This window comes from Portunus trituberculatus, chromosome 48 (assembly GCF_017591435.1).
Source record: "Portunus trituberculatus isolate SZX2019 chromosome 48, ASM1759143v1, whole genome shotgun sequence".
NCBI lineage: Eukaryota > Metazoa > Arthropoda > Malacostraca > Decapoda > Portunidae > Portunus > Portunus trituberculatus.
In genome coordinates this window covers 21046744-21117768 of record NC_059302.1, presented here as the reverse complement: position 1 = coordinate 21117768, position 71025 = coordinate 21046744, and the positions used below count along the sequence as shown (strand labels likewise).

The following is a 71025-nucleotide window of genomic DNA, read 5'->3' as shown; positions in this document are numbered from 1 at the left end:
TGGTGGTGGTGGTGGCAGTGGTGGTGGTGGTGGTGGTGGTGGTGGTGGCAGTGGTGGTGGTGGTGGTGGTGGTGGTGGTGGTGGTGGTGGTGGTGGTGGTGGTGGTGCCGGTGGTGGTGGTGGTTGTGGTGGTGGTGGTGGTGGTTGTTGTGGCAGCGTCGGTGGTGGCGTTGGTGGTGGTGGTGGTGGTGGTGGTGGTGGTGGTGGTGGTGTGGTGGCGGCGGTGGTGGTGGTGGTGGTGGTGGTGGCGGCGGTGGTGGTGTGGTGGTGGTGGTGGTGGTGGTGGTGGTGGTGGCAGCAGCAGCAGTGGTGGTGGTGGTGGTGGTTGTTGTGGTGGTGGCAGTGGTGGTGGTGGTGGTGGTGGTGGTGGTGGTGGTGGTGGTGGTGGTGGTGGTGGTGGTGGTGGCAGTGGTGGCAGCGGCGGTGGTGGTGGTGGTGGTGGTGGTGGTGGTGGTGGTGGCGGCGGCGGCGGTGGCGGCGGTGGTGGTGGTGGTGGTGGTGGTGGTGGTGGTGGTGGTGGTGGTGGTGGTGGTGGTGGCAGCAGCAGCAGCAGCAGCAGTGGTGGTGGTGGTGGTGGTGGTGGTGGTGGTGGTGGTGGTAACAGTGGTGGTGGTGGTGGTGGTGGTGGTGGTGGTGGTGGTAGTGGTGGTGGTGGTAGTGGTGGCAGCAGCAGCAGCAGCAGCAGTAGTAGTAGTAGTAGTAGTAGTAGTCCGTCCTTATTGTAAAGCCTGAACACTATGACAGTGCAGTGGATAGCTTCAGTGGCAGTGGAGTTATAATAACAAAGGATGGACAGCGGCATTTAGGTGCTGTCATCGGAACAGAGGAGTTCAAGAAGGAATACATAGGAGAGAAGGTGAAGGAGTGGATACATGAGGTGGAGGTCCTGTCTGACATGGCCAGGACTGAGCCTCATGCAGCCTACTCCGCCTACACCCACGGCTTGCAGCATCGATGGAGATTCGCCATGCGCACCATCCCAGGCATCAGCCCTCTCCTTGCACCACTGGAGGTCTCGATAAGGAACACCTTCATCCCAGCGTTACTGAGATCCCACACCATCGGAGATGGGGAGAGGGCGCTGCTCGAACTTCCACCAAGACTGGGCGGGATGGGAATCACCTCCCCTAAGAAGTTAGCGACTGTGGAGAACCTCAACTCCCTCAAGCTCACCAGGTCCCTCACAGAGAAGATCATTGCTCAGGACGCACATGGTGAAATAGCCCAAAGTGCAGTCACTGAGCAAAGACGAATTATATCTAGAGACAGGCAACAACATCAACGAAACTGTCTCGAAGACCTGATAAACATCCTGCCTGCAACCACAGTGAGAAAAATCCACACTGCACAGGAAACAGGAGCCTCTAACTGGCTAACGTCACTGCCCATTGGAGCGAAGGGCTTCAGCCTCAACAAACAAGAATTTGTCGACGCCATTGCTCTGAGGTACGGCTGGCCGGTGGAAGGACTCCCCAGTACCTGTGTGTGTAGTTCCCCCAATGACGTCAACCACACCATGACGTGCAAAAGGGGATTCGTATGTATCAGGCACGATGAGGTGAGAGATCTGACCGCCAGCATGCTCAGGGAGGTGTGCCACGATGTCTCCACTGAACCGACCCTCCTACCGCTAGACGGCGAGCACCTGCGCTACAGAACAGCCAACACCACCAACGAGGCTCGAGTCGACGTCAGCGCACGAGGGTTCTGGACAAGGGACAGAAAGCATTCATGGACATACGGATCTTTGACCCGATGGCCGCCTGTCACCACGAACTCTCCTGGAGGCCGCCCACCGCAAGAATGAGCAGGAGAAGATCCGAGCGTATGGGAGAGAATCCAACACATTGACCAGGGCAGCTTCACACCTCTGGTCTTCACCACATCTGGCGGGATGGGCTCCAAGGCTCAGTGCTTCTACTCAAGACTAGCCGACCTAATGGCAGAAAAGAAGCACCAGCCAAGGAGCCATGTCGTCGCATGGATGAGGTGCCGTCTTTCATTCTCCCTCCTCAGATCAGCCCTCCTGTGTCTCAGGGGGACAAGGCATTCCACTCCCATACCTGCAGATTTAAGTGGCCTTGACTGCGAGGCTACAGTGGTGGAGAGTGGCATAAGAGTAGATAGAGTAGAGGTAGAGTGAATTTATAGCTAACAACTAATGTTTATATTATAGAGTATTAGATATGGTTGGATGCCACAGTCATTAGCGAGAGTTGGGGCTAATGACCTCCAAGTAGTGGAGCCCTAATTGACGCATCAATAAACATGGGGTGGAGGTATTCTGTAGTAATAGTAGTAGTAGTAGTAGTAGTAGTAGTAGTAGTAGTAGTATCAGTATCTTTTCTTTTCTTCTTCTTCTTCTTCTTCTTCTTCTTCTTCTTCTTCGTACCCCCGACCTTTCTCACCGTCACCTGTCCATTCCTCTCCGCGCAGCTGTCACTCCACCTCACAGTGCGTACAATTCATGTCAGAGGGGGTGAAAAAAAATAAAGATTAGCCAAAAACGAAGAAGAAAACTTGGAAGCTACAGATTAGACTTGAAGAAGATTAGGCACGTGACAAGGTACCACGTGTCAGAGAGAGAGAGAGAGAGAGAGAGAGAGAGAGAGAGAGAGAGAGAGAGTTGTGTCAGGTGTTTCAATCTCCTTCCGAGGATTTATTACCATCAAGTGTTTAGATGAAGAAGACTGGATAGCTCTCTCCTCTCCGTCTTCCTCTCTCCTCTCCGTCTTCCTTCTTTTCTCCTCGCACTCTCTCTGCTCTCTTCTCTCCCTCTTTCTTCTCGTCTCTTCTCCCTCTTCCTCGTTCTCTCCTCTCTCTCTTCCTTATTCTCTCCTCTCCTCCCTCTCTCTTCTTTCTCTCTTCTTTATCTTTTTCCTTCAACCCTTTTTTTCCTCTTCTTTCTTTTTTCCTCTCTATCTTCTTGCTCTTCCTTTCGCCCTTTTGCAGATACTCTTCTTTCCTCTCTTGTCTTTTTTTTCTCTCCTCTCTGTCCGCCTTCCATCCTTGTGGTGGTGGTGGTAGTGGCGGCGGCGGCGATGACTGTGTCAGAAGTCCCGCCTCCAGAATGAACATAAGCACACTGCTTTAAAGGCGACATTAATTGCACAATACATTATCATTTATGAGATGCACTTGCAAATGTGTTGTTGACAGGAGTCGCTTCCACGTCAGAGTAACTTCCATTGCTGATCGAGACCCTCGTGAACCACTGAATGACGCGCTGCTGCCACGTCTTTGTTGGCTGTTTGTGTATGTGCGCAAATGACGATTTTGTCACTTGCATATATATAATATAGATAGATAGATGGATAGATAGATTGTTAGATAGATAGATAGGTTGGTTGATTGATATTAAGATAGATAGCTCTTTAAAATGGTGTACCACGAGTTTCTGCGAATAATGCCAGAGGTGAAAGTCCCTACAGGTTATTCCGAGTGGAAAGTGTTCTGCACACATATGCGTTTTGTGCCGTTGTGTTGTGTCGTGGCCTGACGTTCCTGTGGCCCCGCTGTCCTGGCGGATTGTTAGTTACACAGCGGCAGTACCAAGCGGGTACTATTCACGTTGGAGATCTAAAACTGAATAATTCAGTCATGATTTCTACAAGTTTGGGAGCTTTACAGTATATCGTGACGAGACAATTGATAACACTGCATCGATAATGATTACACGATGACAATAGCCTATGTAGGCCTATGCAATGAATGACAATAATAGGTTGTGTGGCACCATGCACTGCTTGGGCAAGGAGTAGGGAAGGAATTAATGAGGCCACCAACAAATCAGCTCATTGGTAGTCAGACTCAGATCACATAGTTTCCCCCTGAGACAATGGCAATGAATATGTTCAAATTGTATTGCATAACTTAAGCAGTGTGGAGTGTGTGGAAATTATGTTTCTCCGCCGTAGTTAACCGGTGTTGCCGTGTTGCTGTATACCTATCTGTCGCCAGGCTACACTTGAATGTCATGCCACGGCTAAACAACGTCTCACAATGCATGTGTATAGAACCTGTTCATTAACTTGTGGCAGTATCCGCAGAAACTCGTGTTACATCCTGAGTAAATAACACTGCCAAGATATAAGAGAACGTCATTAGGCAAGAAGGTTCGAGACCAACCACCAGCTTAGACTGTTTAACAATGTTTGTAAAGATGCTTATTGTGAGTAGGAAATTAGTTATAAAGTGTCTTTATAGCAAACAAGTGGGAAGGAGGAGGAGGAGGAGGAGGAGGAGGTGAAACGGAAAGGAGTGAGGCACAAGGCGGTGATTTCACCTAGAAGCTCTGCTCAGGTAAGACGTGCTTTTATCACGAACTTTTTAATTGTATAGGTTTTGTGTGTTGGTTTGGTGTAATCCTTCTCGTGGCGCTGGTGTTGGTTGAGAAGTGATGGGCTAAACGTTTTATGACACTACAATGTTGTTTATATTGGTGCGTGCGGAGTGAAGGGCTGGTAACTGTTTTTCTCGAAAACGATAGTTTGAAAGTTCCGTGCTGTGAATGGTGATGTAAAGAGATCATGTAAATCTTGTGTTGCGCAATATTCTTTCTAGCGTCAGTGAATCCTTTGATAACCTGGCGTTACCCTTATTCCGTGCACGCTAATGCATACATTAGTACGCGCTTTGTGGATGAAAAATGCCTCAAGTCTCGATGACTGCACTGCAACCGCTATGCTCACAAAACCTCGACAAAGCTTGGATGTGCATTGAGGGAAGGGTGCTTGTAGTAATTCGGCTGCTCACAGCACCCTCGTTTAGGCGTGCCCACCCAGAGCCTAGATGTGCATTGAAGGCTAGGTGTTCGTAGTTTGACTAATCTTCATACGACCTTATTCCCATTGTGTGTAGTAAGGTCAGCCGCTCGATTTAACTACCTTCATCTTTTTTTCTATTCCTTGCGTCCTCTTGTAGTCCCAAGTTTATTAATGTCGCTCTTCAGCACGTCTTTACATCTTATTCTGTCAACTCGCACTCCTCTCCGTAACTGGTGTCACAAATGCTATCTCCACTGGTAACTAATCCGCTCATTATTGCTCTCAAGACGGTGGAGAAGGTATATGCTTTGTCTTCGCAAGTTTGCTGTCTCCTCTATTTCTCCGTAATATTTCGTTGTATTCAGATTCGATTGTATATATATATATATATATATATATATATATATATATATATATATATATATATATATATATATATATATATATATATATATATATATATATATATATATATATATATATATCTTTGAGTATGGTGTTTCTATATCTTAGCAAGTCATTTCTGCATTTTTCGGGTAAGGTTTTTTTTTTTTCATTTTTTTTAGTAAAGGTTTCAAAATGGCCGTGTATACATATTACATTCTTCTCGGTAGAAAGGCTGTGTGGCGCCACAGCAGCTGCCGGGACAACCTGCAGCGTGCACCGCGGGACAGAGCTGTTGGACGGTGATCCCGGTCTATCCACGGCGGCGCGGCACTTCACAGGTGACACTGGTTTCCAGAACTTCGAGAGAGTGAATATTATTAGGAACCACCACTGCTGTATACGTAATTGTTCTGGTTCTTCCCTAACTGAATCTAAGATTGGGCGCAGAGATGGTCGGTCCTTCATCCACTAGTCAGGATGTTCGTTTTACTGTTGCTGCTGCTGCTGCTGCTGCTGCTGCTGCTGCTTTGGAGTTAGGTTTAGTAGTGAGAAGAGTAGTGTGATGATTGTGAATAGGTCGGAGGATGAATGTAATGCAGCATGGAGGCTGGGAGAGAATGAGTTGAAGCAGGCACAAGAATACAAGTACTTAGGGATGTGGATGAGTCCGAATGGGTGTGAAAAGTCAAAGAATGAAAAAATAAGCTTGGTGAACCGGTGGATGGGTCGTTTAGGAAGCGCGGCAAGGATGAGAGCAAGTAAGTATGATGTGCTGAGAGAAGTGTGGAAGAGTGTGGCTGTCCCCAGTATAATGTATGGTATGGATGTGATTGCATGGAAGGAGAGTGAAATTGACAAGTTAGAAGTGGGGCAGTGTAGAATAGCTAGGTTGGCACTGAATGCACCGAGGTACACGGCAGTGTTAGCCTTAAGAGGTGATATGGGATGGAGCTCTTTTAGGGAAAGACTTATAAAAGCGACACTTAGGTACAAGATTAGGCTTGAGAGAATGTATGATGCAAGAATAGCAAGGAAGGTGTATCTGTGGAGTGAAAGTGGAAGCAAATGGAGGAAAAGGTGTATGAGAATGACAGAGAGGAATGGTCTACAGGTTGTGTGGGCCGTGAGAATGACTGGGGTGAATCAGAATGAGCTGGAATGGGTCGTGACAAGAGGAGGTAGAATGGGAACTGAATGGGATGCGAGGAAGTGGAAGAGTGAGATAGACAGAGATGTGAAGAGAGTGGGACTGAATGAATGGAGGAATAGCATTGAACGAAAGACTACTCTGGAATGGTACAAGTGAAAGAGGCCCCGATGTATGAGAGGTGGTACGATGGAAGCCTGGGTGGTGATCTTCTCTTCAAAGCTAGGGCACAGTGTATGTATGTGAATGCAAGGAGTTACAGGTAGTCTGAGTCCCGCAGTAAAGTGTGCCAGATGTGTGACTCGGGAGAGTACGAGACGGTGGAGCATGTGATGCTGGAGTGTGTGAAGTATGCCAGAGACAGGTACGAGATGATGCAAGTGGTGTTGACTGAGTTAGGGCATAATAGAAGCGAAAGAGTGGAACAGACGGGGAGGGAGTGGAGGGTGGTGCTACTGGGACCGAGTAGAGAAACGAATGAAAGGATGATTGAGGCGGTGAAGGAGTTTCTGGAGAGAATGTGGCGTGCCAGATGTACAGACGGTTAAAGCAAAGAACCTTGTTCTTTTTTTTTTCTTTTTTTCTGTGTGCCTTTCTATTGTCTACAAGAGCTGCCGATCCAAAGGCCCGGCTCAGGAGTGATCCCGAGTCTCCTGTAGTGTCAAGATCAAGATCAAGCTGCGTGAGTGGGTGAGGGCGAGGTCGCTGCAACCGATGGACAGTGACGGGAGACGACAAAAGCACGCCAGGAAGAAGACACCAGCCAGGCAAAAAATGAGAGAGTGAGGATTGGATGCATGAATGTGAGAGGATGGGGTGTGGGTAAGTTTGAGGATATTTCCAGGGAGCTCCATGAATGGAAGTTCGACATAGTCGAGACACACCTAAGAGGTGAGGTACAAATGGAAGGATGTGAGTTTGCTATGATAGGGAAGGGACGTAAGACTCAGGAGACACAGGGAGGAGGCGTAGCCTTTTTCTATAGGAAAGAAAGTGGACTGAAAGTAGAGGAGCTTGGTGTGGGAACGTGTGAGAGCAGTGAGGATGTGTTGGCAGTGAGATTGGAGTGCACAGATGGTCGGGGCAGAGTGGAGAAGATGGTTCTGGTGGTGGTGTACATGACTGTCATGGGTGAAAGAGCTGAGAGGGAGAACAGGAGGAAGTATGACATATTGAGAGTTGTGAGAGAACATGGAGGGGAGAGAGTGCTGGTGATGGGTGATATGAATGCAAATGTAGGAATTCTGGGAACACGTGTGAACAGGAATGGTGAGGTGCTTGGGGATTTTGTGGATGAAATGGAGTTAGAGAATCTGAATGTAACTTTGGGTGAGGGACGTGTGACTTGGAGTGCAAGTCAGTGATAGACCATGTGTTGGTGAATGGAAGAATGCGTGAAATTGTGTCACACATGTGGATAGATGAAGATGGTATGATGGATATTGTGTCTGATCACAATATGCTGGTTGTGGAGTGTCTGTTGCATGGTAGGAAAGAAGTGAAAGTGGCGAGTAAGAAGAGAAAGTGGAGACTGAGAGATGTAGGGTGGGAAAACTTCCAGGTGGACCTGAGTGCAAGGAGCTGGGATGATGGAGGTATGCATGATGTGGAGCATGTGAATGAGAGACTGGTAGAGGATGTGCGGAGTGCTGCAGAGAGCAAGATAGGGTATGTGAGAGAAGGAAGAAAGAAAGTACGTAAACCATGGTGGAATGATGAAATCAGAGAGGCTAGAAAGGAGCGAAAGAGGAGGAGTAGACAATGTAGGTGGCTGAGGAAAAAGAGGCATGAAAGTGATGAGGCAGAGAATGAGTACCAGAATGCATGGGAAATGTATGTAAAGCAGCAGAGAATGACAAAGCGAATGATAGTGAAGGCCAAAGTAAAGTGTGAAAGGAGTGTGATTGAATCTTTAAGAGAGAAAGGCATGGAAGGTGGCCGTGAATGGTACAAGTTCTTGAGAGGTGAGAATATGGCAGACAGTGTTGGAGTGGAGAGTTTGAAGGTGAATGGTGAAGTTGTAACAGAGAAGGAAGGAATGAGAGAGGCAATCAGACAGTTCTGGGAAGAAGTGGGTGGTGTAGGTGAGGTGTTTGGTGCGAGAGAAGGATGTGTGACACTGGAGAGAAGGAATGCAGATGAACTGGATGAAAGGATCAGCAGGGAGGAGGTGGAGAAGTGTGTGAAAAGGCAGAAGAATGGGAAGGCAGCAGGGCCGGATGAAATACCATATGAGCTGTATAAGAATGGAGGTGATGTTGTGATTGACAGGATGACTGAGCTTTTTAACCAGGTGTGGGAGGAGGAGAGGTGCCAAGAATGTGGAATGAGTGCAGGGTGACTCTGCTGCATAAGGGCGGACACAAGAGTAAGAATGAGTTGAAAATTACAGGCCGATCGCGTTAGTCAATACAGTAGGCAAAGTGTTCAGTGCGGTGTTGAATGCCAGATTGTGTAAGTGGATTGAAAGAGCTGGAGTATTAGGTGAGGAGCAGAATGGTTTCCGTGCGGACAGGAGAGCTGAGGATAACATGTTTGTGGTGAATGAAATGATTGAGAAAAAAAAGAGGATGGAGGTAAATTGTATTTGGGTTTCCTGGATATAGAGAAAGCTTATGATAGGGTGAATAGAGAAATGCTTGGTAGAGTCCTAGAAAAGATTGGGTTGAGTGCCAAGATAATCAACATTGTGCGTTGCATGTATGTTGATACCAGAGCTAAGTACAGTTTAGGAGATATAGAAACAGACTGGGTAAGGAGAGAGAGGAGTTAGGCAAGGATGTATTTTGTCACCAACCCTTTTCAGCCTGTAGACAGAGGAGTTAGCAGCAAGAATGAGAAGGATGAAGGAGTGAGTGTGGGGAATGATAAGATAGGTGTGCTTCTTTATGCAGATGACGTAGTGGTTATGAGTGAGTCAGCAGAGGAGCTGCAAAGTTTGCTGGATGTGGTTGATGGGTATGGAAGAGATTTTGGAGTTAGGTTTAGTAGTGAGAAGAGTAAGGTGATGATTGTGAATAGGTCGGAGGATGAATGTAATGCAGCATGGAGGTTGGGAGAGAATGAGTTGAAGCAGGCACAAGAATACAAGTACTTAGGGATGTGGATGAGTCCGAATGGGTGTGAAAAGTCAAAGAATGAAAAAATAAGCTTGGTGAACCAGTGGGTGGGTCGTTTAGGAAGCGCGGCAAGGATGAGAGCAAGTATGACGTGCTGAGAGAAGTGTGGAAGAGTGTGGCTGTCCCCAGTATAATGTATGGTATGGATGTGATTGCATGGAACGAGAGTGAAATTGACAAGTTAGAAGTGGGGCAGTGTAGAGTAGCTAGGCTGGCACTGAATGCACCGAGGTACACGGCAGTAGAAGCCTTAAGAGGGGATATGGGATGGAGCTCTTTTAGGGAAAGACTTATAAAAGCGACACTTAGGTACAAGATTAGGCTTGAGAGAATGGATGATGCAAGAATAGCAAGGAAGGTGTATCTGTGGAGTGAAAGTGGAAGCAAATGGAGGAAAAGGTGTATGAGAATGACAGAGAGGAATGGTCTACAGGTTGGGTGGGCAGTGAGAATGGCTGGGGTGAATCAGAATGAGCTGGAATGGGTCGTGACAAGAGGAGGCAGAGTGGGAACAGAATGGGATGAGGAAGTGGAAGAGTGAGATAGACAGAGATGTGAAGAGTATGGGACTGAATGAGTGGAGGAATGGGATGGAACGAAAGACTACTCTGGAATGGTACAAGGTGAAAGAGGCCCCGATGTATGAGAGGTGGTACGATGGAAGCCTGGGTGGTGATCTTCTCTTCAGAGCTAGGGCACAGTGTATGGATGTGAATGCAAGGAGTTACAGGTGGTCTGAGTCCCGCAGTAAAGTGTGCCAGATGTGTGACTTCGGAGAGGACGAGACGGTGGAGCATGTGATGCTGGAGTGTGTGAAGTATGCCAGAGACAGGTATGAGATGATGCAAGTGGTGTTGACTGAGTTAGGGCATAATAGGAACGAAAGAGTGGAAAAGACGGGGAGGGAGTGGATGGTGGTGCTACTGGGACCGAGTAGAGAAACGAATGAAAGGATGATTGAGGCGGTAAAGGAGTTTCTGGAGAGAATGTGGCGTGCCAGATGTACAGACGGTTAGAGCAAAGGACCGTTTCCTTTTTTTTTTTTTTTTTTTCCTTTTTTCTGTCTTTTTTTGTCTACAGGAGCTGCCGATCCAAAGGCCCGGCTCAGGAGTGATCCCGAGTCGCCTGTAGTATCAAGATCAAGATCAAGGTGGACAGCAACAGATGTTGTGAATGTACATTGCATTGCATAAGCACAATAACAAAATGTTTTAATAACATACTAGAAACAGGCGACATACCTCATGAATGGAGAACGTCCCAGACGAAAATGATCCCTAAAAAGACAAAACCGACGGCCAAAGATCTACGCCCAATTGCACTGACAAATTATGCATATAAAATATTCATGGCCATACTTAGACAAAATAGAGGATCACTTAAGTAGTAATAACGAAACAAAAAGTCAAGCAGGATTCAGCAAAGGGGCAAGAATAGAAAACAACTTTTTCATGCTACAGTTCTGCATAGAGGACAGCTTTTGCATGGGGAAGCCACTCATTGTTACATCCATAGATTATACCAAGGCATTTGATTCTATAAAGAGGGAAAAGATAGTTGAAGCCATGATAAAATACAAGATACATCCAGATATAATAAGTGCCATTGCCAACATTTATAAAGAAGATAATACCTTAATAAAAGTAACAAATGAGAGAAACACTAAGGTAACAGTGACCAGTGGAATAAGACAAGGTTGCACTGGCTCTACCACCTTTTTAAACTTATAACATATCTAATTATCAACAGAATGGAAGAAGAAAGAGGTTTCTGAAGTGTTAACATCAACATAAGTGGTCTATTTTTTGCTGATGATGGGCTCTTACTGTCCCAAAATGTAGAAAGAGCCAAACATAACATAAAACTACTAACAGAAATAAGCAGAGACTGTGGACTTGAAATAAACAAAAGCAAAAGCAACATTCTAATATATAATATGGAAAACCAGCCAGAAGAAATAGAGGGCATACAAGTAACAGAAGAGATTAAATACCTGGGCATAACATTAACAAACAGCAGAAACATCTTCACAAAACAGAAAAAGCTAATGATAGAGAAGGCACAAAGGATGGCTAACCTGGCATATTCCATCATAGCAAAGAGCTGCCACAAAGTAACAATAGGAAAAGCTTACTGGAAAAACATCTGTCTACCATCTATATTGTATGGAGCAAACATAGTAAATTTTACAGAAGCAGAAATATGTAAGCTACAAGCGATAGAGAACAGCGTTTATAGGACAATATTAGGAGCTCCAAAATATGCCCAAGCCTGTACTCTGAGAGGAGAAGTGGGAGCATCCAGCATGAAAAGAAGAATTATAGAAGGGAAGCTGCTCTACCTTAAATCTATCAAGGACACTTAAAACAATAACACCAGATAATGAAATTAGAGAAGAAGAATGCAGAAACAGGCTCCTAAAAGAAATTTACACCTTGATGAGAGCCTTCAACTACAACTGGATAAAGACAGTAAACAAATACCTCCAGTGTACAAAGATAGAACTGAAAGACATAGAGACACTAAGTAAAGAACAACTAAAAATGAAATTGGAACGCTGGGACACAGAAAAGTGGAGAAAAGAAGTCCAGAGTAAAGTCAGTCTAGAAATTTACAAGGCATTTAAAACAAGGATAATGTGTGAGGAGCAACTGTACGACAACACACCAGCCTCAGTGACAATGTACAGAGCCAGAACCAACAACCTGTCACTTAACGACAGAAAAAGATTTACAAATGAGGACACAACATGCATCATGTGTGGAGAGGAGGAAGAAACCCTGCATCATTTTCTGCTGCAATGTTCCGGGTACCCAGCCGAGGCGGCCCTCCCACCGGCGCTGCCGCCACAACCACCCCCGCTTGTGGCAGGGGCCGGCAGGGACGCGCTGGGACGCATCCTCTTCACCGACCCACACAAATACAAGGACGCCATATACAAGAGGTGGACACAGCGGGAAAAGAAGAAAAAAGAACTTCAACATTAGCGGAACAAAGAACGAGAAGAAGTAAGGAGCTGCCGTTGCAAAGGCGAAAGCTCCGCACCTACATCTACATCTACATCTGTACCTCGGTAATGGGTGTTGCGTGTGAGAAATACTTTTATGGATTTTTCAAGTATCCATGATTCACACTATCTGCTACAGGAAGTGTGGGGACAATGGGTATTACGCTTCAGCGTGTCGTAGTGCTACCAAACAATAGGTAAGAGTCCCTAACTAATACATAGTTGTATTTGATGCTAGTCAGTGATTATACAGTGCAGTTCATCTCTCCATATTATAAAACAGATCTCAGAATCTGCATAGAAAAGGACTTGGGCACAGGAAGGCGAGGTATTTCTTTGGAAAGGTGGCTGACGGTTTTAAACTGTATTCATTACTCAGACGTGTAGGTTATAAGGACACGTTAGGCCTGGGTGGAAAACAGTGATATAATTATGCAAGCTGTTATGAGGACGGTAGATCTTAACGGTAAAGGTAATAATTCAGGGAGGATGTATTTCTGAATATCCGTAATCAGGATAGAATAAAGAATAATGGTGCAACTTTGAGAAAAGGGAGGTTTGGGGAGATAATAATTAAGTTTGGGGAGATGATTAATTATCAAGTTAAGGGTTTTAGTGATGGGTAAATAGAATGCACTTACGTTGTACTATAAATATTCATGTCAAACCTTTCGAGAGTTTCGCTATTGTTGGCTACGGCTGTTCATATATAACACCCTCGTGTAGGATAGTAAATATATCGCATACGCATACTGTGCATTTAAGGGCAAGGTGATTTTGAAAAAAGCTTAAGAATTAAATATTATTTGTTACAGGTGTTGCTATTGCTGAAGGGAAAACTAAACCAGTGTCCTGCCAGCAATCCCCATCCTGCTGCAGGAAAATGGCTCCTGTTGCATCGGGAGATGAGATGCCGTCTTCTGCCTTGCTTCGCCTTCCAAGGAGGAATGTAGACTGGCACGCGCCTCGCATCACTTGGTCTGTCACGTGCTGCCAGCCAGGGAGGGAGGACAGACACTTTTTTACGCTGTCCTGCCAATAACTACATGCTGCCTATCTGTTATTCCATCAGTGTCCTATGAATGTACCTGCATAACTGGTGTCTGTGCTAAATAATAAATTATGGTTAAGAAAATCGATATTAATGTTTTTAATATGTTTTAGTAATATTATTTCTTATTTTTAATGAATAGTTTTGTTCTAGAATAAATGTTGTAGCGTACCTTGTTACATTCAAAGAATAGCTCCAGCAGATCTAGGTGACTGACTATGAATGAAACAGCTTCTATACTATAGCCATATGATAGTGTTTCAGGATTTCTGATTAAAAGATCCATTCCGAAATGTTAACTTCCATTTTGAAGTTTAGTCATAATTATAGAAATGCATGCAAAGCAAGCCAAATGGCAATAATCTGAAAAAAAAAAATGTTCAGCTTGGATATTAAATCCTTTTACCAGCAATGCAGCCGCACTCTGCTTACCACAGCCTCGACCTATCCTGGGGAGTTTATCTGTAAGGACCAATGTGCCTCACTGGTTATGTATTCACCACAGCATTCATGATTAAAGTGTTGCTGTGCATTGCTTCCTGACCGAAATGTTTGTTACCACCATACTTATAAGCGACAAAAGTGCTTTCACTTTATCTCTAACCAAGTGAAGTAAGTAAATATATGAAATGAGACTTGTTTCTAAAGTGAGTTCCGTCAAGGCAACGGTTTTGACTTCAGTTTCTGACATAATATACCTGTCTTCATCCTTGTAAGTTGTTCACTCTTTAGGTAAGGGGATGAATATGGGGTACACGGTGCATGAGATAACGGTGGGAAGAAATTCGTAAGTACGCGCATAGATCAATGAGAGGGACGTTGAAGCAGTTCAGACGTAACCAACCACTAAAAATCAAGATCAAGGTAGCCGTAATTTTTGTAATTATTTTTTGTAATTTGTAATTTGCTGGGACTGTGTGGAGACGGGAGTGAAAGGATGACAGAAGCTCTCAAGTAGTTCCTGGAGAGAATGTGGAGTGCCAGATGCAGGGATTAGTAGTATTAAGGATGGTGTTTGGTTTAGGTTCTTGCCGCCGCTTTTTTTTTTCTTTTTATCCCCTACACGAGCTGCCGATACTAAGGCCTGCTTCAGGAGAAATCCTGGGACACCTGTAGAATCAAGAGCAAGATCAAGATCATATGTAACTATATGTAATTGTATGTAATTACATGTAATTGTATGTAATTCGATCCAATTCGTGGAAAGTGGGTTTGCATCGTCAGCCACGTAAAGAAAGGTCTTGTAATGGACCCTACCACCTTTCTCCCCCCCCTCCAACAATGGACTCGTCCACTAAATTTTCCTCCCCCCATTAACAATGGACTCGCCCATCGAACCTTCCTTCCCACCAACAGCAATGGACTCTCCCACCAACCTTCCTCTCCCCCTCTAACAATGAACTCGCCCACCAAACCTTCTCCCCACTTTCACAATGGACTCGTCCACCAACCTTCCTTCCCGCTCGCTCTGACAATGGTTTCGCTCTTGACTCCACTAACTTATCTTTCCCCATTTTGACCGCAATCGTATTAAACCCTGCACTCCCCATACCTTGGTAATGGGACTCATCCCCCCCCCCTACGTCCACAAACCAGCTCATTGATTGGAAATGAAACACTAGAACCCGATTATTCAATTTAATTCTGAGGAAGATATAATAGCGTGGCGCTGTGAGGCATCACCTTACCTGCAGCTCATGGCGTAGTGGGCCGCAAGTTTGTTTCTTGTCTCTGGAAATCCAGTAGCAGCATCCACATCATCCCTGTCACCCACCAGGGAAAGTTTAAATAATGTAGCATCATTGGCGGCCATTGGCTAGGCGTAGAGACACAAAGAAAAAAAAAATAATCAGGCAAGCACGGAGTTCGGGATCGCGCACTCAATATCTGACATGTGGCTGGGGTCGAGCAGTAGCTCGCTCCACTAACTTGATTTTTTGGTGGTCTGTTCTCCTTATCTTGATGTTTCAGAGAGGCTCTTGTCATTTTTTTTTTTTTTTTTTTTTTGTGTGTGTGTTCTTCAAGACTTTTTAGGTTCTATTAATCAACTATATATATATATATATATATATATATATATATATATATATATATATATATATATATATATATATATATATATATATATATATATATATATATATATATATATATATATATATATATATATATATATATATATATATATGAGGTACCAAAAAGTATCCCCTTTAGCCCATAAGTTCCAGAGAAAAGCCCACATGGTATATATATATATATATATATATATATATATATATATATATATATATATATATATATATATATATATATATATATATATATATATATATATATATATATATATATATATATATATATATATATATATATATATATATATATATATATATATATATATATATATATATATATATATATATATATATATATATATATATATATATATATATATAAACTCGTTCCAACAGTCCACGTGGTCAACTGGTCATCCACCTCGTAGGCATCGTTCGTAACATACAGCCTGCGTAGCTACACATAAAAATTTAAAGTTGGTGAGAGCCAAAATTTACTGTTCTCACGAAGGCCATCTGATAGGCCACGTAAGGTATCCAAAAGGACAAAAAACTTTCAGGAGACAACTGGAGGTCAATTCCAGTCTTACAGGACACCAGGATAGCTTGCAGGTTTGTTAGCTGGTGTGCACGGCGTCCTTTATATGTACACTCTGTAAATTTTGTGGGGAAGGCACTGAATGGACAGAATTCCTGGGTTTATCAACCATAAAACAGATAGGGGACCACTCTCATTTACGTGGGTTTATATCACAAGCCCGTGTAAGTAAGCGTGCACAGAGGAAGGTGATTGGAATGTCTTAGCGGGGCAACCTGCTTTCACCAGTGCCAGACCCCCAAAAGCCACCAAACCATTCCACCCCGGTTACCTTCAACACGCCAGACACAGGATCATATATATATATATATATATATATATATATATATATATATATATATATATATATATATATATATATATATATATATATATATATATATGCTACTTTCACTATTAGGAAAGAAATAAATGAAGTGACTTGATTAACAGTCATCATTTACTATCCATCAAACACAATCAGTGGAAATAGTGAGTTGAAAACAGACTATCAATAAGATGTTTTCAATCCGGTCTTTTCAGGCAACCAGGCTTAAAACCGATACCTTCCAAAACTAATCTACATGAAGAATATATGGTATCCAATCCTATGGGAAAAGTGAGCAAGGAGAGAAGAATGACTAGTATTCCTTAGAGAGTGGGCATAACTTTAGAAAAGGAGAACAGTATGAGGAGGACCGTCTGTGCTATGCCACACGTCATGGCCTCGATGGGCTGCAGTGTGATCTTGGCCTGGTAGAGCACAAACCCTACGGCAGCACTGGTGGCCACACACATCACAAAGGTGGTGCACATGCCAAACAGCAACACACAGGCAGCTGAGTACCTGAAAAGAACAATTCAGGTGTTTAGCTTAGGAGGAAGTTGGCAATGTTGGTCCAGCTTAATATGAGTTCACATAATACACCATTACATAATGAAGACAAGTGGTTATTAGATGATATTCATGAATAGATTTAATACAGTATAACTGTATTAAATCTGGTTCACATATTACTTACGGTATTACTTAAATTGTTACAAAAATCCCTTCTCTGAGTATATCATACTAGCAATATACACACATAGTTATGAAGCAATAATCACAATAAATATAATGACTGCCAGAAGAATAGCATATACATGTATCTGAAAGATGCCTACATGAAATTAAGGTTACCACGACAAGCAAAAATTCATGATGTGATGCCCCATGAGCAAGTTCCCTGTGCATACATTAAATATCCTTGAAATGCCTACAGCTTCCCATGCATTTATAAACGATCACTGGCTCTTACCTTCCATACTTATGTCGTCTCAGCATCAGAAAGGCAATGATGGCAGACACTATGTGAATAAATAATATGGAGAAAAATCCCCAAAGAAATATTCCCTGCCATAGTTCTGAAAAGCTCTCTAGCTTTTGATTGGTTAATTCTTCCAAGTAGATAGAGGGTTGGTTCTGTGTGCTGTAAGCCACCACAGCCTCTGCCTGCTGCACCAGCTCCCCTACTGGTCCCAGTACCAGGAACACAGCACCAGCCTGCACCACCAACACACTATGGCACCATCCCTTGGGGCTCATGGTCCTCTTCATACATTCTAGATTCTGAAAAAAAAAAAGCACAATGAGACACTTGATTAGTATCAATGAGCAAAGTTTATGGAATATGACATTCACTTGACAAATTACTCATTATCTTTTACCAACACCTCTCTATTCCTTAACCAGCACAGTGTTTGGTTTGTATATATATGTACTTCCAAGGGAAGTGTTTAGTATGTATATATATGTGCCTCCTAGGAAAGTGTTTAGTATGTATATATATGTACCTCTTAGGGAAGTGTTTAGTATTTATACATATGTACATCCTAGGAGAGAATTCAATACATATATACAATTTAATTTTTAGTTATGTTATGGCCTTCAATTTTCTTTATATATAGTATAAGACCTGTTACTACCACTATCAGCCATCCAACAACTAATAACACCACCTACCCTGAAGTGCCTGTAGGAGACACCAAGGCCCGTACCAAGAGTCACGAAGGTTTAAGGTCGAGGGTAGAAGGGAAGGTAATGTGGTACCAAGAGTCGCTGTCATTATTGGAACGAAGAGCAGAGGGAAGGTCGAAGGGAAGACATGGGTGCCCCCGTGTCTTCCATATGACCTTCGAAGAAATATTTTATAATTTTCGTAAGCTGGAGTGACCAACGAATAGTATGACCTAAAATCAACATCAAGAAATATTTTTAATCTCGGAAAACCGATAGTTATGTTTCCACGTAAGTTACTATTCTTTTATAATAGTGAAGGATCGCCTTAAAATCACGAGGTGGAAGAACGCAGCGGATCCAGAAAGCTTGCCACCTAGCTGTTTTATGTAGCTTGTTTTTGTTTGTCAGGAAAGTTACACTGTTTATTTCATGGTAGTAAATATTTTCTTTAGTGAGCTCATCATCCAAGCCTATTAAAAACCAAATATGTGCATGGGTTTAATGGAGAATAGGAAGTGATAAATGAACTGCCAACAGACAGAAGGCTGTCAAAGTATGCAAAGAAAAGCCAGTCACAAGGTAGATACAAGCCTGTATAAGCAGGTTTAAAACAAAACCACAAAGATGTATGTAGGGATGTAGACAAAGAATTTCACAAGCACCCCACTTCACACTAACCCAAGACTTCTTATCAAATTCTCTCTCTCTCTCTCTCTCTCTCTCTCTCTCTCTCTCTCTCTCTCTCTCTCTCTCTCTCTCTCTCAACAAAGACAGTGATCCCAAAGAATAAAAATTTCTCAACTCTTGTAATGAACTACCACTGCTTCTTGATATGGATTTTGTAAGACAGTGATTTCCAAACAAATGATAAATTACCACTTTAGGGATAATGGAAGGATACAGAAAAAAAAAAGAAAGTTAAGATTTCTGGAAATTATGAAAACACTGCAGTCTGTAAAGTTGTTGAATAAACCTGTTATAAATACATAGTGAAATTGAGCAACAACAATAAACATTCAGAACTGCTATACACATACAAAACTTTAAAAGAAGAAAAATAATTTAAGTGTGTGGCAAGCCAGGTTTCAATAAGGAATGCTTGAAGACAGATATTCAATAACTCTGATCACATGTGGGCTTGTTACTCACAACCTGAGCCTGCCTCTTTTCACATTGTCAGTTTCTCTCTGAGCACCAGCTGATGCTAAAATCTTGAATTTTTATTTAGCTATAAATATCTTAATATTAAAAAATGTTAATGGCATTAAATGACTTGGTGATCGCCTCCCAAGCTAAATTTTTCTTGTGAAGGCTAGCTGGGTTTGTTGAGCGGTCTTGCAAGTCTTTATTCTCTTTTACAAGATTGAAAATCATTATTCTCTGCTCGTGCGTGACTGGTTTGGCCCGATCACAGCTTCTTGCCTCCATTTTTGTAGCGCGCACTGTGGTTTTGTTGTCGTTCGTGGAGCTCAAATCCGGATTACAGTCATACCAATACCGACACAACTGTTACCAACTCATGCTAGCAGCAGACCTCTCGCGGCCCTACCTTCCACGGCGACTCTTGGTACGGATTGAAGGTAAGGGCGAAGGCTTTGCCTTGCTGATCGAAGGGAAGGTCCGTGCCTTGGCCTTCGCGACTCTTGGTACGGCCCCAAGTCTTCACCATACATCCCAGGACAGCGGCATTTCACTTTTAAGGGATTACCTAACTCAAGATTCAAGACTAAGAGTAACAAAGAATATTTCACACGTCAGGATTTAATTTTTTTCATAAACACACTTATTTTTTGGGCCCCAAATTATAAGACTGAATACTTCAGTAGAAAATGGGATGAACTTGGGGATTATTTTGTTTTTTCATGCCTTTGAAAACATGCAAGTAATATCAAACCAATGAAACTGAAAACTATGTTACTGAAGTGGAATAATGATTTATGTTATAAATATTTTGGTGTACTTAAATTGTTGGGGAGTAGGCCACACAGGGCAGTTCCCAAAAATCATCACATAAAAAGAGAAGTTAATTGCTCTTAGGAAGTTACTTCTCAAATACATAATCAATAAAGCATAAAAACAGGAAACAAACTTGTCATAATTTTCATAGCATGTTCCACTCTTTGAGAATCTGGGACACACAGTACATACAAGGTGAAAGTTTGGGGAGTAGACAGGGATGGACAATGGTGAGGCCTGCACTGACTTACATGGCCACCTAGCTACTCACCTGGGGAGTGAGGACCTGAGTGCATGTCCCTCAGGTGATGCTGAGGTGCTGCCACACAGCTGTTCTGCCTCTCCCCATGGAACTGATGGTGAAAATACGAAATAAAAAATAGAAAAAAAAACTATAATATTGAAAAATAAAGACAATGAATGCTTTTCGTAAAAATCTAATGCTTTATTGCGTGATTAAGATTTTTAACAGTTAATCCCTTCAGTACCATGACACATTTCCTTATTCATTCTGTTTACTATTTGGTGATTTTATACAGCTTCAGAAACTCATGTGAGGGATTAAAATAGTGAAGACTCTGGCCATTAATCTTCTGACCTCCATAGACCCTTACTAAAGTCAATAAAATGGTCTAATCGTACACAAATCTCAAGGTAAAATTGTGTCTCAGTACTGAAATAGTTGATACTGGTCTGCTGAATACTCCCAATATAATTCACAGCACTCAACACTAATGTTCAGTGGTTGAATATCACATTTTGCCCAGGAATAAATTATATAATGAGTAGATTTAAGGCTAATTTGGACATATTTAAGTGGTAGCTGCTGAATATGTACTTTGTGCATGCAATTGATCTCATCTTATCTGACCTTAAAAAGGCTCTTGATGAGATATATCCTTTTGCTGCCACACCAGAAACCTGCCCCACATCAGTATTTCAATAGTCATATTAACAGCATAAACTTCTGTCAATGATGCCTATCAACTCCTTACCATACATACTAACTCTAGCATGGGCCCTGATAACATTCAACCTCGATTTCTTCATAAATATGCTCATTGCCTAGCTTATCCCCTTTATCTCTTCTTTCACAAATTCTACCTCAGGCCTGGAAAAAGTAATTAATCATTCCAATATTCAAAAAAGGTACCAGACAAGATCCACTAAACTACCACCCTATCAGTCTTACCTCTGCATGTTGAAAAACTCTTCAAAGGTTAATCTCACACCAGCTTTATGATTATCTATACACTAACTCTACTTTCTCGCAATCAGTATGGTTTCTGTAAAACTGATCAGTAGAGGATCAACTTTTCCTCACTTATAATGACATAAATGTTTGACTTGATGAGGGGTGTGTCACTGATCTTATCCTATTCAACTTGGAAAAAGCTTTTGATGTGGTAAATCACCAAATATTAATTCACAAAACTATCCTTACTGGAAATTGTGACTATCTCTACTGGGATAGATTGCTCAATGTCTACCCAACAGCACTATGAGAGTCTCAATCTTGGATTATCAAAGCTCCCAAATAGATGTCTCTAGTGGAGTTTCCCAAGGGTCAGTGCTTGGCACTCTGCTTTTTCTTACTTATATATACTTTTATACAAAGTTATGATTTTTGCTGATGACCTTAAAATCTACTTAAACATAAGCAGATCTCCCTTATTACCTACATTAATTAATGTTAACACTTCTCAATGTGACATTAATGAAATTGTATCTACAGCTAAATAATAGGGGTTTACACTAAGTTCTTCTAAATCTGTTGCTGCATGCTTTCAACATGACAACAATGGCTGAAATATGTTTGGTCCCTATTCAGATTATCATATCAACATGAAAATCAAGTTTGTAATCTATCATTCCAATCTAGACATTGTTGTTGATTCTTTCTTACAATTCCACAACCATAGCCATTAAATTGTCTGTAAAGCACATGATTTAGCCTCTAATCTATTAAGTTCTACACTAAATGGATCACTAGTCTTCATGATCCCTGTGTACAAGACCAATTTTAGATTTTTTTTCATCAGTATAGTTTACTCAGTATATGTATAAGAGACCTCAGACTACTTGGATCACCTAAAAGATGAATCAACCAGATTTCTGGTCTGGAGGACCTCCCTTATTCCCGATGTCTTGAAATTCTTAACTTATACTCAAAGAAAACTTCTGATATGACATAAAATGTTGGAAAACTTTTCATGATCAATCAGCCATTGAACCACTACAAGTAGTTCAGCTAACATCCAACCCTATAACTTGAGACCATAGATTTAAAGGGCATACCAACACACTACTAATGACTGTAGATTTTACTTCTTTAATAATAAGTGTGTCCATCTTTGGAATTCATTACCAGATGAAATGGTGGGGACCCTGGTAACCCGAAAGCTGTCCTTGTGATAAGTGTATTGATCAACAGAAAACAATATTATTCACATAAAATCAATTATACCATCAATACGCTACAATAAGTTTTAAACCCAGGAGACACTTTGGAGTAGACAGCCTGCTAGTCATGCTGGGGTGTGGACCAACAAGACACATTCACAATTTCACACCGTCACTATTACCTCACTTTTCGCGGCTCTGAGAGCGAGCTGCGGTCTAAGATTGAGGTTGGTTTGAGCACTTCCCTCTCGTTCTCTCAACACGTAGAGGAAGAGGGACGTGGTGTAGGTTTAATGGTGGGATTTGGTGAGTAGTGGGCGAGGTGTGCCTGTGCCATCAGCCCGTCACCCGCCCCTCGCCTGTCAATAAACAAACATTTCGGCCTCGGCGCATTGTATTTAGCTTTATAATGAACACTGCTTGGGTTTTCTTTAATTTTCCTTTGTGGTGTACGAGATTTTTTGTTAGTATACGTTAGATAAGTGTAGACATGAACAATGGGTGAATTATGTTCAGCCGTGCAGTGCCACATCGCAGTTCTACAAGTGGGCGTGCAGTGACTCTCCCTCATTCATCTGTTTCTAGTCTTCACCTTCCTTAGTTCCTTTTGTGGCGTTCAAGTATCATCTCGTGACTTGGTGTATCTAGAAAGAGGTGTGGTGTCCTGTGCCTTCCTTTCATTGTTCCTGAGGTCTCATTGGTTCCCTGTCTGGAAGGAGGGACGTATTGTCAATTGTCTTTTCCCTTCCTTCTCTCTGTTCTCCGTCCTTTCCATTCATGAAGGCTGTGCAGCTGCGTTGTTCCACTGTTGCTGCCATTTAACCATCGTCAGTTGCAGAGTTTAAGAATTTCAAGGTTGTCAACATGCAGGTGTGTGAATGTCTATCGGCTGTTGCCTCCCTGTGTTGGATGTCTTAGCACTGTTAGACTGTGAATTAATGAAGTCCAGCTGTCTTACACATTCGAAATCACCTTGCTCAGCAAATATAATGAATATATTGTTCAATGTGTGCATATCTAACACTATCTGATATAAAATATAAAGAACTTGCAATCGACATCCTACATTACCACCAATTAGTATCTCACAGTGTTACTGATTATGTATCACAATTCCGCAGGCATTTATGAGAGATCCCAATCATTACAGGGTAAGATGGATGGTCTGTGGGGCCCCTCAGGGACTATGGAAACCGACACATCAGTTTCCTTGGGTTTTGAGGACTCCTTTTCTCCACAAGAAGGCAGCGCGGTGGGGAACACTGCTCAGAGTCCCAGTCAAGGTGTGTCTAGTTGTGTTGCTTAGTGTGGTGCTGGAGTGTGCCAGCTGTGTGTGGAGGGAGGGGCAGAGCCAATTACATTGAAATACTATTGGGTTTTCTCCAGTATCAATGCTTTATATTACAAGATAGAATAATTGTAATCATCGATAATATACCTTGCCACATTTTAAATTGGACGTTTGGATGGGGTCCTTGTGTGACAGCCAGTCCTCCATTGGTCTCATACCTCCACAGTTCACCGGCACAATCTCCAACCCCACCCCCTTATTTCTGTCTGTCAAAGTAACTTTTGACAGTGGCAGTACAAGTCCTCTATTCACTTTCTTTCTTTCAAGAAGTATTTGTTCATATTGTAGATACCTGCCTTAGATTGGCAGTGAAGGCAGCCATATGACAAGCTTGAAGCAGGAAACGGTCCATAGTATGACTGTGCATGTGAAGGCAGATCAGCACTGACTAGCAAGTCAGGTCAGATGGAAATAGCAGTAAGATCACACTCCCCTATTCATATGACACGTTTAGGATGGAGGGAACTTTCATGTAGAATATGTGCCTTGATTTTTATCGAATCAGTGATGTGGAACAAAAGTTTTGGAAATGATTTCTGAAATACACCAATTTATATAGAAAGAGACAGAGGGTAAAGAGATAGAGCAGGGTTGAACAATGAAGCCAATCCTGTGATCTGCTATTTCCATTGTATCATCAGTTATTTGATGCCATAGTCATTAACCAATAAACCTCCTCCTTCCAGAGAATTATGTTCCACTTCAAGACTCCCAGCAGTATCTGGCAGGGCTTGAGTCCAAGCTAGCTCGCATACAAGGCCGTACTGCTTCCAACAGGAAGACAGAGAGTCGCAGACTGCTGGATGCCTTGGCTGGCTCCAGAAGCCACCAGACTGTCCAGCTGATGCAGGACACTGAGTCTCCATGTGGGAGCATTCCTACAATGGACACACCTCCATCATCATCCACCATAGATCCACAAGGTGAAGTAACAATATTTTGTCACATCAAACCATTTAATAAGTATGTTTTATGAATATTTGTTGCCTTTTATTCATGTATGCCTTTAAACTGCTGCTGATAAGATTATGAACATTAAATTAAAACTCTAGAAAATAAAAAATGAAATGTTTTAGATGAAATTGTATGACTGCCTTCAGTGTGCTGTTAGTACAGTATAAGTTTTATGATGTAATGAATAAGTGGACAAAAGAGGAGTGAGTTAACTGCATAAGCTACAACACTGCTTGCCTCATAGCTTGTTGTGAATACTAAGTCTCACAACAAAAGTAAGATGCTTAATTAAAGCAATACTTCATATTCCATGTGAATGAGTATGTCATCAATTTAACAGATCTCCTCCTTTCCAGGGGCCTTGGGTGCCATGTTGAGAAGGGTGGCACCTGACCGAGTGGCTCTCACCGCTGAAGAATTGTGCCATTTGCTGCAGGCTGATCTTCTTGCACAGATGCATGAATCAGAGAATGATGCCTCACCAGATACTCGTGTAACAGACAAGAACCTCACACCAGGAAACACCTGTGGGAGTCAGGATAAAACATCAGCCAACCTCTCAGGGACTGGAGAACACAGGGACCCTTCATCTGATGAAGGAGAGAAATGACAAGTGTTCCATCTTAACCAGTGTCTGGCTACTGAAACAACTGTTGTTAAGCAGTGAACATGTCATACCTCAAAAACATTATGTACACTGTATGTATGTTCATTGTGGTAGTAATTATACATGTCAATAAATTTAAAAAATATGCCTGTACCATATATATATATATATATATATACATAAATACAAGTGTAAATGAAATGCTAAGTGTTACAGATTAATATAATGAAATTTATAAAAGAAATTTTTGACTACACAGCCTCACTTAATTTTTTTTATAAAATTAACATCTTAGAGGAGCATCAGGATAACTTTAACTTTTTACACAAAGGTTCTTCATGAGAACCTTCCAGCAACACTTCTAAAGGCAACTGAAAGCTGACTCGCATCATTGCCTTATTTGGAGCCACCTGTCTTACATGAATCACCTCCTGAACATGTCTCTTTAGACTTTCATAACTTCTGTGAGATTTTTTGGACTTTTCACAGCTTTGTAAAGTATCACTATGAAGAGCATCATCCTGTAACACCTCACCACCTCCTGCTGCTTCACTAGGCTTGGAGAGATAACCCAAATTCTCAGCCACTTGTCCAATGGCAACATCATCAGCTGTCTCTTTAGTAAACATGTAAACATGAACCACAGGCAGTTCCACATCCTGCGACACTTCCTGAACACCACTCATGAGGCCTTGAAAGCTTGACAAGAAAGTCACTGCCAAAGCTGGAAGGTTCATAGTTATATGCACACCACCCACAAAGTACGGGTCTTTCCATCGTTGTATCAGATCAGCTTTCAGTGTTGTCTGAATGAAGTCGTGTCCATCCATGTTGAAGCATTTCACTCTTTCCACAACCTTGTTCTTAGTGCAGTTTTTCACCAAGGCATCAAAGGAATCTGGGTTTAGGTCATTAGCCAAGACATAGCACTTCTTTCTACCAGCAGGAACAGCAAATGGCCCCACCCCAGCCATCACATCATACAGGACATCTCCATGCTGCAGCTTCCCCACCACCCTGCTGTGTTCCGTTGACAGCCGAGGGTTCCAATACACCCGGGCAAAGTCCATCGTGAAGGAACAGCCATTCTCCTTCACAGTGACCAGAGTGTCCCCAGTACCCCCAAGAATCTCCATTTGAAAATTCCTGTATGTAGAATCAATAGTATTGACTTTATTTACAACCATGGAGATATTTGGTACTTTGTCTAAGTACACCTCGCCAATGAGAGTCTTGTATGGCAGCAGGTGTTCACGCAGGTTGAGGTGAAGAATGTGGCCAACTATGGAGAAGCTCTGAGCACCCTCCTGATTGGCAGGAAGGACAGCTTTTAAGATGTCTTCTGCTTTCCAGTTCTCATATCCCAGAGTAATCTGTGTGTAGCCAAATGTGGTATCATCTTTACCAATGACTTCTCCTAACTCTTTCTTGATAACTTCAAAACTCTTCACTAAAATAGGATTTAGAAGTATTTCTTTCTTATCTGCATCATCAGCAGCAGTTCTGACAGGCTTTGATTTTTCTAATTTCAACAAATATTTTTTCAAGCATTTCATCACATTGCTGATTACATTGCTTTTGACTGTCACATTGGGCACTGAAATTTCCTTCTGAAAAGCTCCTCGATCAAGTTCCATCATACCACTGACAGTCTGAGGGGGAAGCAAGATGGTGGTCTCCATATTTGGTTTTCCAAGAGAAGTGTAGCTCTGGACCGTGGAACATAAACTAAAGGATTTACTTATGCCTAAAGTCCAGCTGAAAGCAGTACGGCTCTGAGATCCCGATGACTTTGCAAGAAATGTTTTTAACTTCACCACAGAACTGAGGTTGCCAAAGCCTTTTTTCTCACATCTCAAGCTGGTCCATGTGTGCCACAGGGAACGAACTGACCTGAAATGCAAATATTGTTTATTCTATACATTATTTAGAAAACCGCTATAAGCTATAATACTACCTATTACTAAACTACATTGGTATGGATTTTTAAGTGGGGGTTGCCTGTACAAGATTTACATGTCAGAAGGAAAGTCACATGGCCATTTATTTGTCATCATGTGAGACTTGGGAAGTCTTCTAATTTTTCCATGATGTCTGTTACAGCATCAGTATCTCATTGACAGTAGTCAGTGAGATTCTAAGCTATTAGTGCTGAGATACACTAGTATGTATTTGTCATATGAGCAACCCTCATTGTCTTAATGAACATTCACACAACGAAATTTCGCTACAACGAACGTTTCCTTTTATCTATAGTCCTGCTCCTCCAACAATGTGGATTGGGTGCAGCTGTGTTGGGGAATTCCCGCTGTACAGTGTCTCATAGCCAGCAATGCAGCAGAGTTCTAATATTAGTAAAACTTTAGCAAATATGGTCAGCAAATATACATACGCATTTAACCTTAGTATTACAACGTATGAGAGAACGGTAAACTTATTATTGATAATATATTCATAAGCCTGGCAAGAAATGTGGCATACATATTTTACAGTGTTGCTAAAAAAAAAAAAACATACTTATAAAGAGGTTTCCTTGTAGTTTGGGATGGGTAAATAGTTCCATAGTTATAATTAGATTATATCATGAAGGAAAGTACTTTAAAATAAGCTGACATAAATAAGAAAAAAACTACATTCAAATCCTCACGGCAGCAACACCAATCACGCCCGCCATCCATACAGGTGATGGGAGGTCAGCTGGTGTCCTTGACCAGGAAGAAAGAGAGGGGGAGGAAGAGGGAGAGGGGGTTAGCCAACGAGGGATTAAAGATATGGCAACGCTGTACTCCCGCTATTTCCCATGGGGGCCACACCCAATCCACATTCTTAGACGAGCAGGACTATACTCATATAACGAACACCAAATTTTATCTAGGTAATTTTTTCCAAGTTTGAAAGTCCCGCTGTCAGCTTTTGAATACACCAGCGCCTCTCGTGCACAAAATGCGCACCACTCACTCCCCTACCCTTCCCCGCTCTTAGTTCAAAACAAAAACAGGGTCCAGCACCAGCTCATCATCTCACGCTCAACATGCAACCAAAACGCCCTACAACCAGCCCTGCAATGTCACCTAATGTTGCTAAGAAGACCAGGAAGTCTCTTACTCTACACTGCTGGTCAGAGCAGAAGGTGCAGTACCTGTGACATCTTATGAAGGAGATTAATGACACAGAAAATATGTTTTAATGAGGGTATTCACCTAAACTAGTGATTGATAGGGTGCCCTCGTGCCTTCTTGACCTTTTGAGTCTCCTGGGAAGTGAATCACCCAGGTGGTGGAGATACTGAGCGTCAATATTGTCCCATATGTCCTGAATAGCGGCTTGGAGGCGTGGGAGGGAGGAGGTATCTCTCCTTTAGCTTCAGTTTTATGTACTCCCAGGGATTTTTTATAGGGTTAAGGTCTGGGGAACTTGCAGGCCAAGGTTTTAAAAGGCTGACATTGCAGAAATCAAACCAGTCAACAATTAACTTTGCCGTATGGCACGGTGCACCATCTTGCATGAAGGTATCAGCATTGCACTTTTCCATACACTCATCTAACTCATCTAGAATTAGCTCAAAGTAGTTATTTTGGTTCATACGAACATTCTTAGGCAAAAACACTAATTTTTCAAGACCATAGTAAGAAAAACAACCCCACACCATCAAAGAATCTGGATTTTAATGTGTGTGTTGTGTAGCATGGATCGTGACGGTTGCTACCGGGTCTGCGGTACACATGGTTTCTCTGGTTGTTTGTAACCCGAAAGCTTGCCTCATCTGACCAACGTACCCTACGACACTTACCTAAGTCCCAATCTTTGTGCTGAGACACAAACTGCTTGCCTACTGTTAAGGTAATCATGACTGAAGCAAGGTTTAGAAACTGCGGCAACTCCGTTATCTCATGTTGCCTTTCACATATCTCCGCACACTCCTTTTACTCACCCCACCCAGCACAGAGGGTTCCTAGCCTAAAGTTTCTTGCTGTGTATGGGAGGGTTGGCCTAAAGCTGTCTTCGAATAATGTTCAGAGTTCTCTGGCTCACACTGCGCTTACACTTCTTCAGACTTGTAAGGTGGTGGCGAAGCGTCTCTTCCTCCCTCACGATAAATTTTGGTCCAACGTTGAACAATTCTGAGGCCTTTGCCAGTGTTCGCGGCAGTTTCTTGATTTGACTTATTCTCCCTCACTGAGACACAAATGACTGAGATTTGGGCCTTACTAATTAGTTTCCTAGGTCCCATAATAGGTAGTAACAGGGCACAATGGTAAGCTCACGCATCCACAAAAGGGCCCGTGAGGGAGGGTGAAAGAAAATTCAAATGCAATCACACGAACCACAGACAGAATGTTGACTAAGGAAACATATCATCTACTTTGACAACTAGAGCTGCAGAGTTGTCAGATAGCGACATACAGCGAATCCGCCGTATGTTTAGGAGTTAAGAAGGATGAATGAAATTTGGTCAGCGTGGAAGTTGTTGTCCCTTTCGCACATTCCGCTCTGACCAGCAGTGTACATAGTTCTATCAATCCTGTCCACGGTCCGAGTGTTGGTTGGGCTTCCTCACTCAGGGCAACGGTTTCCTAGCGGGTGGGCTTTGAGATAGGAGGTACCCCAAAACGTATCTCCTTTAGTCCATAAATTCCCGTGAAAAGCCCACACGGTAAAAAAAAAAAATAAAAAAAAAAGTGCTCCCATTAGGTTTGCCAGAAACTCATTTACTTTGATCCGGTTTGAAGTTGCTGTTTTGCACAACCATAGTTCCCATACACTGCCTGTTCTAAATGTACTGAACAAAAAAACTTACAAGTTCATATCTAGGTGTATATTTCTTGAAGTGAAGTCCTCCCACAGATGTGATATACAGCCCTATGCAACAAGGCCTTCATGGAGTGTTGGTGATGAATGCATCATCCTGTCAACAAAAGAAACTTTCCATGATATTGGTAATATTTTGGTGATGGAAACAAAATCCTTGCTAATACTAAATGGTAATGATGGTAACATATTGTTGGCAGATATTCAGTAGATGAAAATAGTGAGGTAATAAATATTCTTATTATAATGTATTATTAATTCAAAGGGCAATTCAAAGTACAGGGTGGGGCGCGGATACTTCCCGATTTGAGAATGAAATAAAAACCTGTTCACACTTCACAATTCTTTATTCTTCTTTTATGCCTTTCACACAACATGGGAGATTTACTTTTACACTGTTTTAAAGACAATATCTTTTAAATGTCCACCTCCATTGTCAATACACTGATTCAGACGATTTCGGAAGCTTTGGTCTACTCTCTCCAGCATGTTGAGCGGTATATTGGCTATTTCAGTTCAGATGGCGTTCTGTAGGTCTTCCAGGGTCTGTGGACGGTCGTTATAAACCAGGGATTTGAGATATCCCCACAAGAAATAATCACAGGGGGCTAAATCAGTGTGTGCCCACACTGCACGCATTTCAATGGGATTCCTGAGAGAAGCTTTTCCCGACCGACTTATTTCCTTGAGAGGAGACTTAAACTGGCCTGTGTGCTCACCTGATTTGGCCCCCTGTGATTATTTCCTGTTGGGATATCTCAAATCCCTGGTTTATAACGACCGTCCACAGACCCTGGAAGACCTACAGAACGTCATCCAAACTGAAATAGCCAATATACCGCTCAACATGCTGGAGAGAGTAGACCAAAGCTTCCAAAATCGTCTGAATCAGTGTATTGACAATGGAGGTGGACATCTAAAAGATATTGTCTATAAAACAGTCGAAAGTAAATCTCCCATGTTGTGTGAAAGGCATAAAAGAAGAATAAAGAATTGTGAAGTGTGAACAGGTTTTTATTTCATTCTCAAATCGGGAAGTATCCACGCCCCACCCTGTAAAATCTTTACAGAATTAACATCAAAATGTGGATTTCCTGTGCACAAATATCAATGTGTTGTTCTTGAGTCTAAACTATATGTTTCACAGAGTAAGTTTCTCCTTACTCAAGATCACACAGTACCTAATGAAAAAAACAATAAAATAAATAAATAAATAATACTAATTTCCTAGAAAAACCAACATCACATTCTTTGCAAAAACAGTAAATCTATCACAGAGATACTTATGATTGTGACTCAAAAACAAGTATGCTAATCAAACAAATAATTACTTTTTTTCTGTTGCACAGCATGAGGGTGAGCCAGCAGGCCAGCTGTTGGTGTCACTGTGTGTAGCGGTGCAGTCAATGCAGTGGTGCCGGTGCTGACACATACAAGGGAATGGCACAGCGGGAGTGACAGCGAGGACAGTATTTGCCTTGGGCCGCCCACCACACAAGTTATATGACTCCAACTTGCTTACCAACTTCTATCCTACTAAGCAGCCGGTCTGTGAGGTGATCACAGGCGGGGTAGTTGTCCACACTTCTTCAGGAAGACGCAGGTGAGGCGGATAACCGCAGCTTGGTGTGAGAAGTAGACGCCTGCTGCCGCCAGCAGGGTGGGCAGGTCAAAGGTAGACACACCCAAGGCAGCAAGGTGATCACGAAGCACAACACGGTGCTATGTGGTGATGCCAGTGCCACCCTAAACGCGCGCCGCTCGCCAGCAGGCCGTCCAGCATGACAAGTGTAAACAAACACACGCTATCGAATCACCGAATCCACGACGAGCCGAACACACCATTCACACCAGTCACACTACACATTCACGCCTCAAACGAAAAACACCTCTATTATCTTAGTTTTCACACACACACACACAGAGGAACGGAAGAAGATGGAAGGACAAGAGAACATGAAAAGATCAGGATGAGGCATTGGGAAGCCCCGATGTAAGAAAGGTGGTATGATGGCAGCCTGGGTGGTGACCAGGGTGACCAGGACTTGGGAAATTTCCCAAGATCTTGGGATTTCAAACTTCGCCTTGGGATCTTGGGAATTTTTTTGCAGAAATGCCGTAAATCTTGGATTAAATTTTAATGTCTGTATATGTCATATCAATCTTGATGGTTGGAGAGAGAGAGAGAGAGAGAGAGAGAGATAGAGAGAGCATTATATTGTCTCAGAACAAATTTAAGTCTATATGGCTCATATTGTTGTAACAGCTACTTTTGAATGTATTTTTTTAAGTAAAGAATCACAAACATACTTAGGAAAGGTCTAAACAGATTGCATATTATCACCCAAGAAGAACTCCAGTGACATCTTAAAACTAGCACTACAATTTCCATCGCTTGTGAAAGAGGATGAGTTGGACGCCCTGCAGGATCAGTGGAAGGATTTGCTATATGCAAAAGAAGCACTGAAGAATCTTAACGAGAAGGCAACTGCTTTCTGGAGTGAACTAAAATCAGTGAAGGATGGGAACAACGAGCCGAGATTTGCCTGTTTGTCAAAATTCATGTGCGGCCTGCTAGCTCTGCCTCATTCATCTGCATGTGTGGAGCGGGTATTTTCGCAGCTGAATATGATAAAACAAAACAAACAAACAGGCTTGGCGTGTCCACCACGTCAAACAGACTCCTTGCTAAACAAGCGATCAGCCGTCAGGAGGTACCATGCTATCAATGGCAACCATCAACATCCCTCATCAAAGACGTAAAAAGTGGGCAGTGTTACCGAAGGTGTGCTGAGCGAGAACGACAAGACAAAGAGGAGAGGGTGGCAACACTGCATCCAGCTGTGGAGGATGCCATTGAGGGCGAAGTAGACGAACCCCCAACTCGTGTATACCTGCAGTAATACTGAAAGGTAAGATGTCATCTTATATCAGTAAAATTGTGTTAATTATTGTCTTCTTTAAATCTTGGGAAATTTTGGTCGATCTTGGATTGTTTTCGGAGTCACTCTTGGGAAATTCGAAATTTGCCACTGGTCACCCTGGTGGTGACCTTCTCTTCCGACCTAGGGCACAGTGTATGGATGTGAATGCAAGGAACTACAGGTGGTCTGAGTCCCGCAGCAAGGTGTGACATGGGAGAGGACGAGACGGTGAAGCATGTCATGCTGGAGTGTGAGAAGTATCATCTCATGACAGGCATGAGATGATGCAAGTGATCATGAGTGAATTAGGGCATAATAGGAATGAAAGAGTGGAGAAGACAGGAAGGGAATGGATGGTGTTGCAGCTAGGACTGTGTAGAGAGACGTGTGAAAGGATGATGGAGGCTGTGAAGGAGTATCTGGAAAGAATGTGGCGAGCGAGATGTAGGGATCATTAACGATGAGAAATTCTTTTTTTTTTTCTGTTGTGTCTTTTTTGTCCTCTACAGGAGCAGCCGATCCAAAGGCCTGGCTCTGGAGCGATCCCGAGCCACCTGTAGCATCAAGATCAAGAAAATCTGTGAAGGATATTTGAAAAAACCGTTTTCCACACAGAACGGTGGAAAAATGGAATGTATTGGATAATGGAATTATCACAGCACATAGTGTGCATAGCTTTACAGAAAAACTAGATAAATGGAGATATGGAGACAGGACACTATGTGCCCCGCTCAAACCTGTACGATACAACTATATAAATACACACTAATATATATATATATATATATATATATATATATATATATATATATATATATATATAATGCATTTAGCTAAAAAAAATTCAAGATTTGTTAGGTCATTTCACTGATCTGTAAATGGCATGTCCTATAGTGTAGAGAAACAACTGCACCACAATGTTATATCATTGAAAAGGCCATCATGGTCATGAGTTTTTATTCTTTATATGTATCCCCATGTGAGGAAAGTCTTTCCTAACACAGTAGGCCACCAAATGCAGTATGAAAGGGTTCTCCATCCACTCAGCAAAGGGCTGGACTTCTGGCCTGGTGTGCAGGTCTTTCAGGACTTGTTCCACAACTGCTGCCTCCATATTGAGCACCAAGGCTCCTGCCAACACCTGCAAGATGGAAAGCCACACCATCATATCACCATTCTTATGGGTGAAAGTTACCTGTGTTATTACAGTTTGATCCAACAAGTCTTCACTCCTTTATTTACTGTAATGGATCATTCTGGATCACATTGCATTCCTGTAACTTTCCTCCTTTTTATGAACAAATGCTAAAGGCAGATGTGAGGAATGTAAAAGAGATGATTGTTATGAGATAAATTTTACTATTACATGCTACTGTATGAAAATAATAATGAATGATAGCTGGAAATCAAGGAAGAGAATCAATGGAGAGAAAAAGAGGATTTATAACTGAAAGAATATAGAATAAGACGTGAATGTGACCAAAGAACTAAAATAATAAGCAGTAAACAGAAGAAATGAGATGCAAATGCTATGGTTTTGATGATGGAAAGATCTAATCAGGAAAGGGAGTGAGAGCAACACAAGTCTTTGCTCCTAGACATGATAAAGTCACCTGTTCTCGGGTGAAGCCATAGTCCAGCAGCAGCCACAACACTGTCTTGAAGTTCACAAGGCCATAAGGGGTAAAGATCTCCTCCTCCAACACCTCCCTGATCTATCGACACAGGCAATGATATCAATGAGAATATGGTCTTACAAACCATACACATAATGATGCATACAATTAAGTGATCATAATAGTACTAACAATAAGCACACAAGTACAAAGTAGTGCAATCACAAGCCTTGGCTCCCATGTGTTCTTGTCACAAAATAAAACACATACTAAACACTATACATACTACAGTACTGGTAGAAGCTGCAACTCCCTGAGACAGAGGGACCAATTTTCTACATGACAAGACTGACTTCACATCACAAAGAGGCAATATGACACCACTAGTAAGAGCACAACATCAGAGGTGGTTAAATTCTTCCATACCTGTTGCACTCTTTTTCCTCATAAACAAAATATAAATGTTTTTAAACTTCACACAATTTCATCCTGTAAGAATTATGGAAAGGCTTAACAAAACAATTAGGTCACTATCACACTTTGATAAGTCAACACTTGTATGTGGATCAGAATCAGGATTATTTCAGAAAGAGAGTCAGAGTAAAACAGAGTTAGCATATAAAGGATCTCATCAATGTCTTTTCCTCTGGTAAACTGGAACTCCCAGCCTGCTTCTGTATTTTCATCTTCCTACAAATTGACTTCTTTTAAGAGGGAAGTTTCAAGACATTTGTCCCTGTCTTTTGGATAACTCTTAATAACTTTGAGGAACTGGCAATCCAGTGGGCCTTTTTTTTTCATTTTATGTTGTCCTTTGCCAGTCTCCCCCTCTTGCACAAAAAAAGAAAGAAAAAAGAGCACAAGATATTCTTTTCATATGGGAGGAAAAGACACTAATAGTTTTAGTAAGAGTGTAGAAAGGTGGTGATTCAAACAATTCTAAATCTAAATACTATGAACATTACCTCTTCAGGAGGCAGACCAAGGGCAGTGGCCGCATAAGACACAACTTCTGGCGTCGCACTGCGGCACAGATGGCGATTGGTGTGCTGGGCATGCTGGAAACACCACAGTGAAGATAAACTGAGCTGTATTATCAGATGTAATATCTATCTATTCTTATATTACACTGACAGTCTACTACAGACAATGGCTGAGACAAGTTGTACACACACACACACACACACACACACACACACACACACACACACACACACACACACACACACTATAAAATTAGTAAAGTGGATGGGGAGACACAAGAAGATATAGTCAAACCTCAGCAATCTGGACCTTAAGGATGAAAAACCTGCTGTGTGAGTTGTGGAGCAATGGAGATGGTGAAATGAAATACAGTTTGGACAATGGGAGAGAATGAATGAAGGAAACATGACAATAAGGTCATATACAATAGTAAAATTAATGCTATGTGTACAGAAGAATGACTATCTTATAAAATGGGAGGATGTCATTGAAACTTGGGAAGAAAAAAATTGATTATGAGGGTATGGAATGCACCAAAAAACGAGAAACATGTACATGGACATGAGAAGGTTGATTCTTCACAGGCATTCTTTTAAGGAACACAATGTTAGACAAATACACACCGTCATTGCAACAGAGAGACTTGTGATGATGCGACCAGACTCCACACTGTTGAGCACATTCTTTATCTGCTCCTGGCTCCTCAGCAGCTCAAACATCTTCTCAGATACCATAATAAACTAGAGCAAGAAATCAAAATAAATAACCAGTGGAGGTGATCCACCAGGGAAGTCCTTTCAAAAACACCTATTTTTGTAATAAGTCAAAAATTCTTTATTCTATATTGAAATCTTGATAAATTAGCTCAATAAAACTTTCCTTCATCTCACCTCCCATTCTTGAAGTTGCTTCAAGGTCTGCAGTCTCTCACCAACCTCTGAGAACCAACTAGTCTTGAACAAAGCTACTGTGTGGTAGGTGCAAGTAAATGGATGCACTGCAAGGAGAGAATTACACCAAACATTGCTTAATAAAAATAACAGAATATCAAAATGTGGTCAATATTTACAAATAGATGCAGTATGCTGACTGACCTTTGTGTTTCTGAAGCAGTCTGAGCCAGGCTACTAAGTGAGATGCAGGGATCTGTAGCACCTTGGGCACTGCCTTGGCCACCTCCCTGGTGGGAGTGCCTCCAATACTGGGGAACTTCTCTAGAATCTCTTTGGTATTTGTTGGATCCAGGTAAAATAACTGTGGTTGTTTTTGCACCTTCAAAAAGGACTATTGCTTTAATCTTTCCTTGATTACAATGTTTCAAGAACCATCATTCAGATTTCATTAGATATCTGACATATTTTGCCTATTCTTACTCTGAACCAGCCATTGTGAGTAAATTTCTATAGCATAGAGACAGAACTAACTCACCTCAGAGAAGTTCAATTCCAGACTGTCAATGAAAAGGTCACACAGCACAGGATAATGATACAAAGGCTTCCACAGATAGGTAGCTAGGGTGGAATGCAGGAAAGATCCTACCACTTCTGTGTCTTCAGAGAACCTTTTAAAATAAGAACAAAATGGAATTAGGTATAAAAAGGAACTCTTCTAAAGTGAATATTAAAACTTTTCTTTAGATTATTTTCCTGTGTCTTCTTTTGGCAGTATCTGACTTAGCTATATAAAAAAAGATACATTGTGCAAATCCACACATTATTCAAGAAGTTTTCTTTGATTAAATGTGCACTCTAACAAAGCATGGCTACAAAACCCACCTATGAGCCAAGTAATGCTTGAGCAGATACAAGAATACCTGCTTCAGTGTGACTGTATCATCACTGTTGGAAAGGTCACGGGCAGCCTGCAGGGTGGACTCTGGCAGGTTGAGGTCAGTGCTGCTTGCAATGAGGTGCTCTATTGGGTCAGATTTAAAAATGCTCTTGGGGTCTTCCCTTGAGAACTTCACAGTACTGTCCATCAACAGAGTCATCCTGAAACAATGGAGATGATAATGTTGTATTGGCAAGCTATGTACAGTACAACATGTATCCTTGCAAACCCATAGACGTTCTATAAACTTTATGACCTTGATGTAAAAGATTACCAAGATAAGGGGACATTATCCATTAGTGCATGTCATAATGTCTTTATTATTTCCAGTATTTCTTTTGTTAGAGTTATCTCATATTCGTCTAGCAGGTAAAAATTTAAAGAATGTGCTGAACTTCACTGGTACCAAGATGAGCTCAGCATCAAAATACAATCCCTGGACCTACAGCTTCCCCATAATACAATGAGACACAGCACTTAAAGAAATAAGTATATGTGGTAAAGGAAAAACCAAATCCTAACTCTTGCATAAGTTCTTTTCCTCTCTCAATCTCATCTCTACTACTGATAAAACACAATTTCTAGCACTGCTAAAGAAATCTCAAACACCTTAAATAAGTCTTTCCCTTTAAAAGAATGTGGACAGTAATGATGAACACAGTGGATGAAGGCGTAACACCACTTACCATGGGACATAGTATAACGACGGCTGAGACAAGGAGAGAGTCTGCAGGAGCTGGACACGAAGCTTGTATTGTAATGGGGTGAGGAGCAGCACTTCCTTGAACCGCTCCACCTCCTTCCAGCAGTAGCCATCATCCTGGACACACCACAATCAGCGTTAAATCAGGCAATGTTTTTAGGCAATGCTGTTTGTTCTCAGCCAATGATGAGTGAAGGAGTGATTGTTCTGATGCAATAAAGCTGAATCTTGTTATCACAGATGAAACATCAGTAAACTTTACTGCAATTAATACCACAAGGAAGATGAATGATGGTGCAATACAATTCAAAGTTTAATATGCATGATCTCTTTTTAATATAAAAGGCATGTTTCTTACTTTTATCAACCTAAAGATGTGGTCCAGCTGGAACAATGGTACCCTTTTAAGTTTTGGGAAGTTTCTGACAAACTGCTGAGCTTTTCCAAGAGTTCCCAAGTCCTCTAGGAAGAGAGTGCAAGGAAAACATTTAGTGTGAGTATATTATGTAACAGTTCTTATGATCACTTATGGATCATTCCAGTGAATATTTCAATTCCTGTTATTACTAGAAATAATTATTCTCACATTCAAGGACAGTTTCTGCACTGAGCAGTGATGGAGATCATGCCCTACGGTAGAAGCTAAAGTATCACTCCACTCCCACAGAAAGAAGTAAAGTCTACTAAACTCTCCTCCATTCTTCTATGAGGCAAGAGACTCACTGTAGTAGTGGTGGATGAGAGAGTAGGGGCTGCGCAGGTAGTGCTTATACTGCGCTTTACTCTTAACCCGCTGGCAGTATGTTTGAGCAGTGTGAATGGCCTTGGTGTTGGCCATTGCTTTCCACAACAAACCACAGCATTTCTAAATGGAAAAAATAAATAAATAAATAAAATACCTAGTAGAAAGTAACTTCAAAAGATGTTTTGATAGTAACATGTTGCAAATTTGAATTGTATCTTACATTTTTCTTACATGGTTAAAGAACAAGGTAAAATCTAAATAAACAATATTAAATATAGGCAAACTATCATGCTCTCCAAAACACAGTAAAGGTAACTCTTGATTTACGCGTTTTTGTTATAACACGACCAAAAAAATATTATAATTAATTTAATTTGTGCGATCGGTTTGCTTATACGGGATTTGGCCCAACCGCATTTTCAAACTGAGCGCCAAACGCAATTTCAAACTGCGCGCCAGAGAGTTCCGCAGCTGGCCGATAGATGGGAACTCCGCTCTTCTCATGCCTCATTTGCAGTCTGCCAGCACTGAGTACAGACAGAATCTCTTCAATCTGTCTATAATTCAACAAGATGGCCTCCAAAACGTCCTTCATTTTCTTCTGCATGTGGGGTTATTTTTGATAAGTGGATTTTTGATAAAGTGGTAAAGCTCAGAGGAAGATGGTGATTGACTGTGGTGTGAGTGGTGAAGGCAGTGACGCAATGAGTGTTGTGTTTACATATTTTTTGTTTTGTTGTTTTCTCTTATTATCTTTTGCTTTCTCTTATTATTTCTTGCTTTTCCCTTTACTTTAAATACACTTCTAGTATTTAGAATGGTAAATAATAAAAACATGTTAATTTAGCCAAATATATAGAGTATTTTGTATGAATATTTTGGGGCCACATTCCGCATCCCCCCTATTATGTATTGTTTCTTATGAGAATTACATGTTTGTTTTACGCGAATTTTGATATATACGATGCTTCTCGGAACACATCTATCGCGTAAATTGAGAGTTACCTGTAAAATGTTAGACCCATCTACTTCTCAAGGTATCTAAACATTTCTCACTTGAAAAATGAAGTCAAAGGTCTGGAAGGAAAGGACACAGTTTTGTGTCTCAAGTTTATATATTATGTAATCAGTTTTGAAGAAGACAAGACTCTTTTATTATGTCCAGTGACAATGGTAACAAACTTCATAAAGGTGATGACAGTCCACAGTAATCCTGATCAAATATCATAAAATCAGATCCACTAAGGCAAACACCTACTCCCACCATCCACACTCTCACTTCACACATTCAGACAAATGAGCAGGCAAAGCAGATGATTAACTTCCTGTCTCACAATTCTTATCTCTGAATGAATGATGAGTAGGTGAGTTACCATTTCCACCAACAAACTTTGCACTTCTCACAGAACTCCTCTGAGGATAATGGGTGTGGAAGATCAGCATAGAGTCTCGTGTTGCTCCACCATCTGAAATACTGACATTTATAGTGAAAGACTAATACAACAAATTTCCAAAGCTACACAAACAGCAAATTATGAGACACTTTAATAAATCAAGGTATTAAATAAATATGATTCAAACAATGCAACACTGACAAAGTGAGTAGAGTCATAAATGAGCTTTAAAATATAAAAAAAAAAGAAGAAGAATTAATGAACTATAGGACATAGTTAAGTATGTTTCTTGTAGAAGGAGCATCATGAAAAGAGCTGTTCATCCACTGAAAGCTTGAAAGGAGAGTTTTAGCAGAGATACAATGTAAAGTATATATCAGCTCATTGAACGTTGTGGTTTGCTAGCTATATTGTGTATAGCAGTGGTTCCCAATCTGTGGTACACGAAGGCCTTCAAGGTGGTATGTGATCACTTTTGGGGTCATATGCCATTTTTAGTTAAAATTAAATTCATTCATTTCTCAAAAAAAAACTATTACAATACAGAAGATAGCTTGGCTAGTATAGAAGAAACAGATACATCCATAGTATTATATTGAGTTATGTTTCTTTTGTTAGTTCATTTGTGTGTTCTACTTGTGAATAAACTGATATTTATTGTAAATGTCTGATGTAGCCAATGGGGAAGACTTTTTACAGCTCACAAGTATTCTCTTAAAAATTGTCAACTTGAGCATAAGTGAGTGTGTTTTTCCAGAAAGTGAGAAACTTGCTATTGTTAAACCTACTCTAAAGAGTAAACTTGATCGGCAGTGCCTTTCTTCATACCGACCAGTTTCAAACCTATCATTCCTATCAAAGATTATTGAAAGTGTGATTCATGTTCAGCTAATGGATTATTTATCTACTATTCATGTATTGCCTGACAATCAGTCTGCATATAGGAAGTTACACTCAACTGAAACAGCATTGTGTAGTGTCACTAATGATCTTTTGTGTATGATGGATGAGGGAAAGTGTGGTGTTTTAATATTGTTAGATATGAGTGCTGCCTTTGATACTGTAGTGCATGATGTACTGTTAGAAGATCTGCAGATCATAGGTGTTAGAGAACGTGCACTGCAGTACCTAAGGAGCTACCTTGTAAATAGGAGTTATTGTGTCCAAGTGGGGAGCTCCTTTTCTGAGCACTGTCAGCTCAACAGAGGTGTTCCCAAGGCAGTGTGCTGGGACCGGTATTATTTAGTGTTTATACTATAGAATTGTCTTTCATTTTGGAGGAATTTGATGTAACCTTCGCTCTCTATGCTGATGATACTCAGTTTTACTTAACAGTTAACAATATTTTAGATACAGAAAATACATTGACAAGAGTTATGGCTCTTATTAAGGGATGGATGAATAAAAAAGTTGAAATTAAATGTAGAGAAAACTGAATGTTTGTTTATTGGAAAAAAGAGTGGCCTTAGGAGGTTTAACGAAGTGCAAAGTTTACATGTAAATGGTACAAATATTTATTTATCTGAGAGGGTTAAGGATTTGGGAGTCATAGTTGATAAGTATTTAAGCTTAAATGATCAAATAAATGAGGCTGTGAGAGTGGCAAGGTATAATCTGAGGAACATTGCTTTCATAAGGAGATATTTGGATGAATATTCTGTCAAGTCTCTGATTCAAAATCATGTAATAGCCAAGCTGGACTACTGCAACTCTTTGTATTACAACCTGACAAATTATCAATTAAGGAAATTACAACTGACAATGAATAGGGCTGCCAGAATGATAAAATATGTTTCACCTCGCGACAGAATAACGCCTGTACTCATTGAGTTGCATTGGTTACCTATAAAGGCTCGTATTGCTTATAAAATTTGTGTGTTAACTTATCAAGTCATGACTACTGGAAAACTTGTTTATTTAAGAAAGTTATTGCATCCATTTGAGGTTAGGACAAGTGTTGTAGTAAGGCATGCAGCAGATGAGTACAGGCTAAATGAGCCAAGGTGTAACTCAGATACGGGTTTCAGAGCCTTTCAAGTGTGTGCTCCAAGACTGTACAATAGGCTTCCAGTGCAGGTTAAGGCAAGCAATAGTATTGAACTTTTTAAGAAAAGACTAAAGACATATTTATTCAGGGATGCCTATATGTCAGATATGACTGTCACTCAACATTATACTGTGTAAGATTTTAATGTGCAATTTTTATGTTTTGATTACTTAAACTACATTACGTGTATAGCTAGATTTTAACGTGTGTGTGTGTGTGTGTGTGTGTGTGTGTGTGTGTGTGTGTGTGTGTGATCAGTTTTTACAATATTTTATATAGTACTCTGCTAGGTATTGTTCATATTTGTATTTTATATTTAATTACTATAGAATAGAGGCTCTGCAGAGCACCACTAGTTGGTGGAGCAGGGTCTGAATGTAATGACAAAGAATAAAGAAGAATAAAGAATAAATGGAACCAGGTGATATGTAGGGACTGCACGGGACCTCCAGGTGATACTCACTCAGGAAAAGTTTGGGAACCACTGGTGTATATCACTCAGGTATTCCTTCTTCACTCTTGTATGGTAAACAAATAGTTAAGTTCTCAAGTAATGGATATGATGCCAACTAAGTATTTCCACTAGAGTGAAAATACTATTCTATTCTAAAGAAATTCATATTCAATACCAAATAAAGAGGAGCAGGACAACAAAAATGATCAAGCTAGTTATTAAATATACCATGAGAAAAACGTGCCACTTGATCACAAATCTTTCATTTCAAAGCAAATACAGAAGATACAGTAAACTTGCAAAGGAACACTACACAACATCGGCTCCACTTACCTGAGGCTGAGCTGCTCTCTGATGACTGATGTATCGACTGTCGCTACTTGCTGCTTGGTGGCACGCTCCTACTGTTTCTTGCACTGCTTCTTTTCTTCTCTATGTTTCTCCCCTCTCGCTTCTCAGGGTACTCTAATCTGCCTTAACTTCACGTTCTTAGATGTCAGTTTAATAGTGTTCTTTACTCGACTTGTTTTTACTGCCGTGGGTGTCTGCCCCTGCCTGGCCTGCCCCTGGCGGGTTGTTTATGTACGGACAGGAACAAGTTCTACTTCACAACGGCACCAACTCTGCCAATATGAGAGAGAGAGAGAGAGAGATTTTACGTTGAGAGATCCACAACCCCTCGAATTACATCCCGTACCTACTTAACTGCTGCTAGGTGAACAGGGATTTACATATTAAGAAGCTCGCCCATTTCCTTACATATGTGTGTGTATTTACCTAGTTGTAGTTTTACAGGGTTTGGGCTTTATGCTCATGTGGTCCCGTCTCCATATCTACACTTATCCAATTTTTCTTTAAAACTATGTACACTCTTTGCTGACACCACTTCCTCAATGAAACTGTTCCAAGTCTCAACACATCTTTGCGGGAAACTAAATTTTTTAACATCTCTCAGACATCTTTCCTTCCTCAGTTTCTTACAGTGCGATCTTGTGCTTCTAATGTCATATTCTTCTCTCAGGATTAGTTTCTCATTATCCACTTGATCCATTCCGTTAATCAATTTATAAACTTGTATCAGATTCCCTCTCTCTCTCTGGCAGGTTTGGTAGATCCATAGCTTTTAGTCTCATCCTCATAATTATGTCATCCTTTTAAATTTAAATTCTTGTAGCCATTTTTTGTAGTCTCCCCAATTTCCTTATGTGTTTCTTTTTATGGGGGTCCACACAACTCCTGCATATTCCAATCTGGGTCTTATTTTAGTGCTTATCAATTTCTTCATCATTTCTTTGTCCATATAGTGAAATGCTAATCCAATATTCCTTAGCAAATTATACGTCTCTGAAAATTCTATCAATATGTGTGTGTGTGTGTGTGTGTGTGTGTGTGTGTGTGTGTGTGTGTGTGTGAATTAAGTTCAGACTTTGTGGTAAATTGAAGCAAAAGGTCTCGTATACTAAAAGCTATATAATGCAGAAGTAATTGTAGCATTTAACTTTACTTTGATAATAATATTCAGAGGCAAAAAAAAAAAATTACATTCTGGGCATAAACGAAAGGGAAAAAAAAGAGTACAGTGGATGGGAATATAATCATTATTATGTATCGATGATTTCTAGCTTGATGTTAAAGAAAAAAAAAAAAACCTTGTTTATACACACAATTAAATTCCCTGTGAATCCTCTGTGCTATTATGCAGGCTGGTATGGTGTTCTCTCTGCTACAGTGGACGGTACTGCAATAGGTAAAAGTCATATTGATAGACTCGATACAGCCGATCCACCTCCTCCTTTGAGAGCTGACTGAAAAGCGTCCGCACACTGCTGTCCATGCCTCTGTTGCTTGTGGACGAGGAGTGAGACTTTCTTCCTTCTTTCTTGGCCGCTGTTAGAAGTAATTCATGCTTACTTTCCTCCATACAGTGCGCTCCGTCATCCTCTTCTGCGGGATCGTGCGTCTCCTTGGTGTGTCTTGGCCGCTGCAGGGAGGGCCGCCCACCATTCAGAACGTCCTTCGCCTCACCATGCAAGCCACAGTACTCATTGATGAACTTAACGTCTGAGTTGAAACATTCAACGTTGCTGAAACACAAACATCGTACAAACATCGCTAGGTATGAGTGAATTAGTTTTTGTATACATAGTACATATAGGCTACACGCAAAGAACGGTAAAACAGCGTGACACTATATAATTAATTACTTGATGTAATATAGGAGCAATTTAAGTCGTCTCGTACGTAACACAAGTGAATATTATACAACACCAGACTTTCATACTCTAACTGTTCTGTTTCGCCTAGCTACTAATGTATAGAACATAGTTTCATTGCAGTATTAGAAAAAAGTAATGAGTAGTAGCTATGGCTATATGCATACATAATAAACTAAAATAAACATCGAAGTTAAGAAAATAAAGTGTCACAAAACAAACATAAGACTTTCAGATCTGAACTGGAATATTTAATCTCTTTTTTTTTTTATACCATGTGGGCTTTTCACGGGAATTTATGGGCTAAAGGGGATACTTTTCAGGGTACCTCCTATCTCAAAGTCCACCCGCTAGGAAACCGTTGCCTCGAGTGAGGAAGCCCAACGTACACTCGGACCGTGGACAGGATTCGAACCCGTGCACCCTGGAGACCCTCGGACCCCAAAGCACGCATGGTTCCACTGTACCACGGCGGCTCTTCTTGTCTCAACCTAACTTTACTGCAAGAAGACTGATTTATCATAATACCGTCCACTGCAGCAAAGAGGAAACTAGTAACTTAGTACATTAAAGAATAAAATATAGACACTAAAGTTAATAAAAATAAAGTGAGAGAAAACCAAAAAACCATAGAATTTCGATGATCTCACCTGATGATAGTGTAGTTAACGGTGCAGGGCGAACACAGGTAAGTGACGGGCATCCAGCGAGGATCGGGCGGCGGCAGGTGCGGGCTGGCCACCCATTGTTCGATGGTGTGTATCACGTAGCGGCAAAACTCACGGAAAGAGGCGGGCACTGCAATCTTGGCTTGGCTGTGAGTGTTTCTCTCTCCCTTGGTCCTCCCTGGAAACTCTGAAGTGTGTGTCTTGTTGGCTTCCTTCATCAACGTCTAAGAGAGGAATGAACAAGATAAACAAACAATAGATAGAATCTGAATTTGATGATTACATTATGGTGGTAATCAGTCAAGGCATGTAAGGTAATCAATCAGCCATTCAAGTAAGCAGGAATATAATCAAGGAGATAAATAACGGACAAGCATCATACATAACGGAAAAAAGAAGAACAAGAAGAACAAGAAGAACAAGAAGAACAAGAAGAAGCACAAGAACAAGAACGTGGACAACAACAACAACAACAACAACAACAAGAGAAGAAAACACAAAGGTCTTGAGGTACCAAGATCTTACACCCAACACCTTTCTTTCAAGAGTTACACCATAGACCTTATTATTTTTAACGCTCACCAGATACGCGGAGACCAGCCTGCTGAATGGATGCCGCGCCACCATCACCCGCACGCCGTCACCAAAAGCAAACGCCTCCAGTGCCTCAAGGGTCGGTGACGGGAGGCGGCGTCCTAACAGAACATCCACATTGTTGCCTGTCACTGAGGTGTTCCCTTCATCTACCGAGCCGAGCATGTATTTCGTCCACGGAAGCCCGACCTGCAGTGTTAGTTCGTGTATTTCAATAGAGACAATGTGTGTTCTATGGTACTTTTTATGGTGCAGAGACATGGTCACTGAGGAAGAAGGAAGAGGATATTCTGCTGAGAACGAGATGAGGATAGTGAGATAGATAGCTGGTATTTCAAAGGGAAAGTGAAGGTATTAGAAGGTCCTCTTATGCGCTGCTATAAATGCCTCACTCGTGACTCTTTTCCCGCCACCATACCTGCGGCACGGGGCAGTACAGGATGTGGTGAAGGATATCCCACCGGAGCTTCGTTAGCAAGTAGGTGTTAAGGCGACGGCGCCTCAGCAAGGGTGACTGTATCTTTAAGGAGGTGCACACTTTTCTCACCCTAAGTCGTCGTGCTTCCAGGTGTGATGGGAGGCTGCCAGGATCCTGTCAACACAATAGTAGTAGTAGTAGTAGTAGTAGTAGTAGTAGTAGTAGCAGTTCATGGATCCCACAGCTTTACAGTGCAGTAGTGTCGTGACACAGACTCCTGTTCTAATCAAGAACATTATTTTCATAATAGTTTACTTAAAAAGAGTGAAGTAGCGATCCATAATGATAATGATGATGGTAATGATGATAATAATAATGATAATAATAATAATAATAATAATAATAATAATAATAATAATAATAATAATAATAATAATAATAATAATAATAATGAAAACAATAATAGTAATAATAATAATGAAAATAATAATGATAACAATAATGATAATAATAATAATAATAATAATAATAATAATAATAATAATAATAATAATAATAGTAATAATAATAATTATAATAATAATAATAATAATAATAATAATAATAATAATAATAATAATAATGATAATAATGAAAACTATTCTTTCATGTTTACTTGGCCATGACTGACAAAGATTCAAAGAGAATATATGACTTGAATAAAGGTGACAAGCAGGATATGAGAGAAGAGTGGAGGGTTCCTACCTATGAGTCTGTTGCTACTACAGTACAAATGCAAAACTGAATCGTTGGTGGTGTTTGATGGTATTCTAATCCTGACTCACTGGCCCATATTCTGAAACACTTCGGCGCCGCACCTTCAAAGGACTATTTGAAGTGACACGGATTTTTAAGGATGTTTCTGTAATCTTTTAAATTTTAGTAACGTGTTAACAAGTTTTCTGCATTATCAACAGTATAAATACTCTTTAGAACTCGAATAATCGTCACTATGGTCTTTGAAAATGGTCGCGGTGAGAGAGAGGGAAGCGGTTCTTATCCTGAGAGTACGGCGCAGCTCAGCCCACTGGAGCGCGGTGCTGTGTTGACATTACGGTCCACAGGCCAACCACCCTTCCTACACACACTCCGAGAAGCAAGAGGTTAAAGCTACGATATGAGTGATTTATTGTTGGATTCGGTTAGACTGGCAACGCTTTTGAAATCCTTTAACTGCTTTTGAGTTTACCTTGAGCTTAATTAGTTATATATATGATATTCAAAGCATATTCTACAAAGATACCAATGAGAGCGAGAAAAAAATATGTAGGAATTGAAATGTTTTAGTTCCTGCAGTAACACTTCTGTACAATAATAGTCATATAGAGTCATTTATCAAGCAGGTGTCACTGTGTTATTTGCAGCTGAAGGGTTAAGGGACTAGCGGCTATTAAAAGGTTACTTGTTTCTGTCAGATTGAAAGTAATAGCACTGTCACCTTACTAAAGCGTTCGTCTCCTAATGGACTTACCTTGCAAAATGAAGTGTTGCTGGAATGAAGCGTCTTGAGCGGCGCTGCGGGGCTATGCGAGTAAACGTCCGTCTTAATCACGTCTTGAGGAGAAACGACAGACACTATTTCTGATTTAATTACGTCTTGAGGCGAAACGACAGGCACTATCTCGGACTTAATCACGTTTTGAGAGACGGCAGGAACTGTTTCTGTTACCCGTGTTACCTCCACGCTCTTCCTTAACTCCCTCTGCTGATCTTCTGGTGAAAACGTATACTTCAGGTACAGCAGGATGAGTGAAAGCATCAAACCCAAGCAAAGTCTTCTCCATCTCAGTGCAGCCATGCTTGGTACACTGCAGACTGACGAGTGTTGGCCGCCGCCGCTACTGATGCACACACCCCTCCCTCTCAAGCCTCGCCGCCACACTAACTAGCACTACATCCTGGAATGGAATCTCTCTGGCTGTTCTGAACGAAGTGTACTATCTTCACCATTATCATCATTATCATCAGACAAAGGCTTTTCTCAACCTGCTTCCCTCCATGTCGGGTGTGGTGGGGTCACAGCGAAGGGGTTGGATAAAGACTTCCTCCACATATGGGGCGCGTGACGGAGAACTGATTATTGTTATTATTAGCTAGATAAGAGGGTTTTTACCCAAGGACAATAAAATATACAAAAAATAAATAGAACTGCTGAAGACGACAATCCGTAAAGAAGAATCGAAAGAAAGATCCAAAATTATAAGAAATGTCTTGAAATCTAATTGCTTTCAGTGAGGCTGCCAACTTCGCTCGTCTGATCACCGGAATGCAGGCTGTGCTCCACTGAAGAGGTCATATCACACGAGGACATAAACACATACTGAAATAATATGAGTACAAATGACCAATTGACTTGCACTTGAAAACTAACCATCTACTATCAATTCACCAGACCTCCTTTTGAAAGTAACTATATTATGATGTCTACACGTGCATAGTCCACGATACTACTAAATTTTTTACGTTCACCACAACTTCAATCGTAAATCTGTTTTTGCATACACATAACGGAGAAAGCTACTGTTTAAAGAGGAAAAGGTACAGCTGAGGAGAACACCTGGGAAAACGAAGGAACACATGCAGACAACAAACGGTAATAAAACTCCATGAAACTACATAATTATTTAATGCAATTTCATAACATTTCAAAAGATCTCGTACATGATGCATTTAGTATAGACTGATGTAAACACCTATTTTCTTTTTTTGGTAAATGACTTTAAAGAAAATGTTTGCATGAATCACATCGAATTTCACCAACGAATTAAAAATCTGCCTTTACCAATTATGTCCTATAAATAAGTGACATTCAGTTTTAAGTTTCCTCAGAATATCTTTACGCTCTGGTTGATACAAAGGAATGCCGCTGCGGAAGACGAAGACTGTACCCTTCAGAAAGTATAGGAGACTTCAGCAAAGCATCAATGTATCACTAACATACTAGACTAAAGGAACATTGTAGAGAGAGAGAGAGAGAGAGAGAGAGAGAGAGAGAGAGAGAGAGAGAGAGAGAGAGAGAGAGAGAGAGAGCAGTACACACACACACACACACACACACACACACACACACACACACACACACACACACACACACACACACACACACACACACACACACACACACACACACACACACACACACACACACCACCACCACCACCACCAGTAGGAAGCAATCACGTGCAACTTTGTCTCTGTTCGATTCCCTATCACCATCACCACCACCACCACCACAACCATCACCCTGCCTGGTTTCTGTCGCCGGATCATGCACAACGTTTACTAGAAGGCCAGGAAGTTATGAAGAGGTGATCGATTTTGTTCAGGAATGCTCTGCTCTTCACCATTACGAGTTTGGAGTGAAGGAGGGGCATGTTTTGTTTTTTTTGTGCAGTTTTTGTTTTTCCTTCTAATTTTCTTCTGGTTGTCAGTTTTGTCAGTAAGAAAAAATATAACATTGAAAAATGCTCTTCTCTTCACCATTACGAGGTTGGAGTGAGGGAGGGGCATGGTTCTTTTTGTGTGTTTTTTTGTGTGTTTTTCTTTCTAATTTTCTTGTTTGTCAATTTTTAGAGAAAGAATGAGACACGAAACAATAAAGAAACGGAGAGAAGGAAAGAGGAAGAGAAAGAAAGAATGAGCTCTAGTTCACATTCAATTAGCACAAGTACAATTAATGCAAACTTTCAAAATTATCATCGAGATTTGTAAGAAAGACAATTTCAGTCAATGGCGAGAGAGAGAGAGAGAGAGAGAGAGAGAGAGAGAGAGAGAGAGAGAGAGAGAGAGAGAGAGATTGAAGTTAGGCGCCGCAACAGCCTGGAGATATGGAGAGCGCCGCAATCAAGCAGTAGAAAGAAAATTAAATGAATTAAAAAAAATAATAAAAAAGTAAGTAACAAAAAGAACTTAAAGAAAAGAACATAAAATGAAGATATCAAAATTAGAATTAAAAGACACTATGAAGCAAAAACTAAAAACGAAACAGTAGATGTACAATAAATGGAAGAAGCCAGGCAGCTTCCTCCAAATAACGCAGCACATCAACACAAAGGGGGGCACACTTGGGGCCTAGCACTTGGCAAACAGAGAGAGAGAGAGAGAGAGAGAGAGAGAGAGAGAGAGAGAGAGAGAGAGAGAGAGAGATGCACACAATCACTTCCAATCATCACCACCGCAGCCGCCGCTGTCAATCACTCCCCGCGCTGCAAGTGGGCCACCATGAGGGAGTAGCGCGCCACCATCTTGCCGTCGTTCCTCTTGGTCTTGAGGCGGGCCAGCTCGTTGAGGCAGTCCATCAGGAAGGCGTCCTGCTCCTCGCGAGGCACCCGCTTCAGGAACGGATTCACGGCCTTGATTGCATCTGTAACGACACGGCAGTTAGCCTCAGCCAGCACACGAGGACACACTCACCTCGAATTTTCACCTTTGGGTCGATCTTTAGGGACTATCATTTCAGTTGGGTATATATCTATTTACCTATTTATTTACTTGTACCTCTTTGTAGTCCTTACCCTGAACGACTACTACGGTATATAAGAAAGAAATCGAGGTCTGTATTAAGGAGAGGGACGTATCTTGAGCCCTAGCTAGCTACAATGGAAGAGGCACGCGTCTTGAGCCTGGCTACACTGGAAGACGCAATCGTCTTGAGCCTGGCTACATTGGAAGAGGCACGCATCTTGAGCCTGGCTACACTGGAAGAGGCACGCGTCTTGAGCCTGGCCTCACTAGAAGAGGCACGGATCATGAGCCTGGCTACATTGGAAGAGGCACGCGTCTAGAGCCTGGCCACACTGGAAGAGGCACGCGTCTTGAGCCTGGCTACACTGGAAGAGACATGCGTCTTGAGCCTGGCTACACTGGAAGAGGCACACGTCTTGAGCCTGGCCACACTGGAAGAGGCACGGGTCTTGAGCCTGGCTACACTGGAAAAGGCACGGGTCTTGAGCCTGGCTACACTGGAAAAGGCATGCGTCTTGAGCCTGGTCACACTGGAAGAGGCACGGGTCTTGAGCCTGGCTACACTGGAAGAGGCACGCGTCTTGAGCCTGGCCACACTGGAAGAAGCATGCGTCTTGAGCCTGGCCACACTGGAAGAAGCATGTGTCTTGAGCCTGGCTACACTGGAAAAGGCATGCGTCTTTAGCCTGGCTACACTGGAAGAGGCACGGGTCTTGAGCCTGGCTACACTGGAAGAGGCACGCTTTTTGAGCCTGGCCACACTGGAAGAAGCATGCGTCTTGAGCCTGGCTACACTGGAAGAGGCACGCGTCTTAAGCCTGGCTACACTGGAAGAGGCACGCATCTTGAGCCTGGCTACACTGGGAGAGGCACGCATCTTGAGCCTGGCTACACTGGGAGAGGCACGCGTCTTGAGCCTGGCCACACTGGAAAAAGCATGCGTCTTGACCCTGGCTACACTGGGAGAAGGGACGTGTTTTGTGCCTCTCTGGCTACAATATACGTTATTCTATAACTCCTTGCCTCCCATAAGGCTTATATCCAAAGACACGGAAATTATAAGCCGGGTTCCAAGTTTGTCTTTGATGCCACGGAATCCTTGTTAAACTATCACTGTCATGAAAATTCTCTTGGAACTCGGGATAACTTCCAATATAAGTGTTATTGCAAGTAAAGGCACTGAAATGTTTGAGGCTACTGTACGATTCCTGACTTCAAAACATGAGTGAATGAAGACCATAACGTTTCATGGTATGTGGCAAATATGTTTCTGTGTATGTTTGTTTATGTTCACGATACCCACCCAAAAAATAAATAAATAAAATAAATACTGTCAAAGTGTTTCTTGCAGCTATAGATGTATTTATAACTACCTGTCCTATTTCTCTCTCTCTCTCTCTCTCTCTCTCTCTCTCTCTCTCTCTCTCTCTCTCTCTCTCTCTCTCTCTCTCTCTTTGGTCTTTGCTACAAATACTTACTCTTCAAGTAGTTGATATTCTCGAAGACAAATTCAAGTTCCGGCGCCTCGCAAGACACCACCTCGAAGCCCACGTCCTCGGCCAGGTCAGCCATCGCCTTGGCGGGGTCAGTCTTGTGCTGGTACACCGGCACGAAGTTGCTCACGTCCTGTGGCACACAACAAGACACAACACATCATCTTAGTTTCGTTGATGACTTTGCAAAGAATGGGGAATAGTGAAGATAAAGACTGCGACGAGAATAAGATGTACTGCTAATATTTCAAAGTCTACAAGTCCTGCAGCACACTACGCAAAACAACAAGCAGGTGGTATCTAACAATGCAAAGGATGAAAAAGATGAAGGAAATAAAAAAACTCCAAAAGCTTAAATGCATCAAAAATATCTATTTTGCTGTCGAATAACGGAATCATATGTACGAAAAGAGATAGCATTCATAATCCGACGATATCTATAGAAGGGATGGAAAATAATGATGGCAAATATAGGTAACGAAAGGACTGGAATATATCTCGAATATCTTGAAGAAATACAAAATTGAATCAAATTTATTCATCTCAGATTTTCTTGCCGACAGTCTTACAATGCATGGCGACTTACAGGTTAATTCCTTCAATATTGGGATGCATTTTTACCTTGAGATTTATGTACGATTAGACCTTTTTTTACATTAGGAAGGGTCTATGGACGGACGTCACAAGATTAATGACCAAAGTCTTCACTATTTTCATCCTCCACATGAGTTTCTGAAGCTGTATAAAATCACTAAACAGTAAGCAGAATGAATATGGAAACGCGTCATGGTACTGAAGGGGTTAAGGAGACCAGCTGACTGAGGGAAAACGTTGAACACGGTAGTTATGAATGATATACTCGCATGCTACTCTGCTACTGCCCTTAATACTGAACTATATTCTGAAACTCTTGTTCTCACCTATAGATTACTTACAAAAGGGTCTAGGTGAAGATACACTTTTTTTTATATTTATAATTCTAGTGACATATTGACAAGTTTTCTACATCAATAAAGTGAAAACTCTTAAGATCCCTGCTGCTTATATCTGTGGCCTTTGGAAATAGTCATGGTGAGAGCTAAGCGTTTCTGAATATAGGCACTCCATACGATGGACGAGGAATTGAGTACCGACCTGCATGTAGGACTGCCAGCGCTCCTTCATGCTCATGTTTTCGTACATGGTGAAGAGCGGGTTACGGGCCAAGAACACCAGCAGCGCCTCGCCTCCGGGCTGCAGCAGCTGATATATGTTGGTGAGGCAGCGCTCTTGGTCCTTCACCCAGTGCAGGCAGTACATGGAGAATACCTGTGAGTTAAGCGTTCATTCAGTAACTCATGGACACTTTTCACATTATATCACAAGAAGAGAAAAATGAACAGATGCATACATAAGTTCATAAATGAGTGAAGTCAGTGTCTGGAAGTAAAAGAGGCGATGCTTCAATGCTAAAGGTAAAGAACGAAACAATTATTGTTACTTAAGACACAAGACCAGCTTTCATAATTGTGCAAAGGAAGTTTATTAATCCTTTTCTTTTCTCACTGCGTCTGAATTTCCTGTTTTGAACAAAGAAAACTAACATTCACAGTTACAAAAAAGTGATATATGACCCCTCAATAGATTGCAGGGACGAGGCTTGACTTGGCAGTTACGGATTGCAAGGACGAGGCTGGTTTGGCAGGGAATGCAAGGAATAAGTGTCGGTGTAGCTGGAGTTAAACTAGAATTAACAGACCTCATGGAACATTGTGCAGGGACACAATATATGCAAAGGGGACATTGTTGTATAGAAAGACTCAAATATACGAGTCTTTTCTACAATCGAAACATTCGTGCGTTCAAACTGAAGAAAGCCAACCCATGACACTTGCCTTACTGAAGCCATCGGGGAACACCTGGCGAGGCTGGACGGCTCGCTCAATGTCTAGCTGGCGGAAAGACAAAGAGTTGTGCTCGAAGGTCTTGGAGGCGAAGCTCACCATGTCTCTAGAAACGTCTACGCCGACCACCTGCTCGACGCGAGGCAGGAGAGGCATCAACAGGTTTCGCGTCACGTCTCCTGCATCAAGAAAAGAAAGCCACGCACTTCTAGAAAGTTGATAATCTTGACACCGGTTCTAGAAAGCTGAGGATCTTGACACCGGCTCATATACTACGTGTGGGAGGTCGCGGCGTGTGCAAGGAATTCAGGTTTATATGATGAGAAATGTAGGAAAAATTCAATAATTCAAATATCTAATTTTTTTCTTTTTCATGAAAGAAGAGTAGAAAATAGAAAAAAATAAAGTCCACTGAGATTGGTAGTCACCCCTAAATGTCAATCGAAATTTCAAGATAAAATGTTTTCAAACCTTGAGTACTAAACTGCTGTACTACTTATTGTATCAATTAATGCCGATGACATCCAGTGAATAAAGAAAAGCCTTCTCCAGTGTGGAGGCTACTGTGAGGGGGAAAAGGCGGTCAAAATTTTCCCTGCAACACTCTGATTTCTGTTCAAGAAAATTAAGTATAATGTTGAGTAATTCCAATTTTTCACACACACACACACACACACACACACACACAGACACACCTGAGCCACAGCCAATGTCCAGCACATTTTCTCCTTCTTCGCTCCAGGCCATCTGTGGCAGGTACTCGCTCAACACCAGGAGGGCGTCGCGCTTCTGCATGGCGTTGGCAGACACGTACAGCTGGGCGTCTTCCATTGTTAAGCAATCTGCTGGAAAAATTTAGTTTGAGATATCCTGGCTCCTGGAATTTCGTCAAACGCAACATTAAGAGGATGATAACTCTCCAAGAAACACAGTTATACCACATCCTTGGATAGATGCTACTAAGCCCTGCTGCTGATCCTGATGCTCATTGACAAGGCAAAGATTAAAGGCTCAGGCTAGGCAAAGGCTGGCACAAGCGTCATGCTGGGTAGGATCATGACGCGTCTGTCCATTGCCTGGCAATCTCTGAGTCTCAGACAGTCGCACTGGACACTATCTCAGTCCCAGGCGACTCTAAGTCAGCTGCTGTTTTAGTTATCTCTGCATAGCTATCTCTTTATATGATCTAACTTGCAAGACCTGTGTAAGATGCCAGTAACCAGTTATTCCGGAGACATTTAGCCAGAAAATTGTCACTGCGTACTCACAGCAGGTGTTTGAAGCTCTTAAAATTTGTAAATCCGGGTGACTTGGAGCCGCAAGTAATTTAGAAGAGGGATAAGGAAGGGTATCCGCTGGGAGGACGCAGCAAACAACAGAGTCAGTTGCTGGCCTTCTTCAGGTGCCGGTACCCGACAGAGCTGAGCCCAAGCGGTACGAGAGCCAACTGACAAAGCCTCTAGGCCTGGGCACTTTTAAAGGCAAGCTCCAGGTGACACGCCACGCCCTTGCATTGTGTAGTCTATGAACAGTGGCTTTGTTTTCAGCTATTGTATGTAGCTACAAATTTAGCTACGTAGCAACTCCTCCCTCTTTTCACTGGTTGTGAAATATCATTACAGTAATGCCTCCTTGGCATGTCCAGATAGTATTCCTTATTAAATTTTATATTCCGTCATTTATAGGATGTCGCTACGGAAGATGGCATTGTACAGCAGTAGTTTCCAACCTGATGCTACTCTTCCGGAACTTTTTATCAATTCATCTACAGTATGTGCCATGACACTTAAGACGATTGATTACAGAAAATTACATGAATATTTCACATTTTCTGTCGTTTTAAGACCGGATACATTATAAATAAAAGAGGTTTCTAATCTAAACACAGAACATAGATAATAGGTTTTGAATATAATTGTTATATAAATGCTAAGATAAAATATTTTCACTCTAGATTAATTTAGTAAGTTAACATGAAATAAAGAACAGGAGTGATGGAGGAGGAGAAAGAAGAGGAGGAGGAGGAGGAAGAGGAGGTGAGGAATGTTAACGTAAACACATCGGAACATTGTTTTATTTATTTATTAATCTATTCATTTATTTGGTAATGTGGTGGTGATGTAACAACACCAAACACCATACACACACACACACACACATACACACCGCTCTCTCTCTCTCTCTCTCTCTCTCTCTCTCTTGTGAAGTTACAACACCATTCCCTTAACAGTATATACCACGCGACCAAAACACACACACACACACACACACCCGGTAGCTCAGTGGTTGGAGCGCTGTCTTCACAAGCCAGAGGACCGGGGTTCGATTCCCCGGCCGGGTGGAGATATTTGGGTGTGTCTCCTTTCACGTGTAGCCCCTGTTCACCTAGCAGTGAGTAGGTACGGGATGTAAATCGAGGAGTTGTGACTTTGTTGTCTCGGTGTGGCGTGTGCCTGGTCTCAGGCCTATCCGAAGATCGGAAATAATGAGCTCTTAGCTCGTTCCGTAGGGTAACGTCTGGCTGTCTCGTCAGAGACTGCAGCAGATCAAACAGTGAAACATCCTTTCACACACATACACACACACACACACACACAGGGAAATTTGTATGAAATTAAATATGGAGTCAGATCATGTACTATGAGGCTTGTTCGAACCTTGTAATATACAACTATAGTAGGTAAATACAACTAGGTGAATGCACACACACACACACACACACACACACATCCTATAAATAAGGACGTTAGTTAAAGATATGAAGTCCAAGTGGAGAGCAGTAGACAGCGGAGTGCCAATACTTTTTCTCGTATTTATAAACGACATGCCAGAGGGAGTGAACAGCTACATAAATCTGTTTGCGGATGATGCGAAACTGTGTAGAGTCATTAAACAAAAAGAGGATTGTGAAATACTACAGGAAGACTTAAACAAGATCTGGAAATGGAGTAAAAAATGGGAGATGGAATTCAATGTGGACAAAAGCCATGTCATGAAAATGGGAAAAAGTGAAAGACGACCAGTGGGAATCTATAAGATGGGAGATGGAGAAGAACTAGAAAAAGTAAAAAAGGAAAAGGACTTGGGTGTGACAATGGAAGAAAACAATCAACCGGTAAGCCATATTGATAGAATTTTCAGAGAGACGTATAATTTGCTAAGGAATATTGGATTAGCATTTCACTATATGGACAAAGAAATGATGAAGAAATTGATAAGTACTAAAATAAGACCTAGATTGGAATATGCAGGAGTTGTGTGGACCCCATAAAAAGAAACACATAAGGAAATTGGAGAGACTACAAAAATGGCTAACAAGAATGGTTCCAGAATTTAAAGGGATGACATATGAGGAGAGACTAAAAGTAATGGATGTACCAACCCTGGAACAGAGAAGAGAGAGGGATCTGATACAAGTTTATAAATTGATTAACGGAATGGATCAAGTGGATAATGAGAAACTAATCCTGAGAGAAGAATATGACATTAGAAGCACAAGATCATATAGTAAGAAACTGAGGAAGGAAAGATGTCTGAGAGATGTTAAAAAATTTAGTTTCCCGCAAAGATGTGTTGAGACTTGGAACAGTTTGAGTGAGGAAGTGGTGTCAGCAAAGAGTGTACATAGTTTTAAAGAAAAATTGGATAAGTGTAGATATGGAGATGGGGCCACACAAGCATAAAGCCCAGGCCCTGTAAAACTACAACTAGGTAAATACAACTAGGTAAATACACACATCGTGTAGTGTAGTGGTTAGCACACTCGACTCACAATCGAGAGGGCCGGGTTCGAGACCCGGTAAGCGGTGAGGCAAATGGGCAAGCCTCTTAATGTACAGGCCCTGTTCACCTAACAGTAAATAGGTATGGGATGTAACTCGAAGGGTTGTGGCCTCGCTTTCCTGGTATGTGTTGTGTGTTGATGTGGTCTCAGTCCTACCCGAAGATCGGTCTATGAGCTCTGAGCTCGCTCCGTAATGGGAAAGACTGGCTGGGTGACCAGCAGACGACCGAGGAGGAGGTAAATTACACACACACCAAGGCATCCCTGGCGCCCCGACCTGCCAATTCCCGCCAGCCCCATCCACATCAGCATTTCCACCCCTGCCTGGTGTAGCTGCCCCAGCCCAGTCTGGGGTGGCTCACCCTCACATACCTGCCTCATGGCCACCTGTCCCTGTGCCACCCGGGACTGCCCCTTACTATGCTGCTGTAGTAGAGGCTGATGGTGCAGCCCCCACATCGTAGGTATGGCATGCCTATGACCCTCCAGGACGTTGTGCAGCTTCTGCTGGAAATCCGGGCCGAGGTCAGGGACTTGCGTATGAGGGTCACTGCCTTGGAGCGACAGTGGGACGCAGCGATCCCTCCGCCCCAGCCAGTGCCCGCCCCTGTCCAGCCAGCGCCCCAACCTGCCCGCAAGAACCAGCCCCAGAGTGTGCCGGCCAGCTCCTGGCCCCAACCAGTGTCTGCTATGGTCCAGCCTGCCCCAGATAACAAGCCCCATAGTGCGCCAGCCAGCACACGGCCCTAGCCTGTGTCTGCCCCGATACATACTTTGCCCCAGTCTGCCCCAGATAGCCAGCCCCAGGGTGTGCCGGCTAGTTCTCGGCAACGGCAAGTCCAGCCACCAGCCCCAGTCTAGCCACCGCTCCCGCCGGCCCCGGCCCAGACCCTGTCTGTGCCAGACCGCACGCCTCAGCGGTTGGACCTGGTATTGGATTCTAATGACATGGACACAGATGAGGAGTGGAAACCCAGGACTGCTCGGACACTGGACTAGATGCAGGCCGAGCTTGCCGCTGTGACCGAGGAGCTCACTTGGGTGCACCAGCAGGTATTGCTGTCCCAGATTGGCGGTGCAGGAGAGTAAGGACGCTGCGGTGCCAGGCGTGTGGCTGGACATGCTTCAGCTCCAACTCCTGATGCACTCTTAAATTCTCTTTGTCCCATGTTTAGGGGTGGCCGGCATGACCCGACCTCCTCACTTGTTGTATACACTGCTACAACAATAAAGTTATCAATCAATCAATCAGAAACCACCACTACCACCACACCACACCAAGGTATCCCTAGCGTCCAACCCGCCAACCCCCACCAGCCCCTCACCCGACAGCCGAGTGTTTGCAGGTGTTGTAAGGCCTCGATCGCTGTGTTGGAGTAGGTGGAGGTGGGTGGGTGGTGAGGAATGTGGGAAGGTGAGAGGCGAGATGGAGGTGGTGAGAAACGGTGCATAAAATCTACTTCGGCTTGATCCACGTCACAATTTTTTTCTCGTTTATTATTAGAGTTTTGCATTTTGTATTTTATCTATTGCTAGGAATGTAAATCAAGGTATAATCCATAATAAGATCGTGTCTAGCTGTTTTTTCTTATTTTTGTTTCTCGTTGAAATAATTCTAACATTTTTCTTTTTTTAATTAGCACGCCAAGGATTCTTTTGGCGCTTATTATAAGACTTAAGAAATATGAAAAACATGATCCATGTTATAATATTCTAAAAAATTTTGTCTGACTATTCGTATTTTCAAATTCAATAATTTTAACGGTACGAGGATAGAAAACAAAAATCTTTATATGACAAGGAATCTGTGTTTTCTTTATTTAGTTGGAAAGCAAAAATTTTTTCATATTCAGAAAATGTAAAATAATGTAGTGTGGCTATGCTTTCCTTTTTGACATTATGACGTGTTTGTGGCGTCATTATTTTTAAGACCGTTCGTTGAAGTCCACTATGTAAACAAATCACTCGGTGACGCTTTTATATTTTGGTTATTAGTTAAAGTATTTATTGCATCTGAAAATGTAGTGCATTCCAGTCTGGGTGCCTTTTTCCTTCTTGGGCATTTTAAAATAAATTACGTACGTAAATATTGGGCCTTTCCCCCAGGTCAGTCCACCAGTGCTTGCCTGCACTCTCTTGTGTTTCCAGACACAGAGAGTGAAGCAAAGTCTGGATCAAGCATCCAAATAGATAGATACCCCATTAATTTGTTAAATAAGGCAATGGTTATGTATACCCATGTTCAGACTGCCCAGTGCCCACCATGACCCGGCCACCAATTAAGACCCTACCCTACCAAACCCTGTCCTTACCCATATCACCTCATCAACATTTCTTTCAATTCTCAGTGTTTCTCAGACATTTTCTAATGTTTCCCACCTGAAATATATAAGGTGTAGAGATAGGAGGAAGAAATAAGGAATTAATGTGTGTGTGAGGCAGTGTACGTAGCATTATCATCATCATCAGCAGCAGCATTATTATTATCGTGTTTGTGTGTGTGTGTTATATGACCAAGGAAGAGGCCATCATCACTCTGCAGTGTCTTGCTAGAAATGAGTAGTACCTTGAGGGTAAGTGGATGACACTCCAGTGACTGTCAGACTAGCGGTGGTGCTCAGACCCTGGACAGATGGCCTCACCGTGTATGACACAATTTTCATTCATATTCATACTCATTTTTTTTTTTTTTTTATCTATACCATGTGGGCTTTTTCATAGGTATTTTATGGGCTAAAGGGGATACTTTTTGGGGTACCTCTTATCTGAAAGGAGGAAACCATTGCCCCGAGTGAGGAAGCCCAACCTACACTCGGACCTTGGACAGGATTTGAACCCGTGCACTTGGAGACCCTCGGACCTCAAAGCATGCATGGTTCTACTGTACCTTTAAACTGCGAATGATATTTCTGCTATAGCTTTATACTGATCTTCTTTTCATGTAAGAAAGGATAGCTAGCTAAAGACAACAGAAAGAGTGATATATAAAAAAAAAAAAAAAAAGGCCCACATTAGTTGTTAGTCTCCTTAAAAGATCTATAATGGAGTCAAAGCTCCAAGCCTTCCCTTCATCACATGATTCACCCCATGTTACATACCAGTCTTTTCTCTTTAACCTGCATTGATATAGGCATCAGTTTGGTTTATTGTTTTCATGTTGGTGGCCTTGTGATATTGTTACTGCAGCAAAGGTAGATAAATGTTTTTTTTTTATTGATTTTCATGTTTTTCAATATCATATCAGGTTAGTGAAGATGTCCAGGATTTTGATAGTTAATATATGGCAACTAGTCATAATCATTTAAATCTTATGAGCATGTTGGGTCTGAAGTGATATATACCAATATAATAGTTACATTTGCAATACAGTATTTCAATTCAAATTTAAATTTATTTCTTAAGTCTGACACAACTTTCTTCCTGAATCATCTTTACCTACTGTGCAATCCTTTACACACTGGCAATGTCGTATCATGTACACCTTTCCACAAGATCTGAGATTTACACCCCGTGGTAACTGACTAGCAAAGGAATATGCCTCCCTCACCTCTCCTCACCTCACAGACTAGAGAGGGAGAGCCTCACCTCACAGCAATCATGAGAGTGGATGGTGGATGGAGATGCAGATTCACTAATGAGAATTAGAGAACTCTGGTGTAAAATAGTCACTTTATTTTAGGAGGTGCACATTGTCAAGGAAGATCATCTGAGAGATTCAGAGTTGCCTCACAAGCATTCATGTGACAGCATACAGTACATATTATTGCATTTATCTATCTATTTAGGATTTCTGTTGACATGTATGTACACTCCTAGGTTGACAATTACTTTGTCAAACAACTATAATAAAGATCCATTATCACATACCTCACAAGCTACCTCTGTCACTGAGAGGAGGGTCTCACCATTAAATGGAAATATCTCCCATATTTGTTTGCTGGGAGATATTTCTGGCTTTGAATCTTCTGGAATGTTCAAACATGGATGAGTTTAAACTTTCATCATCTGGAAATTCTTCACACTTCATATCTATCATGCCGAGATTCAAAATACACTAACATTACAAACTATATTTACAATTTCTTTCATTTTAAGCAGATAATGCATACATTACTATGTACATATAGTAACAATATGGGGTCCATATGATTCATTATAATAGATAAAATAATCATAAATGTAATTCCCTTAACTTAATGGAACATGTAGAACCACTACACATAACATAAGTGAGGTGGTCATCATGTCCATCATGGGGAGCACTGTCCAATCCTCAGCCGAACCATTCAGACACCCTGGGCTGGCGTCAGAAGTACATTTTTGGCCAGAGCATCTCTCTTTCCTCTCAGTATTGACAACTTCACTCCTGGATGAAGAAATGAACAAACTCTTGCCATTAGTTAAAAATAAGATTCAGTTTATATACACACAGAGATTACAGGCATATGCAAATAATGAATACTGAGCCCCAAGGAACACTACACTTTGTTGAACAATCTTAAGCAAACAAGTACACACCCTTAATGCATCTATTGCATAAAAAATTTTCTCATATTTTGTTACAGTAATTATTTTTCATGGAAGCACTTGTTTTGAGGGTGCTAACATACATCTGCAGAATCATAGCAGTGATGGGGTATTTTCTTCCAGTTCTTGGAGGCTTAGATGAACAGTTCCTTATGTGTGAAAACTTAGCTGTTAGATTCACCTGTGGTAACACAGGAATTCTTTGAAATGCCTTTATACAGGCTCATGCTGCCCTCTAAAGAACTTTTTAATGCATCACCATCAAAAACAGGAAACATGTGGCTAATTTTCTACCACTCAACGATGGCTTGATAATGGCCAGTTTCCAACAGGAATTAAACTCATGTTCACCACAACTGAGCACTGACCACTCAAGTAACCCTCACCTCACATTTAAGGACTTGTAACAATGCTGTTTGAATAAGTACTAAAAACCACTACTCCCATCAACAAAATTGAGATCAGACTCAACTCTTCTTATGCAACTGAAATGGGAAGAGGCCCGAGGTTCTGAATGCTTCTTTTATCAGAGTCGAGTCAGTGACTCTGGTTATGACACGATCTAACACTGGTAAGAAATCTTGAGTGGTGACAGAAGAATGACCAGTCTCACTCTTCCAAGCTCTGACCTCAGCAGACCATGAATGTGCCAGAGGGTTGGTGAGTGCCATTATTATGGGCTCCTGTTTCTCCATGACAATGAGAGGATGGAGGGCACGCAGTACAATCTTGCCTTCCTTGTACAAGTCACACAACTCTGGGGTGACTAGGTTATTGTGTCGCCCATGAAGGAAGACTACTACTGGAGTGGGGATCTCTTCTCTCCTCAGCTTTGGCACAAAAATTGTTTGCAGATACTCCAAAAAATTCTGAGACTCTAGAGAGCCATAGAGGGAGTGGTTCACTTGCCAGGTAGTGCCATGCAGTGCTGCCACCACTCCATCAGGAAACACTGCCATTCCTGGAAACACTGAGCCAGCTGCATTTACCGCTGTAACAATTGAAAAAAACTTATTCAACTTTTGTGGAGTGCGGTCATGCATGGCTCGAGGTTCAAAGACTGTCCCCTCATTCATGCTGATTGGGAAGGTCATCACACCTGCTGAGAAGATACGCCTGGGATCAGAGAGAAGGTCCTCCCCACCTGCTTCAGTCAAGAGGTCCACAACATTTGAAAACCAGTCTTGCAGTGAGTCACGTGATATCACACATTTCAGGAGGAAATTCTCGCTGCGCATCCTTGCTGCCAGGTTAGGATGGCGGTGCAGAAAGCGGTGGGACCAAGCTTGGTCAGGCAGTCCATTAGGGAAAACCGTGTCTCGGCCACTGGCCTGCAGGATGTGCTGGACCATGTCAAGCATGTCCTCTCTGAGACGTGCAAACCCAAGTACGTCACAGATTGTGAGCCACTCTGTCAAGCGCCTCAACTCTTTAGGTGTTAGGAAGAGTTCTTTGTCAACCTCTTCCACCTCACTTAGGGATTCTTCTTGGATCTCCATCTCATCCTCACTTACTTCAGTCTTTATGTCATCTTTATCTGGAATCTGATAAGAAATCACCTTAGTAAATAATAAGTCCAGAGACAGCAGGAACAATTACATAAGAAAGAAAAAATTCCCTCAATTTCCATATGTGTACTTTACATTTTAAACTTAGCTCTCATTCAGTTAACGCATGTGCACACACACACACACACACAGAATTTTCAGAGAGACGTATAATTTGCTAAGGAATATTGGAGTAGCATTTCACTATATGGACAAGGAAATGATGAAGAAATTGATAAGTACTAAAATAAGACCTAGATTGGAATATGCAGGAGTTGTGTGGACTCCCCATAAAAAGAAACACATAAGAAAATTAGAGACTACAAAAATGGCTACAAGAATGGTTCCAGAATTTAAAGGGATGGCATATGAGGAGAGACTAAAGGCAATGGATCTACCAACCTTGGAGCAGAGAAGAGAGAGAGGGGATCTGATACAAGTTTATAAATTGATTATCGGAATGGATGAAGTGGATAATGAGAAACTGATCCTGAGAGAAGAATATGACTTTAGAAGCACAAGATCGCATAGTAAGAAACTAAGGAAGGGACGATGTCTGAGAGATGTTAAAAAATTTAGTTTCCCGCAAAGATGTGTTGAGACTTGGAACAGTTTGAGTGAGGAAGTGGTATCACCAAAGAGTGTACATAGTTTTAAAGAAAAATTGGATAAGTGTAGATATGGAGACGGGACCACACGAGCATAAAGCCCAGGCCCTGTAAAACTACAACTAGGTAAATACAACTAGGTAAATACACACACACACACACACTCCTTTTCCTGCATGTGAAGACTACCTAAAGGAAAAAAAAAAAAAAAAAAAAAAAAAAAACCTGTCGATGGCAGTTCTTCAAAAGTACATTATATTGATAACACAAATGAGTTGGAAGACTGAGTTCCTGAAGCACTCTGGTATTCTCTTTGAAGTGTAAATGAATAGTATAATAGTGGGAGAAGGAATGGTCCAAGTGTCATCTCTCACAAGGTCTAAATTTAAGGAGATACCTTACAGTAAGTGTACATCTTTTTTATTTATGACATACATGATTTTATTTGGATTGCACCTCATTTAAGTACATACGACAGAACATTGATTTAATGAAAATCTATGTATCTAGTATTACATACAAATTTAGAGTGATGCCCACAATTAAGAACAAGCTGTCAGATGAATGCAAATGTTTCCTATTTTACACATTTAAAGTGGTATTTCATACAAAAATAAGTTTAAAAACTTTAAGCCTTGTCTCCCACAATGCAACCTTCTGGAGGCTGTTTGCCACCCATGCACAGCTGACAGCCTTGCTGGCCTGCACCTCACATCCTGTCTTTACAATGACACCCTACTGAAGGGTGGAACACAGACACACACACATACACCACTGCCTTAAACTATCAAGAAATTCATATAATGACACAATATTGACATGTAGATGAAAGCAATATATTCACCTTACATGGCATTTCCCTTTAAGGTTCCTTCAGCAATGCATGGCCAAAGAAAATCTTTCATATACATATAACTATTATCATAAGGCTGATGAGATGGAAGGTGGTTTAGGAAGAAAGATTTTCATATTGTATGCAATCTGAGGTTACATTTTTCTTTCTGTAACCAAAGCTGCGCACAATAACAAAGAAATTTATCACAATAACTAGCAAATGAATAATGACAACCTTATTGGCAATAACTGATGATTAATAATTGGTGATGAATTTATCACCAATAACCAATATAGTAATAAATCCAAAAATTCTGATACTAGCAGTAACAAAACTGATATTCTGAAACAAAAATATAAAGAAATCTGAATCTTCATTCTTATCTATATCTTAGAAAACTCATAAAAAATCTTTGATTTATCCTGTCTCTTTACTAATGAAAAGTTCATACTGCTTTAAATTGAATAACTACATTTGACTTTGAAACATGAAACCTTTAACTTGCTTATGTACTAAAAAATTAAAATTCCCAACTATTACTAGTATGAAACCAAAAGTATCTGCAATACTGACAAATTAATAATACTTGAAAATATTCATTGGATAAACAATAAGCCATGACAGGAAGGTCCTGCATCACTCACTAGCTTCACAGGAAAGCATGGTGCAATAAACACCACAGTAATAATTGCAGACTAAACAGCCACAGCTTCACACTTTTTTTTTTTTTTGAAAAGTGCTACAAAACTACTGATTTGCATAATTCACATTATTCATGTTTTTATTTATTTATTGTTTTTCATGTCTTAGGCATAAAGTACCTGTATGTTTATTCCTTAAGGCTTGGCAGGCTGGCCTTAAGGCTTGTTTTTGGAAGCCTAAATGGTCAGTTTTATAGTGGAAGTTTTCAAAACATCTGACAAGGCTTGTGCCACTCCCTAATGCTTCACTACATTCAAACTATAACAGTTATTAGCAACAAATACATGATCTTGGCTGCTCACTGATCACAGGAAGATTAACAGCCTTAAAGAAACCATAGTTCACATAACCTGGTTCACCACTTCATTACACTGCCTGCCTCTATATATTACATGTGCCTGCTTATTCAATTGTTTATTAGGTGATTTTGTCACCATACCTACTTACTCCCACTTCAATGTCCTTTTAATCTACAAAATCCTAAAATTGAGTTTTACAGCAGCAACGAAAACAGAATTTTGTTTGTCATAATGTGGAATATTAATGAGTTCTATTAGCAGTAACAATGTTGTAATATGAGCATGAGCTTAACGCTCTACCATCTTGTAGTTGTTAATGAGATGACGAGCCACTGAACTAATGGAACCAGTCAGCAGTGGAATGTAAGCTAAGACATGGCTTGCTACCTCCAGTGTTGTCTGAGCTGCTCTTCATGATATACCACAGATTACAAGTAGTTTTACTGGTCAGTTATACCATCTATTACATCACAAAAAGTTTGAAAATAAAAATAAAGACAAAAGCATAGAAAGAAGAGAACACATAATAAAGTAACCAATGACACTCTAAACCTCAGGTGGGTTGAATGTCTAGATTTGTCTTAACATTTTGAAGGCATACGGCATGATCCTCTATATCACAGAGCCATCACTTATGGAATGGCCTGCTGCTAGTCACAATGATTGTTCCTTCCTGCCCTGCATGAATGGCGAGTCCATGTTTATTGCACTTGTCATTCTAATTGTAACACACTGTCCTAATCACTACTTTGCTATCAGCCTACATATCTAATAAGCACATGGACCATTCACCAATTGCATGTCTAAGAGATGTGTCACCCAAATAAAAGTCTTGGAGTAGAGAGATGTGAATTTTTCTGAGTTCATTAATTCAAGACTGTTTTTGCTTTCAGACTTCATACAGTGAAAACCAATATTCCTTTACTATTTCATTCTCAGACGGTTATAAAGAATAAATAAATATTTAAATAAATAAAACTATATGCAAGACAAAAGTACCATGGCTACATTGAGAGGCCTTTCAAGGGAAATCACATACGAATAAAGTTCAGTGGTCCCAATCTGAGTGACATTATGTACATACTCTAATCCAATGCCATGACACTGCAAAGATGTTCAAATTTCACCAGGAAAAACAAGAAAGGTGAACCTCTTTTGAACAATCCCTTTATCTGGAGAATCAAGACTGCTGTTCCTGTCTTAGAATGTTGGTACCATAGTTTGTCATCCAGCCAAACCCTACTGTCTGCCTTCTATGATTAACATCTCTACATATTCCTAAAACTAATAGCAAGTTCTTTCAGTAACTGTTTGACCACCAACTGTCCTTCAGGCACTGTCCAGCACTGCCACACCACCACACCGGTCACAGAGCAAGCTTTGCTTCAAGTCCCCACTTTTGCTGCCACATCACCAAATATCTCACATGTGGCTGTCAGCCAACACCAAATATATACAACACTGTATGGCTTCCAGCCATAATAAATATTAGCACTTTGATTTAATGCAAAATTAATTCAAGCAATTTCTTTCAGAAAATTTCTTGCAAAAAATAAATTTAAACTCATCTATACAATATACAATGATGCATAAAATTTGTTTATGGAGTGACCTGCATTGCATGCAATAATACATTAAACAACCATAAACACAACACCACTCTACTCTTACCGACAAAATCTGTGGCACATTTCCTACACTAAACACACACACACACACACACTAGTACACCGGATTGTGACACACTGGTTCAGGTATCAAGGAAGCTCTCTCTTCTGATTGAGATGATGGCCGTGACTGTTGCTGCTGGAGCCTGGAAGGAATCTTGACTTTCTCATTATTTGAGGAGAATGACCGTTGCTTGGCATCTGTTGGTTTAGCTGTCGATGATTTATCTTGGCTTGAAGGATGCCCGACGTGTGGCTTTGTGCCCGAGGCTTTCTCTGCACCTGAAGGAGCTTCTTGCTGAGCTGTGCTTTGTGACTTGACAAGGGAAGACTTTCCTGGGTTCTGAAATCCTGCCTTTGGGTTGGAAGGATTCTCAGCTCCAGGCTCTGTTCTACATGATCCTGATTTGGATCGGACCGCAGTGCTTGTGGTGTCAGTGCGTCTGTCTGTGGCTTGTTGAGACTGGTGAGTTGGATATTGTGGATAGGGATCTGCCTTGGGGGCCACACCCCCTTCAGTGCCAAGTCCTCCAAGAGTGACGTCTTGACCTTCACTTAATTCTGGCTTTGCTGTTATCTCAAACTGATGCTTCACCTCCTCTGGGCACTTTGTACATTTCAGAATGTGTATCTTCATCTTAGTGGCATTGGGATAGCCATATTTTTGAGAACAGTAGCGACAGTACACGGCCGTCCTTCCAGCAACCCTCTCTGTGGTGTAATGCAGCCAGATTTCTGACGTGGGGCGGCCCATTCTCCTCTGAAAGAAGAAATGGGTGTGGGTGTTTTAAATATGACTTTTTTTTCCAGCTGCTGATGGAACCGTCCAGTAGTTTACTTATGTTTCAATTCAAGTGAACTTTTGGATAGTTTTCTTACCAGACAATAAATTTTCAAGTATGGCATTGTCTCTTTAGTGCTCCATCTTGATATAATCAGCCAATATCATTTACATAGGCACACAAGTTAACTAATTCCCTCTTCAGTAAGCAAGTCCACATCTAAATCAGTGTATAATGCATGACATGCAGGTAACTTTAATGCACATTCTGGAATCTACAACACAGCAAATGAGCTTCTGCTGCAAATGAGCACACAGATAGTCAATTGTCATTTCAAATGAAGAGAAATAAAGAGTTTTGTCACTCATGACTGTCTTGAGTAATCTTTTTCTGGAAATTATAATTTCTTTAACTTTATTGAACACAACTGTAACCAACACACACACACACACAGAGAGAGAGAGAGAGAGAGAGAGAGAGAGAGAGAGAGAGAGAGAGAGAGAGAGAGAGAGAGAGAGAGAGAGAGAGAGAGAGAGAGAGAGAGAGAGAGAGAGAGAGAGAGAGAGAGAGTACTGTTACCTTGAGTAGCCCGCCCCCATACACACACACACTCACGCACACAACCCACACCCACACCCACACCCACACACCGTCATGTTGTAAACACATTGACATTTGTGGCGCAATGTTATCTACCCCAGAATTGGAGCCTGGAAGACTTCTGACCAGCCTGGTTGTATATTTTTGGGAGGGGAGATATCGCTACGGGTGTCCCGTCTCTAAAAGTGAAGGGAAAACAGTGAAACAAGTGGAAAATGGCAACGGGAGCAAGGAAGGGGTCCGGGGATAGTGGTAGCAATATACTGACAGCAAGGAGAGAAATTTACAAGACACCACAAGGTTTAAGAGATATTGGGTCAAATGAAACTGGAGCCTTCTCAGGTTTTAGAGAGAGGATGAAAGAAGGTATAATATGAAGGTGACAACATTAGAAAAGGATGTATTCTGTATAAGGGTGGCTAACTTATCTGAGAGGATGAAGAATCTGGAGAAGGAAAATGCTGACTTAAAGGATAAACTCAGTGTTTTGAGAGTGTGAAATTGGATAATGTGGAAATAAAAAAAAAAAAATAGATTGTCTCAAACAAGAAAATGAATCTCCGAAGGAAAAGTGCAACAATTATGAGGACATTATTCAGGAAATGAACCAGAAAGTGCAAGACAACAATAAAAAAGTGAAAAAGGAATTACAGGAAAAATGAAAGGATGAACTGAAAAAGGAAAGTGAGAACCAGAAAATGAATTTTAATGAAATAGTGAAAAAGCAAATACAAGACAGGACAAAAGACACAGTAATACAGGTCATTAAGGAGAAGGAAGACCTAGTCAGAGACACAGTTGACAAGAAGAAATGTATTGTAGTATGGGGTTTGAAAGAAAAGAAAAATCCAATCTGGTATGTAAGGGAAAAAGAAGAGAAAGACTTGGCAAGAGACATAATAAATACGATTCAGGATGAAGGACAAAGTCTTGATAGTGAAATAGAAGAAGTGTACAGGATGGGGAGATACAGTGATGGACATGTAAGACCTATGAA

General features: G+C 41.4%; 6 protein-coding genes across 19 annotated transcripts; 1 reads left to right on the top strand and 5 right to left on the bottom strand.

Annotated features, from left to right (window-relative positions):
- Window positions 1-16571: 16571 nt before the first annotated feature.
- On the bottom strand, window positions 16572-22852 carry LOC123498952 (transmembrane protein 170B-like). Its single transcript, XM_045246545.1, has 5 exons — window positions 22670-22852; window positions 20356-20437; window positions 19678-19821; window positions 17428-17738; window positions 16572-16976 (listed from the first exon to the last, which is right to left on the bottom strand). Exons 3-5 carry the CDS (start codon window positions 19795-19797, stop codon window positions 16781-16783), a joined length of 627 nt encoding a protein of 208 aa, XP_045102480.1. The 5' UTR covers window positions 19798-19821; window positions 20356-20437; window positions 22670-22852; the 3' UTR covers window positions 16572-16780.
- Window positions 22853-23028: 176 nt separating this feature from the next.
- LOC123498951 (coiled-coil domain-containing protein 32-like) lies at window positions 23029-25643 on the top strand. Its single transcript, XM_045246544.1, has 4 exons — window positions 23029-23357; window positions 23638-23770; window positions 24525-24761; window positions 25149-25643. Exons 1-4 carry the CDS (start codon window positions 23352-23354, stop codon window positions 25400-25402), a joined length of 630 nt encoding a protein of 209 aa, XP_045102479.1. The 5' UTR covers window positions 23029-23351; the 3' UTR covers window positions 25403-25643.
- Window positions 25551-32213, bottom strand: LOC123498950 (tRNA (guanine(37)-N1)-methyltransferase-like). Of its 3 annotated transcripts, none has more exons than XM_045246541.1 (3): window positions 31540-32213; window positions 30198-30321; window positions 25551-27292 (listed from the first exon to the last, which is right to left on the bottom strand). In XM_045246541.1, the coding sequence occupies exons 2-3, from the start codon at window positions 30203-30205 to the stop codon at window positions 25702-25704; spliced, it is 1599 nt and encodes a 532-aa protein (XP_045102476.1). In that variant the 5' UTR covers window positions 30206-30321; window positions 31540-32213; the 3' UTR covers window positions 25551-25701. The 3 variants fall into 3 exon arrangements, with proteins under 3 accessions (XP_045102476.1, XP_045102475.1, XP_045102477.1); XM_045246540.1 differs by having other exon boundaries at window positions 30198-30305; XM_045246542.1 differs by having other exon boundaries at window positions 30198-30305; window positions 31731-32213.
- Window positions 32214-34072: 1859 nt separating this feature from the next.
- LOC123498945 lies at window positions 34073-43380 on the bottom strand. Of its 11 annotated transcripts, none has more exons than XM_045246526.1 (14): window positions 43239-43380; window positions 42915-42969; window positions 40345-40484; window positions 38989-39130; window positions 38624-38727; window positions 38249-38382; window positions 37508-37723; window positions 37161-37293; window positions 36827-37004; window positions 36623-36729; window positions 36356-36472; window positions 35714-35806; window positions 34746-34847; window positions 34073-34273 (listed from the first exon to the last, which is right to left on the bottom strand). In XM_045246526.1, the coding sequence occupies exons 3-14, from the start codon at window positions 40384-40386 to the stop codon at window positions 34079-34081; spliced, it is 1563 nt and encodes a 520-aa protein (XP_045102461.1). In that variant the 5' UTR covers window positions 40387-40484; window positions 42915-42969; window positions 43239-43380; the 3' UTR covers window positions 34073-34078. The 11 variants fall into 11 exon arrangements, with proteins under 11 accessions (XP_045102461.1, XP_045102467.1, XP_045102462.1 ...); XM_045246532.1 differs by having other exon boundaries at window positions 40415-40484; XM_045246527.1 differs by having other exon boundaries at window positions 40345-40476.
- Window positions 43346-46975, bottom strand: LOC123498458 (carbohydrate sulfotransferase 8-like; the record flags this gene model as incomplete). The annotated part of the gene is made up of 5 exons (XM_045245562.1): window positions 43346-43528; window positions 44570-44989; window positions 45769-46010; window positions 46369-46569; window positions 46799-46975. Coding segments are annotated over 4 exons (981 nt in total), but the record flags the coding sequence as incomplete, so codon positions are not given.
- Window positions 46976-49446: 2471 nt separating this feature from the next.
- LOC123498947 (juvenile hormone acid O-methyltransferase-like) lies at window positions 49447-56140 on the bottom strand. Of its 2 annotated transcripts, XR_006672853.1 has the most exons (7): window positions 55946-56140; window positions 55373-55519; window positions 54669-54856; window positions 53929-54102; window positions 52780-52927; window positions 50925-51200; window positions 49447-50632 (listed from the first exon to the last, which is right to left on the bottom strand). XR_006672853.1 is itself a non-coding variant. In XM_045246538.1 (6 exons), exons 2-6 carry the CDS (start codon window positions 55506-55508, stop codon window positions 51031-51033), a joined length of 816 nt encoding a protein of 271 aa, XP_045102473.1. In that variant the 5' UTR covers window positions 55509-55519; window positions 55946-56140; the 3' UTR covers window positions 50682-51030. The 2 variants fall into 2 exon arrangements, 1 of the variants encoding a protein (XP_045102473.1); XM_045246538.1 differs by lacking the exon at window positions 49447-50632 and having other exon boundaries at window positions 50682-51200.
- Between the last annotated feature and the right edge of the window lie 14885 nt (window positions 56141-71025).

What these genes read in the sequence shown, in the direction of transcription:
- LOC123498952 (XM_045246545.1), bottom strand. Translation starts at nt 19,797, where the DNA reads ATGGTGAAGACTTGGGGCCGTACCAAGAGTCGCGAAGGCCAAGGCACG. An exon ending in ACCAAGAGTCGCCGTGGAAG is followed by an intron (nt 17,739 to 19,677) that starts GTAGGGCCGCGA and finishes TTTTTTTTTCAG; the next exon opens with AATCTAGAATGTATGAAGAG. An exon ending in AGACGACATAAGTATGGAAG is followed by an intron (nt 16,977 to 17,427) that starts GTAAGAGCCAGT and finishes TGTTCTTTTCAG; the next exon opens with GTACTCAGCTGCCTGTGTGT.
- LOC123498945 (XM_045246526.1), bottom strand. Translation starts at nt 40,386, where the DNA reads ATGGTAACTCACCTACTCATCATTCATTCAGAGATAAGAATT. An exon ending in ACATCTTTAGGTTGATAAAA is followed by an intron (nt 38,383 to 38,623) that starts GTAAGAAACATG and finishes TGGTGTGTCCAG; the next exon opens with GATGATGGCTACTGCTGGAA. An exon ending in ATGGCTTCACCCGAGAACAG is followed by an intron (nt 34,274 to 34,745) that starts GTGACTTTATCA and finishes TCCATCTTGCAG; the next exon opens with GTGTTGGCAGGAGCCTTGGT.
- LOC123498951 (XM_045246544.1), top strand. An exon ending in TGCTCAGAGTCCCAGTCAAG is followed by an intron (nt 23,771 to 24,524) that starts GTGTGTCTAGTT and finishes TCCTCCTTCCAG; the next exon opens with AGAATTATGTTCCACTTCAA. An exon ending in ATCCACCATAGATCCACAAG is followed by an intron (nt 24,762 to 25,148) that starts GTGAAGTAACAA and finishes CCTCCTTTCCAG; the next exon opens with GGGCCTTGGGTGCCATGTTG.
- LOC123498947 (XM_045246538.1), bottom strand. Translation starts at nt 55,508, where the DNA reads ATGGAAGACGCCCAGCTGTACGTGTCTGCCAACGCCATGCAGAAGCGC. An exon ending in GGACATTGGCTGTGGCTCAG is followed by an intron (nt 54,857 to 55,372) that starts GTGTGTCTGTGT and finishes TTCTTGATGCAG; the next exon opens with GAGACGTGACGCGAAACCTG. An exon ending in TCCCCGATGGCTTCAGTAAG is followed by an intron (nt 54,103 to 54,668) that starts GCAAGTGTCATG and finishes CTTAACTCACAG; the next exon opens with GTATTCTCCATGTACTGCCT.